Here is a 72089-nt window from a genome sequence, read left to right as displayed (position 1 = left end):
ACTTAATGCTAGGCCGTCATCCCAAAACTGGGTTCTTTCCTCTCTCTTCGTTTCATTACGCAATCATCCACAATCAAACGAGTACAGCATTACTATGTCAAAGCTCTTAGCACACTCACCTAGGGGGTACAAATTCGAACGTGACACTTCATAACATGCCGGGGAAAAGCAACAGCAAAAGGCATCTTCACTGCGATTTTCCCTGGGAGAAACTGAACCTAAGCACTGTTCTCAACGGTCATTGTCGGAGTATATGACTGACTCTGACTTTTAATCACAGAGTAGAAGGCAAAAAAATGGTTCAAATGGCTCTGAGCACTATGGGACTTAACATCTATGGTCATCAGTCCCCTAGAACTTAGAACTACTTAAATCTAACTAACCTAAGGACATCACACAACACCCAGCCATCACGAGGCAGAGAATATCCCTGACCCCGCTGGGAATCGAACCCGGGAACCCGGGCGTGGGAAGCGAGAACGCTACCGCACGACCACGAGATGCGCGCGAGTAGAAGGCAACATCAACCTGTCTACACTGTGTCGTCCTCGGGGCCATCAGTTTTCTGGAAATCAGGGAATGACCTAAGGCGTCTTTTTGTGGTTCAAATGGCTCTGAGCACTATGGGACTCAACTTCTGAGGTCATTAGTCCCCTAGAACTTAGAACTAGTTAAACCTAACTAACCTAAGGACATTACAAACATCCACGCCCGAGGCAGGATTCGAACCTGCGACCGTAGTGTCTTTTTGTGACGTTTCCTCTCCTATTGCTTGAGAACTCTCCAGAAACAATGAAGAATAATTAATTCTCTAATGTAAATCGTTTTGAATAGTGGATCAATATATTCTGTACTTCCTCAGGTAGCCGATAGAACTGGTTTTTTCCCTTACCGCTGAAAGGTCGAGTCACAACGCGAGATACAGTCTGGAACCGCGCGAACGCTACGGTCGCAGGTTCGAATCCTGCCTCAGGCATGGATGTGTGTGATGTCCTTAGATTAGTTAGGTTTAAGTAGTTCTAAGTTCTAGGGAACTGATGACCTCAGAAGTTAAGTCCCATAGTGCTCAGAGCCATTTGAACATTACGGAAATGCGCTTTTGCTGCAATAGCGTTGTCGCTGTTAGCTTACTTAGCACTAAGGTCGAGTCCGCAGCTCGTGGTCGTGCGGTAGCGTTCTCGCTTCCCACGCCCGGGTTCCCGGGTTCGATTCCCGGCGGGGTCAGGGATTTTCTCTGCCTTGTGATGACTGGGTGTTGTGTGCTGTCCTTAGGTTAGTTATGTTTAAGTAGTTCTAAGTTCTAGGGGACTGATGACCATAGACGTTAAGTCCCATAGTGCTCAGAGCCATTTGAACCAACTAAGGTCGTAAGTTTCCTAGATGCAGTGCTTCTTCTTTTGGGTTAAAGTTATTTCTGAGTTTCTGAATTTATATAGCCTCACTATATAACACTTTAGCATTGGACAATCGAATTTGGTGGTGCTCTGGTCCCATTGCATCATCTGCAAATGGTGATTTATCCACGTAACCCGGATTACGATTACTAAATACAGCAAAAAGTAACAGTTCTTCTGCCGTACAAGGTCCATAACAGGGGTCGGCACATCTTGGCAAGAGCCGGATGGCGGCACGACTCGATCGTTCCGCCGCAACGGTAGTTTCAGCTAGTGGAGAAAGTGTAGTTTTCATCGATTCGCGTTTTAAAGCAGTTGACGTTGAAGAATCTATTAGCTACATCTCCATTTGCTCTGAACATATATTCCACAGATGGAGACGAAAGGTCAGGCACACACACAATAAATAAATAAATAAATAAAATAAAATAAAATAAAAATCCTCAGACCGCAGCCTAATTACCGGAAAACCGATGTGAGGAACAACATAAGCAGCACCTGTGAGAGCCTGCACTGTATGCCTGCTCTATACCCACTAATAACTCTAACTCTAGGTATAAAATTAAAATAGTCACGAATAAACTAATGAATAACGATAGGCACAATACTTTGATAACAAGTGACTACGGCAGTGCTAACGACTAGGTTGTCCCAGTGGCATGTAAGAAAAGCAGCCACGTTAGTTCGAGACGTGATGTTGACGACGCTTCGCAGCGACAAAGATTTGTTTGCGCTGCTTGCGAAACGCGAGCCACAGAGATGAGCTGGAGACCGGTGTATCTGGAGATAAGGCGGGAGGGCGCGGAATGGCGGTTATCAGGGTGTAGCGCGATATCAAACGGACTGCTGTAACAGAGCTCGCGCGATCAATATAGCGCGCCTGGGCGGCCCGCGCCGCTGTTATTTCACAGAATTTTCCATCGCGTATTAGCCGACCCACTCGCGCTGCCAATAAACATTCCGCGACTGCGTTCACTGCGTTCGTCTGCCCTGTGTTTTGCTCCTCTGCCGCGGCCAGGTAATGCTTTGTGCTCCAAATTCGATACCAGTATCTAGTTCCCTTTTCCAGTTGGAAAAGCTTCGATAACTTTAAATGAGCCGTGGTTGAATGCTTATACAGTTTTAAAACCTGTTGTTTTGCTGATCGTATTTTCTAAGACACAGCCAAGATTTTGGACGTGGTTTCAAGTTGGTGAAATTTTTATGAGCCGTTTTTCCATTGGAATCGCTCATAAGGTTAAATGTGGACAAATGTAATATCTATTACAAAAAGAAATAACCCGGTGTTGTCTGATTACGACATTAGTGGTGAAAATCTTAAGTACGTCACATAGTGCAACTATTTAGGGGTGAAAAAAAGAAATGATCGTGTGGCATTGTTGGCCGGGAGACCCCATGCGGGGAGGTTCGGGCGCCGAATTGCATGTTCTTTTTAGTTGACGCCACTTCGGCGACATGCGTGCGTCAATGATGATGAAGAACACACAACACCCAGTCATCACGAGGCAGAGAAAATCCCTGCCCCCTAACGGGAATCGAACCTGGAACCCATGCGCGCGAAGCCAGAATGCTACCGCCAGACCACGAACTGCAGACTATTTAGGGGCGATACTAACAATCGCACCTCCCTCAGATTTAGTTATAATTTGGCACAGTGGATAGGCTTTGAAAAACTAAACACAGATCAATCGAGAAAACAGGAAGAAGTTGGGTGGAACTATGAAAAAATAAGCAAAATATACAAACTGAGTGGTCCATGTGCAAGATAAGCAACATCAAGGAGAGTCTGACGTCAGGAGCGCCGTGGTCCCGTGGTTAGCGTGAGCAGCTGCAGAACGAGAGGTCCTTGTTTCAAGCCTTCCCTCGGGTGAAAAGTTTACTTTCTTTATTTTTGCAAAGTTATGATCTGTCCGTTCGTTCATTGACGTCTCTGTTCACTGTAATAAGTTTAGTGTCTGTGTTTTGCAACCGCACCGCAAAACTGTGCGATTAGTAGACGAAAGGACGTGCCTCTCCAATGGGAACCGAAAACATTTGATCGCAAGGTCATAGGTCAACCGATTCCTCCACAGGAAAGCACGTCTGATATATTCTATACAACACTGGTGACGGCATGTGCGGCACATGACAGGAATATGTTGTCAACCCACCTAAATTGTACACTTGGCGAATGGGTAAAAAGATTCTTGTACCTTGCCCGATTTAGGTTTTCTTGTGGATGTGATAATCACTCCCAAAAAAGTGATGAAAACATAAGCGTTTGTCACATAAACTGAAATAAAAGTTAAACTTTTCACCTCTCGTTCCGCAGCTGCTCACGCTAACCACAGGACCACGGCACTCCTGAGCTTCCGATTTCCTTGTTGTTGCCTATCTTGCGCATGGACTACTCAGTTTGTATATTTTGCTTATTTTTTCATAGTTCCACACAACTTCTTCCTGTTTTCTCGATTGATCTGTGTTCAGTTTTACAAGGCCTATCCACTGTGAAAACTTATAACTAAATCTGAGGGGGGTGCGATGGGGAGGTTCCCTTGTAAGACAAGACATGAAATAGGACGATCAGGTAAAATCAGTGTTACCGAAGGCAAATGGAATACTTAAGTTTGTTGGAAAAACGCAATGTGTCTGTCAAGGAAATCTGTACGAGATTGAGTGTGACCAATTCCAGGACATTGTTCTAGTGCTTGAAATCTTTACGAAACAAGCATAGTAACAGACATATAGCGAACAGAGAGACGCACTGCTAGGATCGTAAAAGGGCGCTACAGACCATAAAAAACTGTAACTGAAATACTCGGCGAACTTAAATGGGAATCTGCTTGGAAGAAAGACTACGTAATTCTCGCAAAACTCTGATGGGTGAATTTAGAACAGCTGTATTCGAAGAAAACTGTCAGCCCATTATGTTGGCAGCATCGAATATCTCGAGCACGAATCATGAGAATAAGATTTGAATGCGTGCAAATGCATACAGACAGTGATTTTTTTCTTCGCTCAGCACACGAAAGGAACAGGAAAGAAAATCGATAATGTTGTTGTGATGTACCTCCGGAATGCACTGTACAGGGGCTTTTGGACTATATGTGTATGTAGAGGGCACACCTGCGTCTGTCACGGTGAATTACCCAATTGCTTAAAAATGTCGTTTAGTGGTTTTCTGTCTATCTGATGTCTTTCGCAACCATTACGAAATATTGAGCACTTGTGTCTGAAGTGTGATACACTCAGATATTTTGCATCTCCCCCACGCATCCTCCTCCACAATATCATCTCTCTCTCTCTCTCTCTTTCTCTCTCTGTCTCTCAAACACACACACACACACACACACACACACACACACACACACACACACACGCACACGCACACGCACACTGACAGCATACGTCAATACAGCGGTTTCTGAGGCAGGAAGCAATCCCGTGGTTACCAGCAAGCTTGATATTGCGTCTACCGTCATTAACCTCCTGGGGAGTCAATCCTGCTAGCAACGTGTCCTCTTGCCTGCGTCAAAAAGTACTTACGGCTGTCAACTAAGTTTTACAGTCAGCAGCACAATTTTCCTAAAGTAATGACGGATCAAAGTTGTATGGTAGACGGAAATCCAATCTACGGTCTCTTTTCCGCGGGCAGCACTAAACCAAATCTTTGAGCTGCTACCGCCTCTCAGTAATGGGGTACGGCCGTTTATGGGACAAACAATACAGATCTATACATCAGCGTCGTCCCGATATTTGCTTTTTACTGAGTGCCAATAACTAGTTTTTAGTTAAGTTTTGGTCAATGTTTGTGGATAGACGCTTTCTATGTGGATCAAAGTGCCGAAACCTCCAGTGGTGTAGGAATGAAGCAAATCATATGACTGGATAAAAAATAATCCTCAAGATAAATTCTATGCGATGTACAGGGTATGAAAAGGTGACTCATATTACGAAACTACACTCTAAGACCGAAAAACGACCCACCACTAAGGAGTTATTCTAATGGGACGGAAATAGGTAGATGTGATGCACATGTACAGACAAAAAGGGATTACAAGTACAGAAAAACTGGATGATTTATCCGAAACAAAGAACTTCATAAATTGAGCAAGTTAATAATGTATTGGTCCTCCTCTGGCTATTATGCAAGCAGTTATTCGGCTTTGCATTCTTTGATAAATTTGTTGAACGTTTTCCTGAGGGATATTGTGCCAACTTCTGTCCCAAGATAGCTTGCTATGAAGGGCAACAAATCAGGGCATAGAATATCGTCGACGTACCACTGTACTGTAAAGGTGCCGCTGTTGACAAACAAAGCGGTCATGGTATGAAAAGACTCCCGGCGACAGTCACGTTGCTATCCCACCACTGTCTAGGGCGTGTCCAGACAAGTCTTCAGTGGTAAGGGCTCAATTCGAAGTTGAACTCATCACTGGAGGCAATCTACTCCAGTCAATCAGATTCCAGGCCTAAGACGCGTGGACATTAGTGGGATACCAACCGGACTGTTTTCCATCATACCGTCCGACAACCAGGAGCGATGATTTGGGGTTCCATTTCTTCCCATAGCAGGACCTCCTTCGTTGTCATTCGCGGCACATTTAAAGCACTGCGGTACGTCGACGATATTCTATGCCCATTTTGTTGCCCATCATGGCAAGCCATCCTGGGTTCTCATCTGAGCAAGATAACATCTGCTTGCACACTGTGAGAGTTTCTACTGCTTGTTTTCGTGCTTGCCAAACCCTACTCTGGCCAGCTGAGAACGTTTAGGGCATTATGGGGAGGGCCCTACAACCAGCTCTGGATTTTGACGATGTAACTCACCAACTGGGCACAATTTGGCACAGTATCCCTCAGGAAGACATCCAACAACGCTGATAATCAATACCAAGCCAAAGAACTGCTTGCTTAAGGGCTAGAGGTGGACCAAGAACTTACTGACTTGCTTCATTTGTGGAGTACTTTCTTTCGAATAAACTACTAATTTTTCTGAAATTGCGATTAGTTGTTTGTCTGTACATGTACATCACATCTGCCGATTTCCCTCCCATTCAGATAATTCCCGTGGGGTTACCCTCACACTCAGCCACAGAAACGACAAAATATTCAAAGTCTCCATACACTACAAATGGTACTTACATCTTGTGGGAAAAATTCATAAATGTAAAGAAAGTTTTCGCCTCAGTAGGCTGCTCGACACATACCAAATCCTGGCTCGAGCAGTCTCTCTTGTGCTCCGTCCGTTGAGTGTTCATATAAAAGGCAATTAGCCACTTACAACAAATATAGTGCGGGTGCATTCGTGCAGTAAGTTTGGAGAAAATAAGGTGAGACCTGTTTCTGATCCAGTAGTCATGTTGCTCAGCGTCATCAGAGATGAGCAGCAAATCGCCATTTTTTCACACTGCGCTGCAAATGTGGAATAGTGGCACGGTTTTCAACCAAATGTTCAACCAGCTTCTCCTTCTGCGCATCATGCTTAACAGGCTTGGCTTTCTTCATATTCATACCGTATATGTGAAATGATATGCCAGTAATCTGCCACTCCAATTGTTCAACGTCCTGAGGTTTGACAGGGTATTCCGTGATCTTCATCATACCCATTAATATGGGGCTGAGCTGTAGTACACACTCGGTGTGTAATGGGTAGCATCGCTGGCTGGTTTGCTGTGGGTTGCTAGTTCAAACCTGACCACCTGCAGCTATTTGTTATCTAATATCTTTCAGTTCTGGATGATTCTTAAAATATTTTGTTTTTTAATTGTTGTATACTCAAGAATATTCAATGCATGTACAAATCCTGCATTCTGTGATATTTAAATTTCGTATAAGTAGCTACACTCTTCTTCCAGGACGTCTGATCGGTTCTAGGTGTACGCTGGTGTTCTCAGTATACGTGGTTTCAGTGATATGTTGCATTTCACTGGCAACCCTGGTTTCGGATTTGGAAGTGATTCTGGTTATGATGCCACACGATTTGTTACAGACGTTTCGTACTTCAGAACATCTACACTCCTGGAAATTGAAATAAGAACACCGTGAATTCATTGTCCCAGGAAAGGGAAACTTTATTGACACATTCCTGGGGTCAGATACATCACATGATCACACTGACAGAACCACAGGCACATAGACACAGGCAACAGAGCATGCACAATGTCGGCACTAGTACAGTGTATATCCACCTTTCGCAGCAATGCAGGCTGCTATTCTCCCATGGAGACGATCGTAGAGATGCTGGATGTAGTCCTGTGGAACGGCTTGGCATGCCATTTCCACCTGGCGCCTCAGTTGGACCAGCGTTCGTGTTGGACGTGCAGACCGCGTGAGACGACGCTTCATCCAGTCCCAAACATGCTCAATGGGGGACAGATCCGGAGATCTTGCTGGCCAGGGTAGTTGACTTACACCTTCTAGAGCACGTTGGGTGGCACGGGATACATGCGGACGTGCATTGTCCTGTTGGAACAGCAAGTTCCCTTGCCGGTCTAGGAATGGTAGAACGATGGGTTCGATGACGGTTTGGATGTACCGTGCACTATTCAGTGTCCCCTCGACGATCACCAGTGGTGTACGGCCAGTGTAGGAGATCGCTCCCCACACCATGATGCCGGGTGTTGGCCCTGTGTGCCTCGGTCGTATGCAGTCCTGATTGTGGCGCTCACCTGCACGGCGCCAAACACGCATACGACCATCATTGGCACCAAGGCAGAAGCGACTCTCATCGCTGAAGACGACACGTCTCCATTCGTCCCTCCATTCACGCCTGTCGCGACACCACTGGAGGCGGGCTGCACGATGTTGGGGCGTGAGCGGAAGACGGCCTAACGGTGTGCGGGACCGTAGCCCAGCTTCATGGAGACGGTTGCGAATGGTCTTCGCCGATACCCCAGGAGCAACAGTGTCCCTAATTTGCTGGGAAGTGGCGGTGCGGTCCCCTACGGCACTGCGTAGGATCCTACGGTCTTGGCGTGCATCCGTGCGTCGCTGCGGTCCGGTCCCAGGTCGACGGGCACGTGCACCTTCCGCCGACCACTGGCGACAACATCGATGTACTGTGGAGACCTCACGCCCCACGTGTTGAGCAATTCGGCGGTACGTCCACCCGGCCTCCCGCATGCCCACTATACGCCCTCGCTCAAAGTCCGTCAACTGCACATACGGTTCACGTCCACGCTGTCGCGGCATGCTACCAGTGTTAAAGACTGCGATGGAGCTCCGTATGCCACGGCAAACTGGCTGACACTGACGGCGGCGGTGCACAAATGCTGCGCAGCTAGCGCCATTCGACGGCCAACACCGGGGTTCCTGGTGTGTCCGCTGTGCCGTGCGTGTGATCATTGCTTGTACAGCCCTCTCGCAGTGTCCGGAGCAAGTATGGTGGGTCTGACACACCGGTGTCAATGTGTTCTTTTTTCCATTTCCAGGAGTGTATATCGCCGCTGCTCCAATTAGGCAATGTAAAAGCCGTCACTTACACAGAAAGGAATTGGAATACAAGCAGTACGTCCTTCCAAAGGTCTGTATATTTAGGAGAGCGATGGATTCCAGTCCAGCAGTATGTCAGCTGCACATGAAGCATTCATCACTGTTTTCCGGATACCCTGGTCAGGACTCAGCAAAATGGTTCAAAATATTCGATCGAGTCGACTAATACAACAGCTGGGACTACATGATGTGTTTGGCAAATGTATACTTTTAATTGGACGGCACAGCCCTGCAATGGTTCGATAACAGCGAAGAGAAGCTGAATAGATGGGAAAAATTCCAGGCCGAACTGAAGAAAATATTTGGTGACAATCAGAAACGAGCCCACTTAGCGGATGAACAACTGAAGAAAAGGGCTTATCGTCTTTGCGGAATGACAGTCTCACATAAAGAATGCTTGGCCCCTTCGCAACAATGTGAACCTGCGACATAGCAACTGATAAGGAATATGAGTGGATTTTCTACTCCGGTTCCATGACAAAAAACCATATTTACAACATACCAAAATTAAGGGAATGGCAGTCAGTTGGTATTTCAGCTATGCACAGATCTGTTCAAAAAATATGCCTCGACGTTTTCGTAGGGTCGAGCCGTCCACGTCTGCTTTCACGCCCATTAGCTAAGACAGCTGATGTAACAATTACCGATTATAATCCTCCGGTCAAAAAGCTAAAGCAATGTTAAGTGAAATTTTAAATAAACATAAATTTTAATTAAACGAATAATAACAAATGACAAATAAAGGTTATTACCGTGGTTACCGCACTAACTCCTCTCTGCCGTCTCGACACCAATTTTTCCCTCCATCTCTTCTCGACACGAAATGTTTCACTGTATAATATCTCCACATAAAGCGTTTGAACTCTCTAGCTCTCCCAGAAATCCTACCTTGCTTCCAAGATTCACTGCTCGAATCCGAATGTACCGGAACCTCATCTCTCGTGCCAGTGAAAAACACTAGTTCTCCCACCAAATAGCACGATTTACTAAAATCTATAAAATGGACCACCATTTGCATCATAATAATGTTACAAATTACATATATTACTCAAATTAAAGAACATTTTCTCCCGCTTTTGTAGGACCCAAACACGGTATTGCACGCACAAAAACATAGACATAACGAATTAAACATATGCACTCACAACAAATTATGAAGAATACATGTTAAAACACATGAAATATAAGTTTGGTCTACTCAACTAATGCGTCTTTTCATGCTATATCTATTTATGGTATTAAATCTTACGGATGATTTACTGTTTTTAAGTTACAAGCGTTTTAATCCTGGTCAACATAACTTTTAGTTAGCATTCAGGTACAGTTAATAATTGAGATAAATGGAACATGGTCACTTACGGCTAGACCTGAGAATATTCATACTGCTTTCGTTTGGTGTGTATCTGGACCACCTCTCAGGATACATTTTAAAACCTCCCTCTGGCTGGTTTTTTAAGCATATGTTTTATGTTGCAAACCTGACTATGACAGAAGTCGACCATATCTCACATTTGATGAAAGGAATTGCAGAAGTCACGTACCGAACTCTTCTGGCAAACGGTGTCACGACAACAGAAAAGGTATCAGTTATCCCTCTGTGAACATAAGATTACAAGTCGTGCATAACAAACAGATTAAAAGGGCAATAATCAAATTATCTCAACTGCCTCACTGAGCGTTTGGTTGCCCGAACGAGCGCACGCCCTTACAGCAAACATCTAGTGGTACAAGATGTCGCATCCAACAAACATGTGATTTTAGTGAAACTGTCAGTGTTGAAATGTGTGAAGTATCTTATTTATTTATCACATGACTATCGAATTATATACACCGTCAATCAGCGGACATGAGTTTCCATGGACCATTCTGATGGAATGGACATAATTAGAATACTTGATGGTATGGACCACTCTGAGTGTATTAACACAATTAAAATACTTGCTCTTTTTTCGCCTGCTTTCATTACAGGCCTAGAGAAGTTTGGAAGTATGAGAAGTGGCGATGGTGTATATGACAGTAAATTATCAGAGCGTTGATTACGTTATTTCATTGTAAACTTCCTTGGAAATTCATATTCAATGATGCAATCATCAGCTCATTTTGTAGCTCGTACGAACAGATTTTGTGTTGCTAATTGGAGTTGGAATCTACCTTCTTCCTTAGCGCGCGCAAAAGTACGTTAAATGTAATTTATACATGTTGGTAGTACAGTTCGGCCTGTAACCAACCTCGAAAACAATAACGTAACAATGAAAGATTTTTCTGTCTTAGTGGCCCTGTAGCGACACTGTCGCAGTTATATTTATTACACCAAGGTATCAACAAGGTACCGGTTCTAGGCGCTTCAGTCCGGAACCACGCCGCTGCTACGGTCGCAGGTTAGAATCCTGCCTCGGGCATGGATGTGTGTGATGTCCTTAGATTAGTTAGGTTTAAGTAGTTCTAAGTTCTAGGGTACTGATGACCTCAGCTGTTAAGTCCCATAGTGCTCAGAGTCATTTGAACCATTTGATCTGTGCTCTACGAAGCGAGCTATCCAAGCACAGCTAATGGACTGGCCCACTATACACCTATCCACTTCTTAGAGGCATTATTTAACCGTGCAGAACAAGCTCCAATTGAGAGAGCTGCCCGACTAGAACCTAAGTTTGATTACAAAGTGAAGTTACGTACTACATGTCGGAGTATCCGATGTTAGCAGTAATTGTATTTGGCCCACCAACGTTGTGGCCTACATCTTAAGCAGAAAAGCATCTTGGCCTACATCTTAAGCAGAAAAGCATCTGTGGAACTTGAAACACCAGTGGAAAGCGTAGCAAGATATCGTTCCTAGAGCAGACAATATGGTTCCAACTACAGCAGTGTCATAAGGGTCTGACGCCTCTTTTACGGCTTCAAGGTCACAAGGTCATACTCTGCCCTTTCCTCCCCAGCCCCCCTTCCCCTCGCCTCCCTTTCACCTTCCCCCGGGCAGTGTAAATCCAAGATGGTAGATCTAGCACGCTTGCGATACTTAAAAAGAACCCAAGATGGAGGAAATAAGTCAATTAAAATGGTGTTTATATAGTTACTCGTATATTGGAGATTGCACACTTCTGCTACTAAAAATGCTGTATTAAGAAATTGAAATTGACAGACATAGACGGCAGAATCGGAATTTTATTATTTATTTATAAAAAATTACGCTGGAGCACGCAGCATTGTTTGTGCCAAAGCAGGCAACATGTTAGCGATGATGCAGGCAGTATCTGTGCCTATGAGGTGCAAGTATTGGGAGTCTCTTGTGTCGTCTGTAGTGGAAACCGAGCACGATCCTTCGTCGATGACACTAATCTGACCTGCCTCGACTGGTTCTTCTGTCCCTGTGGACAAAACTTTAGGGACAAGTTGTGGTTGCTCGTGACTTCGGATCCAAAGTATTCATTGCACACTTTCAGCTCTTGTGATCATTGCTGACATGTAACTTTCTTTTGTGAGCCTGAGTCTTTTTTTGCAATCTGAAAAAGCTTTAAAGTTTAACTAACGACTGAAACTCATCTCGTTGATGACACTGGGATAACAAGGTCTTTAACAGCAAACAACCACCCAGAGTGACTGTGTTATGTGTACTTCGTGAACAGCTTCATCAATACGGAGCTTTGGTCTTCCGCAGTCTGTGACATTCCAACCAAGAATAACATCATGAGTACATTCTGTTAAAACAACAAATTCGGTGGCCTGTATTCTGTCAGTGACAGTTATTCTTATAATACATGTTTCTATCTGCTGGACGTAATTCCCATTTGCCACTTTTGGCGCAACCATTTCCTTATCACGGAAGTATTGGGACAACAGGGGTATGAGTCCAAAGTACTGTTATCCTAGATGGCGGCGATTACGTCATCCAAGATGGCGGCCGTGACGTCATCCAAGATGCCTGATTTTTGTGGGAAGTTTGAATTTTGGTGGGAAAGTGCCACACCCCCCTCTCCAGAACAATGGAGGGAAGTTCAAATTCCAACATGATAATGCGTCACACTTAGGAAAATTTCGGGAAAATGGACTGGTCTTTATTATTTAACCAATTTCTAACAGATGTGCTTGCCGCTGGGTCTGGACTCCAGCTGGCTTAGTTCATATCGGTGCCACCAGAGGGTGACACCGTGATGTCAGATCATGACGCAAGTACCGTCATTCAAGATGGCTGCACCCGGTGTGTTAACTGCAAGCTCCAGAGCCCAACTGGCTTAGTTCATATCAGTGCCACCAGAGGGCGCTCTCCTGACGTCATATGACAAAGCCAGTTCGTCTGCTCTCTCTTGTGCCGCGTTACCTCCCGTGGATATCTGACCACTTACGTCAAACCCCCTTGGCTGCCACCTCCATACACGTGCCATACATAGTCTTCTAGAAATATTCTAACTAAACTGTGACTCGAGTACCGTTATTCAATCTGCATGGTCCAGGACACAGCTAGAGCACGCTCCCATTATGTAATCCAAGATCGTTGCGCACCCCGCCTGTAGTCAAGTGCTGAGAGAGAGAGAGAGAGAGAGAGAGAGAGAGAGAGAGAGAGAGAGAGGGATATGAGATATGCTGCAATGTCTTCTCTCTCATATAGGTAAGAAAAGTCGTTCACTATACTTTCAACTACCTAGTTTCAACTACTTTTCAAGGTCAAGACCACCACCTCTTCCTAGGAACCGGCGCCGAGTTTGAATTTTGGCAGTAAAGAAAGGTCACTTGCGCTTTCACTACCAACCTAAGAAAATTGTTGCAAATAAAGCTCACGGCCACTAACCTAAGCCTCCAGGGCACAACGTGTTCCTAGGGGTTGCTGGTAAAAGGACTCAGCCTGCACTAGGCTGATGGAGAGAGGAACGAGTGTACTTTATTTATTTGGGAGCAATTTATTTAGGGATTGAGTATATGTCTCACAGAACACACGCTCTGACATGCCCCACAGCATACAGACCTGCACACTAATCCGACATAACTCATGTATAAGGCTCGACACACAGTCTTGCTAGTTGAAAACTGTCAAAAATAACACACTGCACAACCTACAGACATGCAAACCACTCATAAATAATGCAATACATTTATGTCCAGATAGCCAAACAACTCCTAAATTGTCAAAATAATAATCCATCTAAAAGACTCTGCTTGCTAATCCTCAACTGTCGAAATCATACACCATTCTTTATTTAAACAATCAGAGGCAGCACCACCACCAAGTGTATTCGCCACTGAGTCCATAGCCCTACTGACTTAGTTCATATCCATGCCACTAGAGTACGCTGTAGTAATGTCAGGTGATGACGCAAGTACCGTAATCTAAGATGGGGCCACCTAGTGGGTTCACCAGGAGCTCCAGACACCAACTGGCTTAGTACATTTCGTCGCCGCCAGAGGACGCCACTATGACACCAGCTGATGACGCAAGTACAGTTATCCATGATGGCGGCAAACAGTGTGTTCTCCACGAGGTCTAGTACTCAATACCACCAGCAGAGGACGCTGTCGTCCGTTTCCTGACGTAAACCAAGATGGTTAGGGAAAATGGTAGCAAAACGACTCTGCCTGCTCTGGGCTGCTGGGGAGAGTAAGGATTGACTGCACTCTATTTATTTTGAAACAACTTGTTTAGCGATAGAGTATATCCATCACACCTATACAAAAGAACCACCCTGATGTGCCTGGGGCCATGATGCACAGCCCATAGGCACGCAACCAACTCGTAATTTCATTACACAATAGCAAACTGCTCCTAAATAATTCTTCACACTGATGTGTAGACACACTCAGTACCCGTAAACTGTCCAAATAACGCATAGCAGGGCCTACAGAGCAGCTCACGAAATAATGCAATCAACATGCGCAAGCGCAGTACACTGCCCCCTCTCCAGTAGAGTACACAAGAGGTAGTGATAAGTGATGCATCAGTCAGATGTTAAATCGCGCACAGGCCTCTGCTCGACTTCCGCAAGCATGAGGTGGCTGCACCCCCATTTGTACGTAACACCTGAGAAATTCCTATCCGCTAGACACCGATGATGACGCGATTGCACGTACGGTCGATGCGGCCGTCAGCTGTCAAAGCACTCACAGACCTCCATTTAGGACGGCGCGCCACAACACCCGCGAAGTTAGGCAGCCGCAGCTTGGGTCCTGCTTGCTCCGTCATAGTCCCCGAGCCGGCGTCGTCGAACACAGGTGAAAGTTGCATGCCTCTGTACAGTCACGGTTATACTGTCATAGCATTCCAAAGCGCGTTCACGCCAGTCTCATAATCGAGGCATCTGCAGGCGCCACTTGTCTTTACCATTGAAGGCAGAATAGCACAGAGAGTGTTGACACATGCGTTCAACTGCACGTACTCGCCCGAGCTTGACTGACACATCGCCATCTAAAACATTCTCAATGTTATTCTTACGTCACATGGCTTTGTGAAAAAAAAATATCAGTCAAGTCCAGCTCTCCGCAATTGTATAGTGCCCCAGAAATAGTTAACGCTCGCTTTCTTGTTGTCTCAGCTTGTATGCGCCAAAATTCCTGCCCTAACAGAACCTGTTTACCAAAATATCGCCGAATCCACTCTTCCTCCTGGACATAACCTTCCTGCTCTCGACATACGCAAATGTTCTCACCGCTCCTATATCCCACCACAATCAATCGAGGATTTTCTTTCTGGGGCTTTGTGTCGTCAGTTTGCAAAGATTGCTAAATTGCACCGACAGTTCCCTCAATCTATACACCCCCAACCTGTTCTTTCTTTCTACAGACGCTACACTCAGTGGTAATAAACTATTTTACACTGATCACCATTTTGCTCTGACAACTAAACATCGCAAAGTTGTCTACAGGTCATCAAATACATACGATACTCACGAGGATATTGGAGCGTCAAATCGATCTCCAACCGGGGAATATATCACCGAGTACCGTCTTGACCTAGTAAACATGCAATTCATATCCCCCACCATACCACATCACTCCCTTTACATCAGCGAACCGAAGTCAATCTCAGAACTGATTTGCAAAGGCAGGCTTGTTTCACCCACGCACAAAAGTGTTACTGTTTCCGCTTTTTTGCTCTCATTTCTACAGACATCTCCAGACTCGTCGATTAAAAGAACAACCATATTTTCGTCATAATATTATACAATTTTCGCCGTATTTCTCGATATCAAGCACATAGCAGTAGCGTCCCGATCGCTAACAAGACATAATGCACTAGATACAGACTGTAAATTATTTCTCCACAAACACCAAACTTTATCGAGGTGCAGCATGCTGCAAACCATTGACTAACTAGAAATAAATAGAGTAAACTTATATTTGCACTCTCGAATACCGAGGTCGGTGATGTAACAGATTCCAGATGATCAATATTGTTTACAAACCAACTAGGGTCTTTCCCACGTCTAGAGAACAGGCAAACGTGCGTCCAACACACCACAATCGATATTCCCTCAACTAAATAAAGGCAACAAATGTACAGAAGCAGTCGACCGAACAATTTACATGGGAGGGAATAAACGCTCCACCACAAACGCACCATCTGCTCAGAGTTACACCTGATCACGAAAGTCGCCCAGCACATAGTAAGTATTAGTTCGCTATTCGGTCGTCTAGAAGATGGTGAAGTTAACTATGATACATTCTTACACTCCAACAGGCTTCTGCATTCGGGAGACTGCTACCATTAACATAGGAACACGAATCAATACCACCACAGACTTTGCATACACAAAAACATTCCAGAAAACCCCTCACATATATCTTCTATCATTATACTTACAATTAAATATTACGATCACAAGTGAACGGTATTCGGCAATGAGCGAAGTATCGGAAATACACTCTGTTGGACCCTGTGGCTCTGGAAATACCTGTACCTTCCCTATCAGCAAACATAAGTATAATATTACCTCCTCAATAACTGGATGCATATGGCACCAAATAATACTGACCGAAAATCAAAGATGGGTGTGCATGTCTCTTACGTTCTTCCTGAGAGTCATACCAACGTGTCATAGACGTAATGGAGCACATGTTAAAGAAAAAATCCCGATCCCAACAACTTCAAATGGCTCTGAGCACTATGGTACTCAACTGCTGTGGTCATCAGTCCCTTAGAACTACTTAAACCTAACTAACCTAAGGACATCATACACATCCATGCCCGAGGCAGGATTCGAACCTGCGACCGTAGCAGTCGCACGGTTCCGGACTGCGCGCCAAGAACCGCGAGACCACCTCGGCCGGCCGATCCCAACAACTACTGCATGTTTCTCTCACAAGCGCTCTTCGTTCTAGAGGTACACCCAAGTATCCATGTTAAAAGCTATAACCTCTTTACGAATCTAGGTACGACATTACTTCTGAATGAGGTTGTGTTTTCCGGACAAATACCGTGACTGTGATCATAGAAACGTGTGTATTAACAGCCAACGATGCAATCTCACTATAAACTCAATGAACTTTGAAAGTCATTCAGCTAAGGAACGTGGTATGCAAGCGCTGTTTGTGACTCCATCACACCGCACGCTACTACATAATTCATTAGTTTTTGCAACGCAGTCTGTCTCGAAACCATATCATATTAAACATACAAAAATTGCAGAGAGCACTTTAAACTTTCATCACCTATACTCTAAGCGAATTGTCGTATGAGATGCTCCCTCTGGTCCTGATTCAAACACTATTTTCTAACACGCTTTTGTACATTGCCAAACATTTCGTTTTCTGCCAAGACTTCGAGGTCTGTGTCAGATTCTAAACTGACATTAAGACGCTCTGATCAACGACCTCTCACAGAAAACTAGACATCACACAATGTAAATCATATTCTTATGGCTGATAGCATAACACTGGATAATTTTTAAATAAAACACACTTACAACATAAGGAAACTAGAAGAGTTTGGCAGCGTTGTGGAGAGTTTCCAAAGTACCTTCCGAAAGTGACTGAAGACAGCTACATTCAAACTCATGTCACAGTGACGGAATAGATGATGGCTTCGCGTTCCATTTCGGGTGATTCCTCATTTTGCACTCATGTGCGCCATCGCTGTTTAGCTGCTAGCAACCCCCAGAAGTTGTCACCCATCCATAAAACTTCTTCCCCAACTCAAACAAGCGATGTCACTCAGTCCTTATGTGGTAACCAATGCACGGATGTGATGGAAAAGACACCGCCGATGTACTGTAATATTAAGCAACAGACTTGATAGCGCGAAGAATTTACACTAAGTTCAGCACCGGCCAATGATGTGACAGCATGTTTCCCCAATTTCAGTATCATAGCTAAACCATGCCCTCTCCACGTTGCGAGTATCATTGCGAACATCGATAGATGACTGAGCTGTAATTCCATTAACTCTAAATTCTCGAACACATAAATCATCAAAGTATACAAGACAGCGCTCTACATTTTTCTATCACCTCGAGCATAGTGTTTAACTTACGATCCATCTCTCAGCGTATGGGAGTCTCAGAGCAGCCTCGCCGTCTTAGGGTGAAAGACCATCCTCACATTGACCAACCCGCCCTGCAGCACAGTTAGCGAATTAATCTGCAACTGACCAAAAGAAGACCTCTACACTCCACGTCTCGTGAATGAGTTGAGCTTTTCGAGTCCTAACCCATCAAAGTGCACGAGATTTCTCAAGATGCAACCATGTCGAGGAGCTTAGCACCCCTCATCGATGTACAGTATCAGATCTCAAAGTTCCGTCATGTAATAGCATGCAGTTAATAAGAACAAGAACCGATTGATTTTTATATGCGATGGAGCGCCACACGGATGGAGCTCGACGCGTTTTTACGTAAATCAACCAAGCTATCAACTCTAAAGTATTGTCCTAGAGTCCAGGATCCGAACCTGGAAGGTATTTCTAAGAGAGAGAACATAAACACACGCACTCCTAAGAATACAACGTTCTGCACTTAAAAACTGGCTATAATGTTAGATCGCATACTTTTCCTACCTGTCAGACACACATCCTTCTTCCCGGTTTCTCTACGCTGAACTATCTTATCGAATCGTAAAACATTTGCGTTGCGTGATATGTGCACAATATAGCTTTGTGCAGATGTATAGTTTCCACTGTTCACATCCAATCACGCTTCAGAAATTATACGAGGCCTGCATCATGCTTATATATAAAATGATAGTTAGTAGCGGGGCATAAATCCTACAAGGAAACAGATAAACGCATAGCAGCATTGTCCGACATGTGAAAATTACAAGTCATTCTATCACTAACTCTGTAAACAGCACATCAGTCGGGCAGATGTGTACACAGGGGTTGCAGCGCATCACAAGCTCTTACCACTAAGTTAGTTATGAACCTGAAGTCTCGATTTTAGACCCAAGATGCGAAAGAGGGGTCGCATAAAATCAAAGTTCGTTTAGAGGAATGTGTCAGCTTTCATCACACATGAGACGGAAGTCCTCTGATGACTGAGACGTTTACCGTTAACGATCGCAAGTAGACACTGCTTTAAGCAACATATGGAACACGTAGCTGTATACGAGTAGAACGCACGTGACTCATGCATGCGGATAGAACACTGGAAAAAATATTGACCTGCACCAACTTCTCCTTCTCTACGATGAATTAGTCAACCTTTAAATCCTACCTCGTTACAGCTCCTTCTCAACCGATCAACCCCTACACTCTTTGTTATCCTATAACACAGATGCAAGTAAGTTTAGAGGTGTATCGATCTCAGTACTCCTCAAAAGCACCGAATACAGTAGTCAACTCCAGTGTATCACTGATACCTCAATAGACATACAGTCTAATAGTGACTCAACGGGAAAAATTGAATACCTCCCTGATTCCCCTTCGTTTCGATGTCAACGTTTTCTCGCATTCCTCTTGTTGGCGCATACTTGATCCCATGTACAAACTGTTCCGCACGAACCAGAACATACACAAGTACTTCCACAATTTCCCCTCATTTCGGCGTATATTCGATCAATTTATACCTATTCCCTAGACATTTTTCACAATTTCATCGATTTTATGTCAGATCGGTCCATGAGATCACGACGTAACCGTTCGTTCTGGGTTCTAAAATTGCCTGTAAATGTAACACAGCTGCCAACACCTAGCCCAAATGCACTAATCGGGGGCGTAATATACTGTACTCGACTGTATCCATTCACCTCCACATTCGGGGAGCGTTTGCTCTGTTTTCTGTATGTCTGTGGCTAAGCCATGTCTCCGCAATATCCTTTCTTCCAGGAGTGCTGGTTCTGCAAGATCTGCAGGAGAGCTTCTGTGAAGTTTGGAAGGTAGGAGACGAGGTACTGGCGGAATTAAAGCTGTGAGGGCGGGTCGTGAGTCGTGCTTGAGTAGCTCAGATGGTAGAGCACTTTCCCGCGAAAGGCAAAGGTCTCGAGTTCGTGTCTCGGTCCGGCACACAGTTTTAATCCGGCAGGAAGTTTCATATCAGCGCACACTCCGCTGCAGAGTGAAAACCTCAAACTGATAGCTCTGTGCCGACCGAGGTGGCCGAGCGGTTCCAGGCACTACAGTCTGGAACCGCGCTACCGCTACGGTCGCAGGTTCGAATCCTGCCTTGGCATGGATGTGTGTGATGTCCTTAGGTTAGTTAGGTTTAGGTAGTTCTAAGTTCTAGGGGACTGATGACCTCAGATGTTAAGTCCCATAGTGCTCAGAGCACTACAGCGATAGGGGAGGACGACAGCATGTTTGGGAGCGGCCTCTGCAAGGGTACATCAATAAACTTCGTCGACTATTATTGTCTGCTGTTGACTGGCGAAAATACGACTGTTGTGATGGTCAACGTCTTTCAGCATGAAGTTGTCGAACACTCGTCTTCTTTCTCTGCAGTAGCGGACGTGTTCAGGACGTCCACAGTGAAACTGGTGCCGTGTGTGGTATTCCAATTGTCAGTTCTTCTGTGGGGCGTCACACGTGGCAGAGGAGTTCGTTATACCTGCATTGGTCGGGTGCTGAATTGTCGTTTGGCAATGGTGGCATACGTACGATTTGGCCGAGTTCATCTGGCGTATGAGGCAAGCGAGGTCACGATGTGTCCATGTGCACCAAATTCGGAAGTAGAGCATACCTCTTTCATGCGACCTTTTCTCTCTGTTGTATTTCCTCAGTACGGTAACTTCTCGATTCCCCGACAGTAGAAATAACGTGTTTTTGAGGCGAAGAACTCGTCAAGCCACGTTCGAGCGCACTTTCATGAGAAAAGGAAATTCCTTGAATGTTGTTCGATAGAGAGCAGAAAAGTTGATAATCAGAGGACGCAAGATCAAGTGAATAAGGTGGGTGGGGAATGACTTCCCAACCTATCTTCCGTACAGTGTATTTTGTCAGTCTAGCAGAATGCGGGCAGGCGTTATCGTGGGGTAGCATCACTTCACGCAGCCTTCCTGCTCGTTGTTCTTGGAATGCGTCTGGAAGACGTCTCAGCTGTTGACAATAAATGTCAGCAGTGATGGTTACCTCTGAGAAGCAATTCGTAGTACACCACACCGTCGCTGTTTCACCAGATGCATAACAGTATCTTTTGTGGATGCGCGCAGGTACAGGGAGTTGCTGCTTTGTTTGGGTTCAAAAAAATGTTCAAATGTGTGTGAAATCTTATGGGACTTAACTGCTAAGGTCATCAGTCCCTAAGCTTACACACTACTTAACCCAAATTGTCCTAAGGACAAAGACACACATCCGTGCCCGAGGGAGGACTCGAATCTCCGCCGGGACCAGCCGCACAGTCCATGACTGGAGCGCTCCAGACCGCTCGGCTAATCCCGCGCGGCGTTTGGGCTCAATCATTCCTTTCTTTTTCTTATGCTAGCATAAAGACACCATTTATCGTCACCAGTAACGATACAGGATAGGAATGGTGGGTGTTGCTCATACTGCACCCATACACCCGATTTTTTAACCTTCCCCACTGCACACAAATGTCGCACAGTGATGGAATGATCACAGTTTATAATATTTCCCAGTTCTCGAGTACACTGACGTGAATCATTGTCAATTAATATCTTTAAAAGATCTTCATCAAACCCCGAAGTTTTTCCTGAACGTGTAGAGTCACTAATGTGACGATGATGATAATGTTTGGTTTGTGGAGTGCTCAACTGCGCGGTCATTAGCGCCCGTATAAAGTCCCAATTCTTATACAGTCCACTTTTTTCACAATCCAATCTAGACGCTGTCACAAAATATGAAGAGAATGATGATGAAATGATAAGGATAACATAAACACCCAGTCCCCAGGCAGAGAAAATCCCCAACCCAGCCGGGAATCGAACCCGGCACCCCATGATCCAGAGGCAGCAGAGTCACTAATGTCAAAACGTTCCGTCTTAAAACAAAATTTTCTTACCGTGTTCCCGTGTTCTGTCCTGTGGCGTTATCCCCACACATGGTAAATGTTTCTGGCTGCCTCCGCTGCTGCCAGCCCTCCACTGGACTCAAACAGAAGAATATATCGGAATAAACCCATAGCAACCAGAATACCAACCTGCAAAACACAAGCTCTACAGATTTGTGCATCACCTTCAAAAAATGGTTCAAATGACTCTGAGCACTATGGGACTTAACATCTGAGGTCATCTGTCTCCTAGAACTTAGAACTACGAGGTGCATTCAAGTTCTAAGGCCTCCAATTTTTTTTCTAATTAAGTACTCACCCGAAATCGATGAAACTGGCGTTACTTCTCGACGTAATCGCCCTGCAGACGTACACATTTTTCACAACGCTGACGCCATGATTCCATGCCAGCGGCGAAGGCTTCTTTAGGAGTCTGTTTTGACCACTGGATAATCGCTGAGGCAATAGCAGCACGGCTGGTGAATGTGCGGCCACGGAGAGTGTCTTTCATTGTTGGAAAAAGCCAAAAGTCACTAGGAGCCAGGTGAGGTGAGTAGGGAGCATGAGGAATCACTTCAAAGTTGTTATCACGAAGAAACTGTTGCATAATGTTAGCTCGATGTGCGGGTTAGTTGTCTTGGTGAAACAGCACACGCGCAGCCCTTCCCGGACGTTTTTGTTGCAGTGCAGGAAGGAATTTGTTCTTCAAAACATTTTCGTACGATGCACCTGTTACTGTAGTGCCCTTTGGAACGCAATGGGTAAGGATTACGCCCTCGCTGTCCCAGAACATGGACACCATCATTTTTTCAGCACTGGCGGTTACCCGAAATTTTTTTGGTGGCGGTGAATCTGTGTGCTTCCATTGAGCTGACTGGCGCTTTGTTTCTGGATTGAAAAATGGCATCCACGTCTCATCCATTGTCACAACCGACGAAAAGAAAGTCCCATTCATGCTGTCGTTGCGCGTCAACATTGCTTGGCAACATGCCACACGGGCAGCCATGTGGTCGTCCGTCAGCATTCGTGGCACCCACCTGGATGACACTTTTCGCATTTTCAGGTCGTCATGCAGGATTGTGTGCACAGAACCCACAGAAGTGCCAACTCTGGAGGTGATCTGTTCAACAGTCATTCGGAGATCCCCCAAAATAATTCTCTCCACTTTCTCGATCATGTCGTCAGACCGGCTTGTGCGAGCCCGAGGTTGTTTCGGTTTGTTGTCACACGATGTTCTGCCTTCATTAAACTGTAGCACCCATGAAAGCACTTTCGACACATCCATAACTCCATCAGCACGTGTCTCCTTCAACTGTCGATGAATATCAATTGGTTTCACACCACGCAAATTCAGAAAACGAATGATTGCACACTGTTCAAGTACGGAAAACGTCGCCATTTTAAGTATTTAAAACAGTTCTCATTCTCGCCGCTGGTGGTAAAATTCCATCTGCCGTACGGTGCTGCCATCTCTGGGACGTATTGACAATGAACGCGGTCTCATTTTAAAACAATGCGCATGTTTCTATCTCTTTCCAGTCCGGAGAAAAAAAAAACGGAGGCCTTAGAACTCGAATGCACCTCGTACTTAAACCTAACTAACCTAAGGACATCACACACATCCATGCTCGAGGCAGGATTCGAACCTGCGACCGTAGCGGTCGCTCGGTTCCAGACTGAAGCGCCTAGAACCGCAGTTCATGGTAAAGGGTACAATGTGTCGTTATTGTTCACAGTTTTTGTTCTTCAATTCACTTGTAGAACACTATGTCTTTAAACTTACCCAAACCTGCAAATTTATCCTTACGGCGATATAATCGTTGGAGATAGCAGAAGTGTTTTACCGCTCATCTCAAATACTTGTTCTTTAAAAATTAGTCAACAGTGCTCGCAAAAACAAAGATGAATTTCTCCTTCGATAATCGCTGTAATATTTTCGAATGGCATAAACCTGCTGGAGACAAGAGTAGAAATACATATTTAAACTGCTTAGAGTTATTCCGTCATTTCTTGAGAACTAGACTGTCAAAAACTGGAAGATACTGAGCCGGCCGCTGTGGCCGAGCGGTTCTAGGTGCTTCAGTCCGGAACTGCGCTGCTGCTACGGTCGCAGGTTCGAATCCTGCCTGGGGCATGGATGTGTGTGATGTCCTTAGGCTGGTTAGGTTTAAGTAGTTCTAAGTCTAGGGGACTGATGACCTCAGATGTTAAGTCCTATAGTCCTTAGAACCATTTGAACCATTTTTTGGAAGATACTGATACGAGAGTCTGGAACGCCGTCTCCTTTGGAGAAGAGCTGCAGTTAACTCATATCCTGTCGACAAATCTACGTCTCCCTAGAGTTAGCACTGAATATGAAGGTGATAAGACAGACTCCAGATACTTATTACTAAGTGTTGGACTGGTTTCTTGCGTTAATGCACATCACTTTGTATTAATGCACATTTGGCGAGTTGCCACTTACTAGATCTGGTGTAAATATTTTTTAAGCTGTTTTGTTTCTGGAGGGGTTCCACCTTGACAAAAACACAATTTTATCTTATCTTATCTTATCTCAGACATGTTTCGCTGAAGTTTCCGCATGATCAGTGGCCTTTCATTTTCTTTGTTGTTACCACATGCTGTGATTTTTCCTAGGTTTTTATGTTTTCTTTTTTTTCACTCATTTTCTTTCACAGTTTTTCATTACGGCGGATAATTTTAGAAGAATTAATATATTTCTTGATCCGTTTTGGAAAGCGACTTCTTGGAGTTTGGTAAGTACTCTCTTCGTGCTGTGGAGAAACTTTTCTGCAGGGTCTTCCTTTGGAGTTTGCTGGGAAGTTCCGTGATGTCTAAAAAAACAATCCTTTTTACAATCTTCCCTATATATTGCATTAAAATAACTTGGTTCAATATGAAGAGGCAAACTGGAGAACTGGTAGCACGAAAATTTTGTGAGCGAGCCCCTTCGTGGAAGAATTATTCTTCCCGTAACCCGGTCTGTTATTTCTTTTTAGCAGGACTAGATATTTGTGGTCTTACCATAATAAATGTTCTGGATAGGTACTCGTAGATGTTTAAAGTTATTAATGTTTCCATTGACTGTTCGTCAATTATATAACCAAACGCTGTTGGCTCTTTTCGTCTATTTAATTCTAATAGCTACACCGAAGTTTGAAACGCGTTACATCCTAGTGTACACTATATAGTGCTGGTGTTTTTCGGATTACCAACCTCTCTTAAAAGGCATGTGCGGTGTTTGAAGATCAAATTTAACGAATATGGTAGTACAATAACTGATTCAAACCCAATCCAACCATCCTGATTTAGGTTTTCTTTGTTTTCCGATATCAACTGAGATGAATGCCGGGACGGTTGCTTCCTTCAGGCCACGGCTGCTTCCCGTGCTGAACCTGGGCCAACTGAGCTGTTGTTGTTGCCGGCCGAGGTGGCCGAGCGGTTCTAGGCGCTACAGTCTGGAGCCGCGCGACCGCTACGGTCGCAGGTTCAAATCCTGCCCCGGGCAAGGGTCTGTGTGATGTCCTTAGGTTAGTTAGGTTTAAGTAGTTCTAAGTTCTAGGGGACTGATGACCTTAGAAGTTAAGTCCCATAGTGCTCAGAGCCATTTGAACTGAGCTGTTGACACATTCCCAATGCTTGCTAGGCGCTGAACTCCGACATACGTTCACATTAAAGTGCAACACTCTGCCGAACGGAGTGGAGGAGAGGGGCTCAAATTCCAGTCCCGATCCCTCGAATTTCAAGTTAACACAGTTGAGGTAAATGCCGGGTTGAATCTTCAAAAACAAGCGTGGCCTACTGTCATGCCCATCCCCATCCAAGTTGAGCTTGTTTTTCATCTTCAATAACGGAGCTATGGACGAATCATAACACAATATAAACATGCCTTCATCTGTCGTTCTTCAAATTCTATCTAGTCAGTGTTGTTCAGCCAGCTGTGCTTAGACGCCCATTGCTGACTAGCCGAGCGTTATTGCGATGCTTTAAAGGCCTGGACTCACATTCGGGAGAATTGGGGTTAAAATCTTTCCTTCGGGAATCCAGTAGCCGATTTCCCACCACATCCTTGTCTAATTTGAGCTTGTGGCCCGTATTTAACGATCTCGTTGTCAGCAGGACGTTAAAGCACGATAATCCTTCCATGTATGTCGAGTTAAACATGTTTGTGTGTCATATAGCACTATCCTATGTCGGATGTAATGCTAGACTAGTGACAGACCTGCTGGGATGGTGAGCCAGTAGGAACCATAAACAATCTCGATTGCTACAAATGGTAGGCAGTATAGCTAATGAAGTTGTTTCTTTACGCACAACACCCCTGACGTAATATTTCAAAAGCACAATACCAACAAAGCAGCACGGCACGTTGCTCGAACTTTATTATCTACAGTTAAAACAGAGAATTATAGATTAAAGAAAACGTGCAGAATACGTCATGAGACTTCAGTAATTATGTAATTGTAGCTTTCATTTCAACTGGCCTCATACACTTAGACAGCATCCTTCTTCTTGGTACATTAAAATATTCTGTTATATACCACTGTAGGTACTCTCTATTCTCGTTCACATGACAAAATAAGGAGTTGTTTGTTTTGCAGTAATACCGCTCTCAGCTAAGAAAATGTAAGGAATTAATTGCATCCTAATACTCTGAATGTTATTATCGAATGGCAACACGGAACGAAAAGGTATATGGATTCAAAATGTGTGTGAAATCTTATGGGACTTAACTGCTAAGGTCATCAGTCCCTAAGCTTACACACTAGTTAACCTAAATTATCCTAAGGAGAAACACACACATCCATGCCCGAGGGAGGACTCGAACCTCTGCCGGGACCAGCCGCACAGTCCATGACTGCAGCGCCTAAGACCGCTCGGCTAATCCCGCGCGGCGGCCGTTGGATTCATATTCGGGAGGTGTTCAAAATTCATTCGGGAATGGCAGCACGTTTTGTATTATCGCGAAATATGGGAGAGAGTGTCACTGTAATGATTCAAAATTTGGGCTGGACATCATTAAAAGAAATCCATTTTTCGTTGCGACGGAATCTTCTCACGAAATTCCAATCACCAACTTTCTCCTCCGAATGCGAATATATTTTGTTGACCTACCTAGGGAGAAACGATCACCACGATAAAATAAGGGAAACCAGAATTCGTACGGAAAGATATAGGTGTTCGTTCTTTCCGCGTGCTATACGAGATTGGAATAATACAGAATTGTGAAGATGGTTCGATGAACCCTCTGCCAGGCACTTAAATGTGATTTGCAGAGTATCTATGTAGATATAGATGTAGAAGTGCTTAAAGTTTTCTGTCATTGCCTTAATTCACTTAAACGAATTCTGTGTAGGTTTCAGGAAGGTGGCTGTTGATTCCTTCTAGATCCTTGACTAACATAATGAGTATTACGCTTTTGGCGACTTCGATATAGAAGGGATTTTGAACTTTTCCCGGTGAGAAGTGCAATCTCTTGACACGGTCGGTTTGCGAACCATAGCTGCTAACCGTCTGACACCTGCAGTCCACGCATTTCCAGTGGTGACCAGCGGCTCACGCATCCACGGAACACGTCACACACCTGGACGGTCTGTCTACCGCTGCCGCACTAAGCTACAGGTCCAACAGTTCAAAAATGGTTCAAATGGCTCTGAGCACTATGGGACTTAACATCTGTGGTCATCAATCCCCTAGAACTTAGAACTACTTAAACCTATCTAACCTAAGGACATCACACACATCCATGCCCGAGGCAGGATTCGAACCTGCGACCGTAGCGGTCGCGCGGTTCCAGACTGAAGCGCCTAGAACCGCTCGGCTACGCTAGCCGACATGTTGTTATCCACCACACATTAAATTCTCCGATAATTTCATTATTTCTTCCTTCGTGTGCCTTACAGCATTATACATAGCTGACGAAGTGTAGCTCATAACGTCGTTTGTCAATCTTTCCACTTCGGCCAGCGCATATTTTTTGTTGTTCCTTGCTGTGTAACCCTTAACATGAGCCCACATGAGTTCAGTGGAATTGAGACGGCGTTGATGTGATGACTAGTTCCTCTACAACATACAGATGTAAGGTACTTCATTCTGAGCCACGATATCCAGTAATTCGCCCTTTCTACAGTCGTCTGGTATGTGAAAGTTTTGCTTTTGTAGCCAGTCGATAAAGTCTTGTTTTCTGGAAGTTACTAAAAGCGCCTTATCAAAGATAATGCGACAGACATGCACCCGTTTAAATGCTACCCTACCTATCAATTCATCCCAGTTCTGGTCAGTCTTCTGTCGCCTTACTGGAACTAAACCCTCCCCCTACTATCGTCTTCTCCATGATGATCACCCCTTCCCTGACACCCTTAGTAAGGCCAATCACTTTGCCTCCTACCTATCAGCTGTATTTTCCATCCCTGATGATCCCCAATTCGATTACTCCCTCTTCCCGGATGTCTGCGATCGAACTGACACCTCTGTCCCTCCCCTCGCACCTGTTTTCCAGTACTTGGACAACATTGCACACACGGAACTCAATGCCCCTATCACTACACAGGATCTCATTGCTACACTCTGCACAAAACGCAACACCGCTCCTGGTCACGACCGTGTCACCTACCGTCACCTTCGTGAAGCTCCTGTCTCTTTCCTCTGCACCCTGGCCAGGCTCTACAATGTAGTCCTGTCCACCGGTTACTACCCCGACCTGTGGAAAACCTCCCATATCCTGATGTTCCTTAAACCTGGCAAACCGCCGTCCACCGTCTCCTCCTACCATCCCATGAGCCTTGCCTCAGTCTTCAGCAAGGTCCTGGAATCTATCCTCACCCGACGCATCCACCAGCATCTCCGCCAGCACCGCCTCCTTCCCGTTACCCAGTGTGGCTTTCGGCCGTCCTTCTCTTCCGACGACCTTCTCCTTCACCTCACTCATCGCCTTTCCGACCAGCTTAAACCCCGTCGCTCTGCAATCTTCCTCTCCCTGGACCTCGAACGAGTTTATGACCGCGTATGGCTTTCCGGTCTCCTCTTCAAGCTCCAAACCTTCGCCCTTCCCATTAACTACGTCCGTCTGATCGGCTCCTTCCTCTCCCGCCGTCCTTCCTATGTCACCATCCATAACACAGATTCCTACACCTTTTTCCCCTTCGCCGGTGTGCCCCAAGGCTCCGTCCTCTCCCCCCTTCTGTACCTTTTGTACGCGGTGGACGTGCCGCCGCCGTCACCCCCCGTCCACCTTCTCCAGTTTGCCAATGACACCGCCTTCCTTGCCCTTGCCCCCACCCTGCAGCGCTCCCAACACCTTCTCCAATCCCATCTTGACCAGTTCACCGCTTGGTGCTACCAGTGGTTGCTCAAGGTCAATCCCTCCAAAACCCAGGCGATGATTGTAGGCAAAACCACCCCTTCCTTCTGCCTCCTTGATTTCTATCTCACCATCTATGGCCGTCCTATCGCCCTCACTCCCACCCTTAAGTACCTTGGCGTCACCCTCGACCGTCGCCTCTCCTGGACTCCCCATCTCCGGACAATCCAAGCCAAGGCACGCTCCCGACTCCATCTCCTCAAGCTCCTTTCCAGCTGTACGTGGGGTCTGGACCCCTCCACTATCCTCCACACCTATAAATCCCTCATCCGCCCTATCCTTTGTTACGCCCATCTGGCCTGGATCTGCGCCCCCACCCTAGCTTTTATGAATCCCCCCAAATCCTTGAACGCCATGCTCTCCGCCTCACCTATCGCATCCGTCTCCCCTCTCCCATGCGGATCCTGTATGATCTCATCCCCTTCCCACACCTCCTCCTTTTCCTTGAAAGGATACAGATCCTGTACACCTCTCACAAACTCGATCCTCCTCACCCACTTGTCTCACCCATCCTCTCCCACCCCCGCCCGCTGCCGCCCCTGTATTCCCACGTCCCACCTGCTCTCCATCTCTCCACCCTCCTTACCCTCTTCCAAGGTGGCTTCCGCCAGCTCCCCCTCCCTGATGATGTCCTCCTCCCCTACATCTACCCCTCCAATCAACTTTGATCCTCCCCCCCCCCCCACTTCCTGTGTCCTTTCCTTTAGGCATCCTCCCTCCCTTCCTTTTCCTTTTCCCCCATCCCCTCCCACTTCCTCCCTTCCCCCTGTCTCCCCTCTTCTCTCTTGGCAGGTCCCCGGACTCGTACACGGTTAGTGAACATTCGCGCGCCAGAGATCAACGCCTCGTGTTCTGTGTGTGCCGTCGTTTTGTGCTTAAGTGGTTCAGAGTTATTCGTTTTGTGCACCTACGTTCACGTGTGACAATTTTCGTTTCTGTCTGTGTCCAAGTGTCTGAACACTTTTATCTTGGACTCTACGCCCGTGAACGGCACCTTGTATTTTAAAAAGTGTTTGTCTCCGTTTCTATGTCCACCATCTTTTTTCTCTAATTGTCTTCATTGTATCTTTGTGTTTCTCTGCGGCCAAACAGCGGCGTAGTATGCTGCTGCAGGTCTGCCTGTATACAGGTTTCAAAATGACAATGAAGAAAAAAAAAAAAAGCACCAGCCGCGCTGCAGGCAGCTGGCATATCATATGTCGCTACTCGCCGGGAGCCTTTGTGCATTTACGCTGTATTCTTGCTGTGCCGCCGGGCCCGGACGGCGAAAAGCGGAAAATCCACTTTCCGATTTTCATTTTGTTTAAAGTCTTGACGGTATATCAGTCTGCGCCATGTCGTTTTATGAAGTTACTTTCTCCATAAAAGCTTTACTCTCCTTGCAAAATAAGATCAAGGCACTTTTCGTTTCACGTGAATTTTTTTAGTTCCCTAACATTTCTCACTCGATTTTAACAAAAGTATGCGGTTAAAAAATGTGATTTTTGTACACATGGTAGTGTAGCATCTTAGCTTCTTAATAACCCCTTTACCTCTTCGTAATTCGTGACAGTCGTTATGAAATGACGCTATTTGTCAACCACGTGCACTTGTTTTACAAATCTTAGGGCTAAAAAGGTTTATAGAGGATACCTCACCATCAGATACGTATTAAACCATATTTTGCATTTAGAACTAGAAGAATAAATAAATCTGAGACCTTGTTGAGGACTTGCATTTTACTTAATTCCTTTCTAGATGGAGATTAAAAACGGCAGATGCTACAAAATATAATTTCGTTTAAGGTTTGACTTGTAAGTTTTCGTAATTATATGAAAGTGTAGTACCACAAGGTGGAAATAACTACATGTTTTAGATCGACACTATCTCCTTTTTCAAAGGATTGTGCATGGTTCTTTGCCTCTCTAGCCAGCACCCGCACCCTAAATTGCACACGCGCGAAGCTTCTCGGTAGCTGGACGAGAACCTCACCCGTATTTTTGGCGCGCCGATGTTCAACTTGGTCGTGTGATTAGAGACGTCAAATTACAATGCGCCATGAACTGACATTTAATTCCAAGAACTCCTACCAAGGGTGACGTTTCTATGATAAATCTCCAATCCGCAGAGAAGAACTATGAGATGCACGTGCTGGCTAACGATAAGCTTTGCGCATGCGCAAGGTGAGGCGTGGATTCTGGCCACAGTCTCGTGCCCGTGCGGTTCTAGGCGCTACAGTCTGGAGCCGAGCGCCCGCTACGATCGCAGGTTCGAATCCTGCCTCGGGCATGGATGTGTGTGACGTCCTTAGATTAGTTAGGTTAGTTAGGTTTAATTAGTTCTAAGTTCTAGGCGACTGATGACCTCAGAAGTTAAGCCACATAGCGCTCAGAGCCATTTGAACCATTTGAACAGTCTCGTGCCAGCAAGGCTAGGAGCAAATTGAGGCTCCTATAGCACGTGTGACGAGCCACAACATTACAGCGCTGGTCCTGCGCATATTGAGACGTGTACACATTCTTTGTACGCGCCAATTGGCGACGCACTGTGCTGACACAATCGAAGCGCGCGAACCTTGTAATCTTTCCCTAACGATTTTAATAGAAAGTATTCGCCGCGCTGTGTCTAAGACGTCTTGTCATCATGGTCTGCGTGCTGCTCCCCCCCCCCCCCCCACCCCCCTTCGGAGGTTTGAGTCCTCCCTCGGGCATGGGCGTGTGTGTTGTGCATAGCGTAAGTTAGTTTAAGTAGTGCTAGGGACCGATAACCTCTGCAGCAGTTTGGTCCCATAAGACCTTACCACAAATTTCCAAAGAAACTATTCAATAAAAATTTTTGATTTTTGCGTTACTTGCAGTGTTGTGTCAGCTTCGTGGCGAAGTGCCCATCATCTCGCTAATGGTCATACATATTGTGATGTACCCATTAAGAAACTGAGCAAAATTCGAAAAGTTTGCAACGAAAAACGGGGTCGATATGATTTTGCGTTTGGTGCGTATTACACCATATGTTGCTGCATATAAAATTTAGCTAACATATTGAATTTTTCTTTAGAGTTGGGAGGAGATCTCTATCTGTTTCCGATCTCTAGAAAATGGATCGTATGTAGCGCGTTCAATACCGATCACATGAGCGCGAGAATGAAATATTCATAACGTTTCTCACATCTCCTAAACCAGTCGAGATATCGAAACGAGATTTTGGGAGATGATAGCACACAAGCAGAAGAGTATTTTGCCAAATCGTTAACACGTGGAACTTTATCTATAGCGATATAGCAGAATGTACAGTTTTTTTTATTTTTTTCAGCTCAGTACTGTGATATTTTAAGAGTCATCGACAGCTAGTGGAAAGATAATTTCCCAGTATGAAATTTATTGTGTAACTGCAAATCGGCTAAGTGAGATTTTTCCATAAGCTGTTGGCCTCTCTGGCCTCCAATTGCTCGTATAATGAGACGCTCTGTTTTAGAAATTTGTCGCAACAGCTGCTGCAAGGCGAGTTTGCACAAATTGTGCTATGTTTTGTCAAAAGAAGCAAAATTAAACCCAGAATGAGATTTTCACTCTGCAGCGGAGTGTGCGCTGATATGAAACTTCCTGGCAGATTAAAACTGTGTGCCGGACCGAGACTCGAACTCGGGACCTTTGCCTTTCGCGGCCATGTGCTCTACCAACTGAGCTACCCAAGCACGACTCACGCTCCCTCCTCACAGCTTTGCTTCCACCAGTACCTCGTCTCTTACTTTCCAAACTTCCAGGAGTTCTAGTTCTGCAAGATTCGCAGGAGAGCGTCTGTGAAGTTTGGAAAGTAGGAGACGAGGTACTGGAGAAAGTAAAGCTGTGAGGACGTGGCGTGAGTCGTGCTTGGGTAGCTCAGTTGGTACAGCACTTGCCGCGAAAGGCAAAGGTACCGAGTTCTGTATGCCGGACCGAGACGGTCAGGCACACAGTTTTAATCTGCCAGGAAGTTTCAAAATTAAACCCGTCAACAAAAAAATTGTAGCAGTTACTCATAAATGATGATCCTTCTTCGACTGAGAAAAGATTAACAGTTCACACAAAAACAAATCGTCAGTTCTGTTGCAGTTTTGGCGGAATACCCGTATCCCAGCGTATTTTTAATACTGAACAACTGGAATGGAAACATACCAAAGGATTTTCATTCCGTTCTTCAATATGAAAACAACTATAATTTTAGTGTTTCCTTCAGGCGAGTGACGCGCACATGCCAAACGGTGGTTGCTCACCCACGTCTTGCTAAACTGACAATGTATGATTCGCGAAGAAATGTTTATTACAGACAAGTAAATAATTGATCCAGCGCTCAACACGATTGTCAATATACTGTCAGCAGTTGGGAATAGCGCGCGCGACCGGAATGCGGAAGCTAACCAGGTGTGCCCTGTGATGGGAAGAGATCACGTCGGTTGAAAAAACATCGTCATGAATGTAGATCTGTCATTGTCAGCAGTACATTTCAGCAAATAAAATATGTCACATTACCAGACTCTTTAAGGATCCTCATACTTACAGAATAATATCGACCACATTCTTCATTTGTGTAGCCTGTTCTGTAGTTAGTTTATCGATGCTGCGTGTGCAACCACTGAAACGCTTTTTCTCGTCACTACGCGCCACTTAAAAGATTTTCATTCATGGGGGTTTCTCGACTATTCCTAGTTTGCAATGAAAATGTGATGTCTGCGTTCATGTAGTGTAATGTCTATTATTACATAATAGTCAAGAAATCACAGTGAAACTTATATACTTCAGATATTTGACGACTCTTAGAACGAGCATAAATCTGTGGTGTCACCGCCAGACACCACACTTGCTAGGTGGTAGCCTTTAAATCGGCCGCTGTCTATTAGTATACGTCGCCACTATCAGTGATTGCAGACCGAGCGTCGTCTCACGGCAGGTCTAGTCTAGAGAGACTCCCTAGCACTCGCCCCAGTTGTACAGCCGACTTTGCTATCGAGGGTTCACTGTCTACATACGCTCTCATTTGCCGAGACGACAGCTAGGCATAACCTTCAGCTACGTCATTTGCTACGACCTAGCAAGGCGCCATATTCAGTTCCTACAATTCCGAACAGATAATATTGTGAATCATATACCGTCAAGAGCGACGTTCATCATTAACGGATTAAAGTTAACTATCCCACTAATTACATCCGCCTTCTGAATTCTCATTCCTTGTCATGTTCCAGACCACACGTCAGTATAGTTCTTCCCTCCTCACGCCAGCCTGCGTGAGCTAAAACGCGTGCATTTCGACCTCCTCTTGGAACACGGTGTTGGCTCTTCTGCCAACACAACAAAATCTACGGAAATGCTTACTTTTCGAATTTTTGTAACACATTGTACAGATACGTCACCATAATAGGCAGCACGTTGAAAACCTTGTTTCACAGCATGATATTTAAAATGCCCTCCCTTGCCTCTTAATCATATAATCTTACTTTCTTTATTACTTCCTGTTTCACTACTCTCACGATGAATCGTCTATCCGTTGTTGCGATCCGAAGACGTTGTGGACGTCGAAGATCAATGGCTAATAGCTCGCCAGTAACTGAATCGTGCGCTGCTCTTGACAAAAGAAAACAATAACGAAACGAATCAGAAAAACTACAGATACCTGAATAGTATAGTGTATAAATGAAAAAAGATCACAAATGGCAAAAAACGAAACACTAGTCAATGATAATAATGTTCAGTATACAGTAAGGCTATATTTTTTGATTGCCCAGTACTATCCTGCCCATATGTGCCATGCCGAAATGAGCATATGACTGGACTGCTTTCCCGCTCCCCGCCTCCAGTAGTGGGTCGAGAAACTGCCACAACCGCAAGACTCAGTAGCTTTGGTTTGATTTATCATCGCCGTGCCATGCCGACCAACAGCGAGCAGCAGTGTGACAGCATAAACGCACCCTTAACGCCCCTAATTCTTTCCGATCAGTTACGTTAACATTACCGACTATAACGCGTCATATTAGTTCATTTGCTCTATTTGGCCACGACAAGAGTGATCAACAGCAGAACGTCGGTGCAGGACAATCCAAGAAGGCGATGGAAGAATCCTATGTTCCTCTTTCCTTTGGGTTTGTATTGTAAGGCCGTCTTTAGAATCACTGTTTCTTTTATTTGTTACAGATCTTCCACCCAGTTTTGTTTGGGTTCCTCCATTTTGTCAAAAATGACTCTGAGCACTATGGGACTTAACTACTGTGGTCATCAGTCCCCTAGAACTTAGAACTACTTAAACCTAACTAACCTAAGGACATCACACACATCCATGCCCGAGGCAGGATTCGAACCTGCGACCGTAGCAGTCGCGCGGTTCCGGACTGCGCGCCTAGAACCGCTAGACCACCGCGGCCGGCTTTTTCATTTACTGCTAAAATATTCAATTCTTGTCTAATGTTTCCATTATGAATCCTGTTCAACTTTGTGAACTTTGACTGCTCGTACAAATTTCATTCGATCAACCTGAATGTGGCTAGAAAATTTTGAACGTGGCTAGAAACCTTTCTCTTCATAACCCGTTTCACTGCCATACAGTAGAACCAATACGGTCACCAGCTTATAGAACTACATTTTTGAGATTCTTGATGTATTTCTTAACGTTCGGCTTACAGTGCCACATCCACTCTGATATCATTGCAATTTAAGATCTACATACATCTACATGCTTATCTGCGTTAAAAATGAAATAGCTCCCTAGGTAAATGAAATGTTGAACTTGTTCTAGAGAACATCATCTTCAATTACAATTCTGTTTCGTACTGTGTATCTCCCACGGAATGCTATTGACTTAGTTTTTTATAATCCTTTCCAATGAAGTTTAGAAAAGAGACTCATTTTTGTACTTAGACTTCAGAATTTGCCATTAATACAGTGCCATAAGTATATAATAATATATTAATTTAGTTTTGTTTATACGGATCCCTTCTGACACTCTTTATTTCTGTTTTCGGATGGCGTCGTCTATATAAATTATAAAAAGAGCAGACAATGAAGTACACCCTTGTCTCTCAGCTAGGTTTTTAAAATCTTTTCCCCTGTATAATCAATTACACAATTATATCTTAGATAACTGCCAGTTTACGAACTCAACTGAAGTCAGAAAGTAATCCATCATTATGTTCTTGACATTAATTGTTATAATTAACTGGGACTGTGCTGCGAGATAGGGCGCGTCGGGTCTAGGAATCCTGCATACTCGGTTCGCTAGGCAAACAATCAAACAACTCGTATTAATGAGTTTTATTACAACAGGACAGTTACAATATTTAACTTTGATAGATGTGTCGGAAGCAAAGGGCAACATACAAAATAATCAGCCTCCTTCAGAACAGACAAACACAAGTCTTCTTCAGAATCGACAAACACAAGTCTGTGCTGCGCAGAGACTACTAATGATAAAGGCTACGACGCGTCATTAACGAAATGGCTTACGTTGAAGCTGCTATGGAAGTGGGCTGTCATCAGTCGGGCGCGGAGCTTATGTCGTTTTCACCTATGGGCCGCTGTTGTCGCGTTGTCGTCCTGGAGAGGTCCGTCAGCGTGCGACTGGCTGACCTCTTTTCACAGCCGTCTGTTCTCTGTCGTTCCCGACTGGAGTGCCGGCGCTGACTTTACGCCGTAACAGGGAGGACTGAAACACAGAACTACCGTGCCACTCTCAACAATAGCTGCATAAAAAAATGTGTAACAGCCAAGGCGGGCTGTCGTGTACACGTGCCGTTAGACAACTGCCGAACAAGCGTCGCACGTGGCTTGCACGCAGCTTGTAACTTGTTGGAACACACAAAGCCTAATGGAGCAGCGCCTACGGGACTGAAGTGACGTAAGTGCGTCGTCTGCCATTCCACAACGCTGACAGACGAATGTGGCGTGCTGCACTTTGGCACGCTACACGTCTGCGCTGTCACCTCGTCCTACATGGGCGGCCTGAAACGGACGCGGCGCGAGTAGGAAATCCAGCGCGAAGCGGTGCGATGCGTTTGCTCAGTCCTACGTGCGCAGTCCATCCGCGCTGCGGCCAACGCCAATACGTGAACAAAATGAGCTTTCCTATTTTCTTGCTGTAAAAAGTACTGTATATTAATGAAACAAAGCTTCATCAACTCCACGAGCTAGTTTTCCGGTAGAGATTCTTCTTTTCCTTTAAAAAATTTAAAACCACATATTTCAGTTTTGCGCATATTTTTCACTACGTAATACTTCTCAGTAGAGACTGAGGAAATTATTTCGTACACAGAACCGATTTTTGTTTCGAATCCGATAGTGCTTATCACGGTTTGATGACGGAGTGTCTATTTCCCCGAGACTGGTCACAGTTATTGTGATACTTGATTTATAAGTAGGCTAGTGCATAACATTTCAAGATTTTACAGCAAAAAATGTAGTCGCTGGCTACTTTATGCTCGGTTCATTTTAGATGATTCACTGTTATGTTTTAAATGTGGCTAACACATGAAAATTGTTTTTGAAGTTGGCACGGAAGCCATATCTCAGTACAGTATGGAGAAAACAGAAGTGGAAATTTTTTATTTGAGCGCGCTGGCGCTGGGAGCGCTGCCTTATTGTTCGTGGAAGTAGTCTCGTTATTCCGCCTAGGCAGCACAGTACGTTAATTATGGATAGATGAAAGACATTTGTAATGGAAAACTCGTAACTTAAGTAGCAAATACTGAAGAAACATTGTCTACGACAAAGGAGTGAAACTACTATTGTATATTTTGAAAAGCATATTCTTGGAGAGTTGTCAAACATTGTTATTCAAGAAGAAGGCTCGAACGTTGCCTACAAAGTTTGATTATAGCATGGACGTTATAAATCCTGTTCTGCAATTGAATTTATTCAATACAGTTTCGCCAACTAGCTTTTTCTTTGAGAATTTCAAAAACGACCATTTCGATAATCGATGTAGGAGTTAGTAAAGCTACATGGGCAACGTTGTTAATGAAGTACAAGCCTGATCCGCAGCACAATGTTTTTGGGACAGGTGGCAACTCCGTAACTGTCTTGCAAGTATTCAGGGACACGCATTATTGTTACCAATCCTTCTTTTCGATTGAATTACTAGCTGTGACTCATGCAAATTATAGGTTTGTTGTGGTGAATGTAGGCTCCTACGGCACAGAGAACCACGCAGTTGTTTTTGATGACTTCCGCTTCCGAAGTGCAATAGAAATAGGAAGACTAAAAAGACCTAAAGATGAATTTTTGCCCCGATACACTATCAAGTGTCCATATGTTTTCATACGGGATGCAGCATTTCTTCTAAATGAATAATTAATGAGGCCTTTTCCAGATTGGACAATGACTGGGCGACGCTAAAGGTAGTTACAGCAGCCTATCATCTTGGGCAAGAATGGTTATAGAATGTTCTTTTGGGTCTACAGGGTGATTTCTTGAGGATGTTACAAACTTTCAAGGATGGTGGGGAAGGGTAACTATATTAATATGAGGAAAGGGATTATGGTTCGTAAACGAGAAAGTCGAAAGCTATAATCGGAAAATCTGATACCTCTGAGAGTGGAGCCCTTCTACTGCAAGCTGTTTGCTTTCCATGTTTTGGGACGAGGTAGTATGGACCAAAACAAGAAAACATTGCCCACTAAACATTGGCTCTAAACTGCATGCCGGCACGTTAAGATATATGAGCACTTGTTTACTAGTTGCAAAGACGAGCATGTGCAATAGCTCTTACACTAACCATTTTATAACACACGTTTAGTGGACTTTTTTCTTGTTATGATCCGTACTATGTCCTCCCAAAATATGGAAAGTAAAGTGCTTGCAGTAGAAGAGGTCTGCTGTCAGAAGTATCAGAAAGATTTTCGCTTACAACTTTCGACTCGGTCATTTCTCGCCAAGGTCCCTTACCTCAAACTCATACATTTACCCTTCTCTGTCATCCCCGAAATCTTGTAATATTATCACGGAATCATCCCGTATAACATCTAAAGTCAGAAATTTGCATAAAACTATCTAAACCACTGTAGAAAATGCAGTACATACTGTAAAAGCTTTAACTTTATTACACGTCATGTATGATCTTCAATCAACAAATAAGGTTGAGGTTGCATTTTTTCAGGATGTATATCGAAATATACCAAAAATTGCATGACAACTTACGAAAGAGATATAATGCTTCTTCACAAGCAGACACGTAAGTGAGGGAAAATTGTAAGTTGTATTTTGAAGAGAATTTTACACAAAGAATGTAAAATACAATGCTTAATAAATGTGTTATATGTACTTACTCGTAGTATGAATTACTTTGGCAACTTCCTCGAATTCACAGTACGTTATTAAACGATTATTATTATTTGTATTTCTCTTGTCTTCGCTTGATAGATATATACATCCACCTACGAGTTAGGTGACCATGAAGAATTGGCACTTAATGCAAATTAACTTATTGTCCTGTTCCGATACACCATAATCAGAGCATAGCTGAGTTAAAAAGAAAAGTAAGAGTCACAATATGAAATGCCACAGAACAATTACATTTACAATGGTCAAACGTTGCATCAGAACTTACAAAGAAACATAACAACGAGCCACACAGCAGTGGGCACATAACGAATCGAAAACAGCGCATACATTTACAAAACCTGGTGCTAAACTGTACATAGAGAGCAGTAGTGCCGAGGAAAATAACTGCCATCACAAGACGGCGTTGGCAACCAATAAAGCACATAAATGACTATTGAAAAATGTAACCAGGAGGAGATCATACATCAAACATCGATAATGCACTACACAGTTTGAAAACCATGGAGGAGACCTTTAGACTTAGTATTTTAAAAATTTATGTACAGCACAGAATAAACAACCATAATAAAAACAACAAAATATAAGAATTTCATGTGGAGCTACAATTATTAAACATGGAGTAGGTATCAATAAGACATAAATTATAACAGTGTGCAAGATATATAACATACAGAAATAATATTACTTACGTTCGTAAATGATTACTGTGTGAGTGTAGAATCTGACGTAGCTTCATACAAATTATCATACTGATATGTACTTTGTGTTTAATAATTGTAGCAGCTAACATTCGACATTAAATCTAAATATTTTGTCACATTTATTTATTGTTATTCTGTCCTGTACATATATTTTTTCAAACAATATGCTTGCATGGTTCCTCTGGTCTTCAAACTGTATAGTACATAATCGATGTTCAGTGTACGATTTCCTGTTTGTTACATTTGTCGACAGTCATTTATGAGCTGTATTAGTTGCCAACGTCATCTGGGGATGGCAATTGTTTTCGTCACCACTACGACATTCAGTTTGGCACTAGGCTTCGTACATGCATTAGCTGTTTTCAGTAACTTACGTGCCTACTGCTGTGTGGCTGTGTTGCTCGTTATTGTATTTCTTTGCAAGTATTAACGTAATAACTATGCGTATAATTGTTTCGGTGGTGTTTCATGTCGCAATTCTCTCTTTACTTCTTAATACAGCTATGTTATGATGATGATGTCCCAAAACGTGTCAATAAATAAAATTGCTACTAAAGCTTCCCTCAGTTCATTAAGTGCCAATTTTATTTCTCTTGTCCCACAATATAAACGTTCTTTAACAACTGTGATCAAAATTTCAGGCTAGTTCGCAACAATTCGCTCCCTTATAATACCGCCTAAATAATGACAATTTACGAGACTGTCTCGCTTTGGGATTGTCTCTGTACCCATGAAAGTAAGAAATTATTCTGAATTCAGCATGCATTCTGTTGGTCTTGTGGAGTATGTATTTACGTCGGTAGTGCTGAATAGAGTCACTGGAAAGCAGAACATATACAGGGTGATTTTTTGCGCCGTGTACAAACTCTAGAGTTTGATCGATGAGAGGATACGGAACAAGAAAATCTAACGAACTTATGAGCGGAAATGCACGGTTTCCATGCTAGAGGCCATTTATTCATTCATATATTGTTACAGAGGCTGCAGTCTAATATGCTCCGTACCATGCAGCCATGATTCACTTCTCTCGCTGACTCACCTTGTAGTGGACGTGATGCAGCGTTGTACACAATGGTTCCGTATTCGAACCGAGAGCCTGACGACATCGTGTTTAGTTACGGAAAGGCAAATGACAACGGGCGGCGGACAGCAAGGTTGTATCGGGAGACCTGACCCCGACGAAAACAACCACAGCATTCAATGTTTGCAAGTGTTTCGTCGTTTTTCTGAGACAGGGTCGTTTCTGAAAGCACGAAATCGTGAAGTACATACCCGAAATGTTCGGGTATGATTAGCACTGGAAGGCGACCGCCGTTTCAGTAGGCCCGCCAATACAGTGTAAGCCGGACGACCGTGTGGAGCATTCTCCATGATAGTTATTACTAGCCTTATCACTTACAGCGTGTGCAGGGTTTGCTAGCGACAGACCTTCCACATCGAGAGCAGTTTAGTCATTTGTTTCTTCACCAGGCAACCACTATCCTGGGATTTGTGTCGTCCATCCTATTCACAGATGAGGCTACCTTCACGAGGAGTGGTATCTTCAGCTTTCATAACAGTCATCTGTGGGGCAGTGTGCAGAACCCTCATGAAATGGTGACAGCGAATCATCAGCATCGGTGCAGCCGGAATGTGTAGACCGGGATAATTGGCGACCGTATTTTGGGAGCTGTCTTCCTTCCACGTCGCCTAACAGGCCGGAACTACCAGTGTTTCTTTTGGTGACTGCCTCACCTGCTGGAATAAATGCCATTTATGATTCGATGGGCTATGTCACAACTACATGATGGTTCTCAAACCCACTTAGCGTTAACGTCCAGACGCATCTCAATCTTGTCTTCCCTGGTCGACGGATCGGACGAGGGGTCCAGTTGTATGACCTGCTCGTTTACCGGGTCTCAACCTGAGCGATTTCTGGTTATGGGGCCATCTCAAAGGTATCGTGTATGCAGAGCCCATTCCAGATGTGGAGACACTAGAGCAGCGAGTTCATGCTGCCTTTCACTCTGTTCGGATGCAGCCTGGCCGATGTGAACATGTGAGACAGAACATACTACGACGCACACACATATGCGTTGAGGCACATGGAAACAATTTCGAACACGTACTGTAACTGTGGCAGCGTGGTACAGCGCGTATTAGACCGCAGTCTGTAACACTGTATGATTGAATAAATGGTCCCTAGCATGGAAACCATGCATTTCCGGAAATAAGTTCGTTAGACCTTTTTGTTCCGTATCCTCTCATCATTCAGTCTCTAGTGTTCGTACACGGTGGAAAAAAATCACCCTGTAGAGTAAGAAATGATTGCAAGTGAAATATCAGAGACAGGTGCAGTAATCGAAACTAACTTAAGGAATTTATTGTAAAGAATGAAGATATAGAACTAAACAGAAATATGCAGTGCTATTTCCTATGAACCAACACTTGGAACTTCGACGCTAACATACCGAAAGTACATTCTATATACCTCTTTCACCTAGCTAATCTATAATTACATATGCACCTTTCATCAGTTATTGGTCTATGACTCTCTACCTCACATGTTTTGTGAGAGCAAAAGCTTTTTACGCAGCAAGATAACAAGGATGTTTGTAGTCTTTTTTGAGGCAACGGCATAGGATCTGGAAGGCGGTTGTCACCTGTAAACAACACTTTACCGAAAGAACTTTATCAGTATGGAGAACGTGGCTCACCAGTTGTCCAGTTGTGCACTGTATTTAATTTAAAAATACAACATGTTTTGGATATACATGGTTCCATTATGATTGCAGCTGGCATAGCATTTTTAATAGCTTGATGATGGGGTCATGTCTTTACAAAACATGTTTTGATATTAAATTAAATGAAGCACGCACTGGACAACTGGTGTGTTATATTTTCCGAACTGCTACCGTAATACAGATGTACTATGGTTTCACAACAGATTTCTTTTAATATTCTTCCATCACTCTTGCGGCCATACTCCCTGAGTCAATAAAGGATGTACCTAACAACATATTTTAGACACCTGATTATTAATGTTGATTAAGCTGACTAAAGCTGGGAAAGCTTAATCATCCGAAGAATATGTGGTGCCATGTTACTAATTATTCTCACTCCTGCCAGTGTCGAGTCACAGTACCTGACGCGGACGTGTGTAAGCCGCGTGGCAGGGCCACGTATCGCTTGCCTCGCACATGATGACTGACCGTCTTTGGCGCGTGAGGCGATTGTCAACTATGTGCTTCCCCGAGCTCGTGCATAGCGAGTTATAGATACCAAGTGCTGCTCACGCGGTTTCGCTGCGTGGATGCAGGGCTATAGCATAGACCATCCGCTAGATGCTTCAGCTGCTGGTCTGAGCACATCCCAGCAGCGGCGAAGCACATCTTGACAACGCGCGTACTGAGGGAAGGTAAATTTTCATCTCACTTCTGCAGTTATCCCATTCCTCTTACTAATACAGTAAAGTTCTTAGAGCTACTTTAGTTAGCATAACTGACTTGGAATGCACATCATCCAGCAAAAAGCCTGAATCCATTAAAACGACTAAGATTACTAACAGGCTGCACCTGGGCCTACACCCTTCTGCCATTGTCCTCACCGGTAATTCCCTCGTCTGTTCTGCCGTAATCTATGCCTTTGTTGCCTGGATCTCCACCACTCCAAAGTTTTACAAATACCTCGAAACTCTCGAGAGACATGGATTACGCTTCGCCTTCCTCATCTGCCTGGTTTTCATCCTACAGCAGCACACTCAGTTTTCGTATCTTCTGCTCTGCATAGAGCACCTTCGAACCGTGTGCATAAATTGAAACATTCAATTCCAGCATCCTACATCGTACCCTCTTACCTCCAGTACTGGTACCCAACAAAACATTACGCGCATATTCCAATTTCCATGCACATTTATGTCTAATTCATCTTCTCTCGCAGAAACTTCAATCATCTCCCTCTCCCCGGCATGAAATCCGTCCTGGCGCACACCCTTTCCATTAACCATGGCCTACAACTCACAGTCCACGTCTTACACTGACAAATCGTATCGTATCTTGCTCGTTACACCTTACCCACTACGCAATAACATGTATCTCCTGCAGTTTTTCATTGCCTCACTGCTGTAAGCTTCTGTCCACATCTATCTTGAACATAACTGTTTTCATACGTCACCAGCAGCATCATTATGTAAGGTGTTCAAAGAAAGGTACTCTGTATCCCTACAGAAGAAAATACTGGAAAAAACTAGAAAAAATAGTAATGTAAATACATTTACGGAAGCAAATCGTGTTGAGATACGGGCCATTGTACTTATATTCAGACCGGACTCGCTCAATGGTGTGGGCTATCATCCCTTCTGCCGTTAATTGCTCATTTCTTATTGGCTTTGTTGGTTCGTGTTGTTAGTTCTCTAATTGTGATGCTGTTGTCAGACATACTACTTGTAACTGCCTCCTATACAAGCCGTTCTGTACGTATCATTCTTAGTGTGCTGGGATCACATCAAGATCAGTGGTTTCATGGAGTGTGGATTCATATTATTTCACACGTGGAATGACAGACACGACATTCTACTACGGTTTAGCGAATGTTATCAGTCGACAGGCAGGTTGTAACATTACCGGTAGTATTCTACCCCAGTTTATTTGATGCTATACCTAAAGTTCCTTGTGCCTAGCAAGACTACACGTTGCTTCTGTTACTCCTCAATAGACTGACCATCGATGACACTGATTTAGTTATTCTCCACCGACCGACGAATGGAACAACAGGACATTTTGTATTTATCACGCATCCCAACCTATGTTAACTGTAGACCAGATGCTGTTTAAATTCAAACAAATAGTATCGACAGCAGTTGAGAGATACAGTATATACCATATAAATTTATAAGAGATGGCGGTAATCCCCATGGGACACAAAACAAGTGAGAACATGCTTTAAATAGTTTCTACAACGAAACAACGTCTGGAAATCTGGCAGGAAACCCAAAGTAAGTAAAGTACACCAGTGACAAGACGCAATCAATAACTTCATTACGCGATAGCAGTGGTAATGTTACTGATGACAGTGCCACTAGAGCAAAGTTACTAAACATTAGCCGCGCAGGGTAGCCGCGCGGTCTCAGGCGCATTGCCAGGGTGGGCGCGGCTGCCTCCGTCGGAGGTTCGAGTCCTCGCTCGTGAATGGGTCTGTGTGTTGTCTTTAGCGTCAGTTAGATTAAGTAGTGCGTAAGCCTAGGGACCGATGACCTCAACAGTTTGGTCCCATAGGAACTTACCATCACCACCACCAAAACATTAGATTTCCAAAAGGCTTTTGATACCGTTCCTTCTAAACAAATTGCGTTCCTACGGAGTATCGCCTCAGTTGTGAGAATGGATTCGCGGTTTCCTGTCAGAAAGGCTTCAGTTGTTGTAACTGACGGAGAGTCATCGAGTAAAACAGAAGCAATATCTGGCGTTTCCCAAGGAAGTGTTATAGGCTCCGTGCTGTTCCTGATCTACATAAACGATTTACGCAGATGATGCTGTCATTTATCGCTTTGTAAAGTCATCAGGTCATCAAAACCAATTGCAAAATCTGTATGGTACAAAAAGTGGTAATTGACTCTAAATAATGCGAAGTGTCAAATGATCCACACGAGTACTGAAAGGAATCTGCTAAACTTCGGTTACACGATAAATGACACGAATGTAAAGGATGTGAATTCAACTTAATACTTACTGATTACAGTTACGAATACCTTAAACTGGAACTATCACGTAGATAGTAAGACTGCGATTTATTGGCAGAACACTTAGAAAGTGCGACAAGTCTATCTAAAGAGACTGCCAACATTACGCTTTTTCGCCATTTTCTGGAGTACTGCTGCGTGAGATGGGATCTGCATTAGATAGGATTGACGGAGGACACCGAAAAAGTTCAAACAGTGGCTCGTTTTGTGTCGGGAAGTTGAGATGAGAGCGTCACAGTTGCGGCAGAATCTTCTCTTGAAATTTCTACCACCACCTTTCTCCTCCGAATTCGATTTTTTTTTTTTTTTTTTTGCTGCCAACGTACATAGGAAGAAATGATATCATAATAAAATAAGAAAAATCGAAACTCACACGGAAAGACTTAAGTGTTTGTCTTTCCTGAGAGCTGTGCGACAGTAGAACGGTAGGTAAATAGCCTGAAGGTGGCTCTATGAACCCTCTGTCTGCCAGGCACTTCATCGTGAATTGCAAATTATTCGTGCAGATGAAGGGTAGATGTACCTGACACCTCTCGCTGAACTTGCGGCGTAACACTCTTTCTTGTCACTACCGTGGGACGTGTGTTTCGTGGTTGTGTGCGTCGTGAACTTCAAAATATATTGGAGTACGACATCGGTTGAATAGACAATTATTTTACCATATGTAGTGTTGGCAGAAGAGCCAACACTGTGTTTCTAGAGGAGGCCGAAACGCACGCGTTTAATTACACGCTGACTGGCGTGAGGTCTGGAACAGGACAATATCTTGAGAATTGCAAATAAAGTACGTAGATGATGTAATACTTAACTTTAATCCACAATTGTAGAACATCTCTCGTTACGGTACATGCTTCATAATATTAATTATCAACTGCTATGGCGCCTTGCTAGGTCGTAGCAAATGACGTAGCTGAAGGCTATGCTAAATATCGTCTCGGCAAATGAGAGCGTATCGGTCAGTGTAGCTTCGCTAGCAAAGTCGGCTGTACAACTGGGGCGAGTGCTAGTAAGTCTCTCTAGACCTGCCGTGTGGTGGCGCTCGGTCTGTTATCACTGACAGTGGCGACACGCGGGTCCTACGTATACTAATGGACCGCGGCCGATTTAAAGGCTACCACCTAGCAAGTGTGGTGTCTGGCGGTGACACCACACCATACTTATTACAGAACACTTTTTTATATATAACACTTTCATTTAGTATTGCGTCTAGCCAATTCATTATCGAAGAACAATCAAAAGATACACAGAATCAGTATCATCATATCACTATTGTAACATATAATATTCTTCGTCTGATATTTCTTGCACCGAACTCTCTAAAGTTGGACATTTCAGTTAATACTTTCGCTACTTGTGGCGGCCCCATCTCGGCTACATAGTATCCTACGTCTGATACCTTTGGCGGCCACCGCTTTACTTCACTGAGATGTAGTATAACTTTGAATTGAAACCATGCGTCTTTGTAAACTCTCGTCGTTGATCGGTTCCACAATTAATCCTCACTTGTTATTCCAATGTGGTAATTATTATCATTTTCTGTATATATGTGACTTTTTTTATGATTACTGAGGCTTCCCCTGAGTTTTGGGTTTCTAAATTGTCAACGTTTCTTATGTGATTATATTCCTGTCGTTAGCTGTTTCCCTCCGTCGGAGGTTCGAGTCCTCTCTCGGGCATGGGTGTGTGTTGTCCTTAGTGTAAATTAGTTTAAGTTAGATTAAGTAGTGTGTAAGCTTAGGGACCGATGACTTTAGCAGTTTGGTCCCACAAGATCTTACCACAAATTTCCAAAATTTCGTTACCTGTTCCGAGGCTGCTGTTACACTCTGCCAGTCTGCCCTCTCCTGGGGAAATTAGATAGCAATGAAGGCAATGAGAGAAACCCGAAACGGCTAAAGATCTTCGTTTGACGGTTTTTTTTCCGGAGTGATTCCTGCGTTATTGAAAGTGTTTCGAACTGCACCTCACATGGAAGTAGGACATTCGGTCTCAGAGGAGCGTCTTGGTTTCGGGAAAGCATACGTCACTGAGTCAACTCCTAAGACATTATGAAGAGACGCTGGCTATAACTGAATTCGGGGGTATTTTGTGCAGTATTACTCGGCATGCAAGGTACGTTTGCCTCGGAGTGACACGAAGGACTTCTGCGCAGATTTCCTGAGCAATGGGTACAGCGAGACCATAGTGCGAAGGCAACAAAGGCTGTTGTTCCAAGCGGACATGCGGTAAAGTTAAGCGATTAGTCCACTGATACACATTTTGTAATTGCGTACGTGGCAAACCTACCAACGAGTACACGTGTCTAGCTAGAGATCTACGGGAACAGCACGGCGCTCTTCATGTGCAACATCAAGTATAGCGAGCCTGTGACTACGGTCATTTGGACTACAAAATGAACGCTCCCCTTCGATGTAACGAAGAGCCAAGAGAGGTTGTTGTCGCAAGACACTGGGTCCCGTCAGAGCCGCGTACTATCCACATCTGAGGAGACGCCGTGCAATAGAACAGCACGGAGGAATTTCTGGATGAGTTCGCGGTCGCTGCCAGAAGGCAACAGCACCGGATAAAGCGCACGCACTCTGCCCGCTACTGAGCACATTTTTTTTTTTTTTTCATTTTGTTCGTCTTTGATCGTTGTATTTGGTCGTTGCGGACGTCACACGACATCCACTCAAGTTCGTTTGTTGATCCTTCCACTCAGTTTTTTTTTATTACAGATACCAACCAGGCCTCTGACCGAACACGTTGAGCTACCGTGCCGGCGCAACTTGGGTATCCCTTTCAAACAACTAGGTGGATGCCGCAACACCTCGGGCACCGCCAACGGCACTAACAGCGCAGCACTCAAGACGCCACTCTCATCGCATTTCGTGAGCAACACTTTTGATTGTCGTCCGCGCTCTGCAGCCTACATCAAATGGTTCAAATGGGTCTGAGCACTATGGGACTTAACATCTGAGGTCATCAGTCCCCTAGAACTTAAGAACTACTTAAACCTAAGGACATCACACACATCCATGCCCGAGGCAGGATTCGAACCTGCGACCGTAGCAGTCGCGCGGTTCCGGACTGACGCACCTAGAACCGCTCAGGCACCGCGGCCGGCCAGCCTACATCCACTGATGTAGATGTAACATACATTCCCGCTACACCAGTTAGCAGATCACACACTTGTTTTCTCTTGGACCGATCTTCTCCTGTACACGTTTTACTCTGATATTAGAACTTGTGCTATGGACCGATTTACCTTGGAATAGTCTTACACTGTTCCTTATTACATGACCATTGTGTTGCACTAGGCTCATCAGTGTTTATATCTACATCTTATCCTCTGGAAGTTCTACTGTGAAATTATAATGAACTGTATATACAAACAATACACTGCCGTCAACACGTTCATAGGGTCTCGGAGCTCTCCTACATAAGACATTGCTGCACACAATTATTGATTCTGAAGCAAATCAGTAACAAATAAAAACAAATCGAATACAACGGATGAGATGCTCACTTTTCATAAGTGCTCTGAATAGCTGATATACCGTGCCAGAAAAAATTATTACGCGCTTTTAGATGGTTCAAATGGCTCTGAGCACTATGGGACTCAACTTCTGAGGTCATTAGTCCCCTAGAACTTGGAACTAGTTAAACCTAACTAACCTAAGGACATCACAAACATCCATGCCCGAGGCAGGATTCGAACCTGCGACCGTAGCGGTCTTGCGGTTCCAGACTGCAGCGCCTTTAACCGCACGGCCACTTCGGCCGGCTCGCGCTTTTAGAGTTTTTCAGTTTATTCGAGATTGATTGTTGCAACAGTGCATATGGAGTATATGCAATGACTACATTTACAGATGAATAGCGCAAGTGGTTCTGAGGTACCGTGTATCGATCCGTGCTGAAACGCACATATTAATAGGAGATGTAGCCTCCATAGGCGGCAGTGCAGGCGCTGACTCTGGCATCCAGTCGATCGTACAGATGGCAAATACTGACCTGGGATACGTTACTCCATGCCTACTCGACCTGTTCACGTAGTTCTGCAAGAGTTGTTGGTTGACGAGTCGTACGAGTCACTTCTCGTCCCATAAATTCCACACGTGCTCGATTGAAAACAAGTCTGGAGATTGTGCTGTCCAGGGAAGTTATTGTATATCTTGCAGAGCACGTCGAGTGTCACGGGCATGATCCTGGTGGAACAATACGTTACCTTCCTGTTGCAAGAACGGTAAAAGAACGGGTCTGACAACAGTCTGGTTAGCGTCCCCTCCAGAAACACCAGTGGTGAACAAGAGTTGTAGCTTACCGCATTCACTTGTGTCTTGGTCGAATGCACTCTATGAGACAGTACTCACTAGGTCTACGTCGTATGAGCAAACGACCGTCACTCGCATGCAGGCAGAAACTGCTTTCATCGCTGAAGACATTCCCTCTTCGAAGTGATCCTCTGACGGCGCCAGTCAAGCCGCGCATGTCCTTGCTGTGGCGCGAGTGGAAGACGGGCTAGAGGTGTGCGTGCCCGTAGTCCCACTGCTGGTAACCGACTCGCAACAGTTCGTGCTGACACGTCTCGGCTCATAAGGCCTCTTATCTGTTCTGTGGTAGCTATACGGCCTGCCACTGCTGCCCTTACAAGACGACGATCCTGTCGGGTGTCTACGCTGCATGGACATCCAGAACCTCGTCTACAGGTGTGAGAATGTTCACGTCGCCACTGATACCACCATGATTGCAGAACTAACGCAGCACGTCCAACTTGTGTGGCAGTCCTCTGCAAGGACCATCCTTCCACTCGAGGAAGGCCACAGTCTGACCGCTTTCAAACTTTCTCAGTTGGCTGCTTCGCACGTTTGCACCACACTGAGCGTTCTGGCTGTGCGCATTCCCTATTAAAGGGTCGATACATGGCGCTCTGGTACCTATGCCAGTACCCATCTCTTGGCGCACGACTTTCAAACCGTTATAAGTACATCTACTATCCTCCAGGTGGCACAAGCCGTCAACGGATCGAAATCGAGGCCGTCTTTCCAGGTACGGAAATTTTTCTGGCAGTGTATATCTATAAGAACGTCTGTACTTCGCAAACCACGATATAGCGTGTATTTGTAGTAACCAGGGTCATATTACTACCTTTCTCTTTGTTTCTCAGTTGATGCATGGAAAGGAAAATTCTCAGTATACCTCTGTATACGCCTAAATTCATCTAATTTTACCCTGTTTGTCATTACTCTAGATATAAATGGGAAGAACTGTTTCTTTACTTGTAATGGTGCATGGGCTCTTATGATTTAGAGAATAAGGCATTCCATTAGGACAAGTGCCAGGCTTTTTGTGTGTCCAGTTGGACTTTGTACAGTATTTCAGTGAAGATCTCCCACTGACAAAGCCAGCCATTGATGAAGCACACAGCTCTTCACTGAGTCTTCTGCTTCCGTTAATTCAACTCAGTAAGAGGCCCAGAGAGACGTACGATACTCAAGAACTGCCCAAACGGAGGTTTAGGAATAGGGCTACTTCGTTGTTTTCCGATAAATTTTGATTGACATCTGCAGTCCCGTGCCTATATTTGTGTCAGCGTACCACCTTAAACCCATATAGATACATTTAGATACTTTGACCTTTTGGAAAATGGTGAAAGCAGTGGATGAGAATAGGTACGCGCCATATACTGCAGGCGTCTGGAAGATCCTGCTCGATAACGTTCAGAGAGTGAATTTGACTACGGGCTGTGAATGAGTCATCGTTGTGTCACACATTTAGACAACAGTAATGATTCAACAGTCACTGTCACAAGAGATTAAATTTGTGCCACACGTCTCGACAACTCTCCTTAAACACTCACCATCAAAAGATACAGCTGGAAAGATCACATGCCAGGAAGTCAACAAATTAACGTCGTAGGACAGTGAGCGATGGCTTCCCCTTCTGTTTCGGTGAGGATGCTGAGTGAACCTATGTCTGGAGGCATCGTGGGAAACACAAAATAAGAAGCTTTATTGTTGAGTGGCATACTGCTAGAAAAATAAGTGTTGTGGCTGTAACAATACGTTACGACATTGTGAGTTCCTACAGCTAACTGCCGTATTGTCTCTGGCCACAAACACTGCTCTCTAATGACATACACCGTAGCCCCAAGCACAAACTTATCGCTTCATTCTACGTATTCCAAGCATGGCGACGTAAACCCAATGCCGCCGCGCGGGATTAGCCGAACGGTCTATGGCGCAGCAGTCATGGACTGTGCGGCTGGTCCCGACAGAGGTTCGTGTCCTCCCTCGGGCGTGGGTGTGTGTGTTTGTCCTTAGGATAATTTAGGTTAAGTAGTATGTAAGCTTAGGGACTGATGACCTTAGCAGTTAAGATTTCACACACATTTGAACATTAAACCCAATGCCATAAAGACAGAGACAGCCTGCTTTCACCTAAACAACAAGCAGGTACACTATGCACCCAGAATTGCTTTCAGAAATCAATTGTTGAGATACAACCATCAATCAAAATACCTGGGAGTAACGCTTGACCGCACCCTCACCTTCAGAGCCACCTGGAGAAGATAGCCTGCAAAATAAAAACTAGAAATAACATAATCCAAAAACTGACAGGTAATGGCTGTCAGGACATCGGCCCTTGCTCTTATCTATTCTGCAGCAGAATAACTGCAGCTATACGTGGTTAAATAGCGCTCATACAAGAGCAGTAGATACTCAACTCAAAAATAATATGAAGCTGATATCTTGAACCATCAATTCAACACCAACGCAGTGGCTCCCTGTTCTGTCCAACACCCATCCTCAACACTTACGAAGACATCTAGCACTGAAAAAAGAGTGGCAAAAATGCCTAGACAACCATCAACTTCCTTTCCATCAAGACGTCATCTTCCAATCTCAACTAATGTCTCGTAAACCATCATGGAAGTTGGGAAAGAGTTTAGTAAGAGACAATTTGAACATTGATGATGCTTGGAACCGAGAATAACCTTTCTCCAACCCAGACTCAAATAATCTAATCAAAGATGCGAGCCAACGCCCTGTCGGATTTGAGCTACCAACGAGTTGCTGGACATCACTCAACTGGTTCCGAACAGGGCATGGGAATTGTCACTATTGGAGCATAAATGGGTTGTGGTTGATAGACCTGACTGCGAATGTGGACACAACAAACAGACACTACAGCACATCGCCACTGAATGCCCTTTAAAGAAATTCCAAGGCACCTTCAAGAACCTTCATTTGCTTAAGGGAGAAGCTACCACATGGCTGAAACGAATGGACATCCATCCTTGAGCAGTACAGCAATGCCAAATACATCGTCACCTTATAGAATTTTACATCACTTATTATTTTATTCTATGTTACTTGATATTATATACATTTGTCGTTATCAGTACTTTATCTTATAATCAGTATGTACTGTACATATATCTTTTATCTCATAATGTACCGGATGTAGTCTGATGCTGTATTACTGATGTCATCTGATGCTGTATTTTAAGCCATACGAGCCCGCATCTCGTGGTCGTGCGGTAGCGTTCTCACTTCCCACGCACGGGTTCCCGGGTTCGATTCCCGGCGGGGTCAGGGATTTTCCCTGCCTCGTGATGGCTGGGTGTTGTGTGCTGTCCTTAGGTTAGTTAGGTTTAAGTAGTTCTAAGTTCTAGGGGACTGATGACCATAGATGTTAAGTCCCATAGTGCTCAGAGCCATTTGAACCAAGCCATACGAAATAAAAATAAAAATAATTCTACTTCTTTGAATGTCGTGTCCTTACAGAATACTGGTGACTATAATCCAGTTTTTTTTCTATTCTTAGCTATTCTAACCCAGGTGGCAGTATCCGAGACGTTGACCCCCTCTCTTGATTTCTACGACCACGAAACTCTTCTTTGTCCATGCCCGAATTTCCCTTCTGTCTTCCGTTCAGTGGTAAGTTGCATAAAGCTGTGCTTTTCACTTCGAAAAGTATGTCCAAAATACGCTACTAGTTCGTTTTTTGTGGTAGTTAGGACTTAGTGGGATTTTCTACACTATGTGATCAAAGGTATCACGACACCCCCAAAAAATACGTTTTTCATATTAAGTGTATTACGCTGCCACCTACTGCCAGGTACTCCATATCAGCGACCTCAGTAGTCATTTGGCATCATGAGAGAGCAGAATGGGGCGCTCCGCGGAACTCACGGACTTGGGATGTCGTCAGGTGATTGGGTGTCACATGTATCATATGTCTGTACGCGAGATTTCTATACTCCTAAACATCCCTAGGTCCCCTGTTTCCGATGTGATAGTGAAGTGGAAACGTGAAGAGACACGTACAGCACAAAATCATACTGACCGATCCCGACTGTCGACTGTCGACTGACAGAGACCGCCTACAGTTGCAGAGGCTCGTAATGTGTAATAGGCAGACGTCTATCCAGACCATCACACAGGAATTCCAACCTGCATCAGTATCCACTGCAAGTACTATTACAGTTAAGTGGGAGGTGAGAAAACTTGGATTTCATGGTTGAGCAGCTACTCACAAACCACACATCACGCCGGTAAATGCCAAACAACGCCTCGCTTGGTGTAAGGAGCGTAAAAACTGGACTATTGAACAGTGGAAAAACGTTGTGTTGCACAACGAATCACGGTACACAATGTGGCGAAGCGATGGCAGGGTGTGGGTATGACGAATGCCCGGTGAACGTCATCTGCCAGCTTGTGTAGAGCTAACAGTAAAATTCGGAGGCCGTTGTGTTATGGTGTGGTCGTGTTTGTCATTAAGGGGGCTTGCACCCCTTGTTGTTTTGCGTGACACTATCAGAGCACAGGCCTACACTGATGTTTTAAGCACCTTCTTGCTTCCCACTGTTGAAGAGCAATTCGGCGATAGCGATTGCATCTTTCAACGCGATCGACCAACTGTTCATAATGTACTGCTTGTGGCGGAGTGGTTCCACGACAATAACATCCCTGTAATGGACTGGCCTGCACAGAGTCCTGACCTGAATCCTATAGAACACCTCTGGGATGTTTCGAAACGCCGAATTCGTGCCAGGCCTCACCGACCGACATGGATACCTCTCCTCAGTGCAGCACTCCGTTAAGAATGGGCTGCACATCGCCATGAAACCTTACAGCAACTTGTTGAACGTATGCCTGCGAGAGTGGAAGCTGTCATCAAGACTAAGGGTGGGCCAACACTATATTGAATTCCAGCATTACCGATGGCGGGCGCCAGGAACTTGTAAGTCATTTTCAGCCAGGTGTCCGGGTACTTTAGATCACATAGTGTAGCTCTGTGATATATTTCGCTGTTGGTCACATGATCTGTACATAAGATATGGAGGTACATCCACATTTCACTTGCCTTTATCCTGATCAATGATGGGTATTTGATATTCCCGCAGAAATGATTGTTGTATCGGACGAAATAGCACTCGTCGGTACAGTGGTGTGTTTTTAGCTTTACTTCAGGAGGACCCGAGATGATACTACAACACACCAAGTATTACATTGCTTTATTACATCTTGAACAAGATGAGATACTTAACTTTGTGACAATCTGTGTCCACTGGAATGTCATGAGTATTTACCACTGTCACTGAACATTAACGTATCACTTGATACAGAACACGATACTAGTCACTTCTCTGTGTCGTGGCGCAAGTCGTCGAAGTGGCGTCAAATCGAAAGACGGTCTATCCGACGAGAGGCCCTAGTCACATGGCATTTACATTTTTACTTCTCTGTAGAGAGACGATGCTGTTGTCTTTGGCGATGATTGCTGACTGGGCAGAGCGGCACGGCGCTCAGACTTAAGTGTGCTGATGTGGTGGCGTATGGAAAGCCTTCTGGTTGTATCTATGCCACCGACGCTCATTCGTCGTTGCCTCTGGCAGCGATTATGTTTACATGTGTTTCCGTCGCGAGCTTCAAAAATGGCTCTGAGCACTATGGGACTTAACATCTATAGTCAACAGTCCCCTAGAACTTAGAACTACTTAAACCTAACTAACCTAAGGACAGCACACAACACCCAGCCATCACGAGGCAGAGAAAATCCCTGACCCCGCCGGGAATCGAACCCGGGAACCCGGGCGTGGGAAGCGAGAACGCTACCGCACGACCACGAGATGCGGGCGTCGCGAGGTAACAACCTTGCCACGGTACCTTATTCTTCGTACGACACCACAATACCAAGACTTATTAATTCAATATTCACCTTGGGGAATCTAAACTGAAGATCACTAGTGCATACCAGATGTTTAACTGTTGTATCGCTTCATCTAAAAGACATTTTTTTTCTGTCTGCCAACATCCTAGGTATTATACTTTGATTACTCTATGAAGTACGTTCCTATCGAAGTTGATGATCCCATTGTGGCGTTTGTGCCACCTAACTGCCCACGTTTATTACATTTTTGTTGCTATATTTTAATGCACAATACAGGAAGATTTTGCTATGGGAGGCTAGCTAGTGGGTAGGATTACAAAGCAGGCTCATCGAACGACGTGCCAGATGGTCACATAGCATGAAAACGTCAGGGCGAGCAAGAGTCGCATCGTATTGGAGCAGAGAGAGACAGTGGGAATTTACCTAATATGCTGCCAAGAAGCGAATATTTGATTATTTATATTTACAGCTTAAATATTAATATATAGCACCAACCACATTACTTGCACTGAGAACTTGTTAATAATAATCTCAGTATCACTCAATTCATCGGGAAGTGCTAATTACAAATTTTAGTTCATGTCAATGCTTATTGATGGTAAGTACGGAACAATCACAAGGGCGCCCTGAGAAGGCAGGAGTGAAACTGCTAAAATAGCTCATTTCTAGTTTACGATGGGTTTCCCAGGAGGTAATACACGAATCCTTGTATAAAATCTGATCTCATGCAAAGACGGAACCATTAGTTGAAAAACTGCCTCGGATGACGTTCTTTTGAGAGTTCGTGTCAGTCTCTTGTGGAGATTTTTACTGTGCCTTGCAGTGCTCTAGAAATGATTACCGTGCCATGAATACTGGTAGACTGGCTCTCAAAATCTTCTTCATGATTTTTGCTTTTAGAAGTAGAAATAAAAATCCAGTGGCATCCCAATACTGCGTAATTTAAATTTAATAGCACTGAATTCGTTCCCATTTGCCACTTCGTTATGAACAGTTTATTGTATGCATATCAGAGCCTGCGGCCAGCGGAGAAGCAGCTAATTGGGACGACAGCTGCATCTTTACAAGATGAGAGGTAAGCAAGTAGCCTCCAGTTATGCTAGGGATAGTGAGCGCGGTCATTATTTACTGAAATCCACCGTTTTTGTTGATCTTGGCACATCCTTTTCGTGGGAACTGTTATATTCAGGAACTCACTGTGTTGCGAACGTTTTTGGAAGGTGATTATTAACAGCCATCAAATAATGTATGAAATACATGTTTGTTCAGCAGCTGCTTTTTTATTTAAAACCCAAATATCGACCGGTGTCAGTCACAGATCATCTTCACAGATTAGAGTTAAAACAGTTTAAGCACATCTACCATTACATATGTAATAGCCACGTCTCGTATGTGGAGCATGCCATGAATCCAGTATAAAACACAGGACTTTGAAAGGCAACCATAGTAATGACATGCTCTGCATATGAGATGTGACAATTGTGTATGTAACGGCAAATGTGATGTTGTAGCTTAAACTGTTTTAACTCTAATCCGTGAAGATGGTCTGTGACTGAAACCTGTCTATATTTTGGTTTTAAATGGAAAACCAGCTGATGGTCAATCATGCATTTTATCACTGTGTTGTATTTGAGGGTAACAATTTGCATCTTTTGGGAATTAGACTTGAAGTACCCTCACGGTTGCTTTACATCATTGTTCACTCTCTTCTCGCTGATGATTACGGTTTTTGGGAATTGAGCCTTCTGGACATAATATCCGGAAATTGGTCAGGATGATTCAAGCCACCTCAGGCGGATCGTCGCAGGTTAGGGGAATAAATACTTGTGCCAAACTGAGATTTGAAGTCGGCTCTCCTGGCTATTAAGATCAGTTGCCTCAACTAATTAGGTCATCCGAGGATGTCTGTAGGACCTACGAAAACATTCACTATTTCACTGTTCACTGCCGCCTTTTTTCTCTTATTTTTTCCAAAGGACAACTGAAGGTTATTCTGTCCTCACAGTTTTCACTCGGAAATTAATATGCAAACACACCAAGCATATCAGAAAACGTCTTCAGTCACAAATAATCGTCATTTGTGTCGATATATAATGCATGTCCTTGTGGTGCCTATCAGCTGTTATAATCTGCTACTTTCATGGTTCCTCTCACCCTTGACGGAGATCAAGAAGAAAAGTGGAGGCAGAACATTCCTGGATGTTAAAAATTTTCATTTGATGTTATGGCTGAGAACTGTACTTAGAGTACTGTATCATTTAGCCACAGGCTCTCATTTTAGCTTATAGAACTTCTGTAAGACTGAAGAGCCAGAGGACTAGACTAGTGGAAGAAGCAAATTACATCTGACAATCAACCCAAAAGGACGGAAACGTATGGTGTAACACAGTCAGTGACGAATATTTGAGTCCACAGATGCTGCCTATTATACGTTCCGTGTAGTCAGTACAGCCACGTCTGAAATCATATATTCTGGATAAAATTAACTTTATGTTGAGGTGGAGAAAACTGGAACTTAACATGGAAAGGTTCGGAACCGCAGTGAGTGCACAATAGAAGATATTTGGAAACTGGTAACTCTTCAAACAATTGGCTACACGACTAACAAGGAGAACATGTCAAGTGCCAGAACCTGGTTTCAATGGGAGAAGAGTCAAAACAACCGAACGCGTGTCTCAACTTATCAGTAGATACTCTACTGTTTCTGAGAAAACGACACAAAGTTTGTGACGTAATTTAGATGCCTCTCAGCGCGCGGTACTCCCACCCGAAATGGAGATGTTGGTTATGTTATTGTCAGTAAATAACAACAGTCCGCTCCATATACGATTTATTTTTGAATAGAGTTGATCAACGCATTTTCCACTCTTAGTACCGGTTATTCTCTGATCCCTGAAATGTTCTTCTCCGAAGAACTATGCATCGAGAGTCCCACCGAATGTGGCGAATTGTCACTTCCTCCTCCTCGGTTTACTGCTACGCTCGATGGTGTAAAAAAAAAAGTGCTTTATACCTCTATTATACCTCTACTCCATGTTCTCTAAGCTTTCCTTTGTTCCTGGGAGAGGGAAGGCAACATAAGGGCCAGGCCTGAGGTTGCGGCCTCTGCCCAATTTGCCCCCACATCACCCACTGCACGCCAGGAAAGTTCCATGGAGAAAAAGGAGGAAGTGGCGCTTCCCTACCCTTTGTATAAAAAGAAAAATAATTAAATAAATGGTGGCACAGTGGCTAGCGTCGTCGCGGTCCCACTTTTGCGCCCCGTGTTCTAAACCCGATTATTGTTTCTATTTATTTTATTTTATCCATTTATCTGCCCACGTCCATAAAAGGTTACTACACGAATGTTTGTTATGAAGTTAGGGGATCCAAGGGCGTTATATTATTTGTAAGATTACCACTGGATTTCACACTGTCATACATTTACTATGTAAGGTATGGTGTATGGTATTTTCAGGGGTTGCAATTTTTTTAAATCCTCGTATTACTATATTTCATTCTTATACAAACTCATTCCAAAGTATCCAGTGAAGGCAGATTTACCATAATGACATTTTTTCGTATGAAGCTCACGCTGGAAAGAAAAGTCGTTAACACTGCTGGGTATAGCACGCACTGGCAATAATTCCGCGGCAAATCACCCATAACGGATCACATTACCGAAAACCAGCGCTTGCAGCTGATTAAAAATCAGTATACTCTACAGGAATTTCACCGAAAACAGTTTCGAATAGGTTTCTCGTTTATCTATTCTTTTTATTTTTTAAATTCGTTTACGAGACGTAGAGTTAGTAGACGAATATGGACAACATTATTTCAATATACATTGGAAAACATTCGTGTGGTAATCTTCTACGAACATGTCTGCTTCTTAAGAAAATTATGTTCTAGAACTCATTCACTATGAGGAAACATCGACTCAGTTTTTCTGAGAGGCGACTCGGAAGGCTCAGAAGACGTGCAACTACCAGTACTTTCTTAACGCGATGATCTGATTGTTTTTCATCGTTCCCGTTCTGTATCTTACCTTTCAATATTATATTTTTTGTTTTACGCTTACATGCTCTACTATGAGATTTTAATATAACGTAACTTATTTAAATAGCAAGTTATCTAAAAAGAAGAAAGTTAGACTGTGTATGCGTTTTTGCGGACGAGGGATTACGTCTGCGGACGCTGTTATCTTTTTTTTTCTCGGGAAGTACGTGCTGTGTGGCAATGCATGTTGGATTTTGCGATACGTGACTGAAACGTTCTTTCTGAGTAGGCACGGAGCAAGTGAAACCAGAAAGAGGGGTGGATAAAAATGGTTCAAATGGCTCTGAGCACTATGGAACTCAACTGCTGAGGTCATTAGTCCCCTAGAACTTAGAACTAGTTAAACCTAACTAACCTAAGGACATCACAAACATCCATGCCCGAGGCAGGATTCGAACCTGCGACCGTAGCGGTCTTGCGGTTCCAGACTGCAGCGCCTTTAACCGCACGGCCACTTCGGCCGGCGAGGGGTGGATAAGATGAACCGAGAGATAAGTGGTAGATTAAAAACAGGCGACAAATATAAAATGAGAAGGAGACATGAAGGGTAGCCATTGACGAAAACTCGACAGATGCGAGTAAAATTTGAAAGATTAATGCTGCACCAGAATCAAAATGCTGGCCTACGCAGGCTTATTTAGAAATACTAGTGCAGACAGCACAACCTAAGACAAATGAGGACAAAAAGAAATAGTAATCCGGAGAACTAGCGAGAAGTACATTGAGTATACTAATGTTTTTGACATAACACTGCGTCTATCTGCATGTAACAGTAACGGACAAAGGCACGTAATTTGCTCTCACTAACGGCACTATTAACTGTCTCATAAAGATAACTGGAATAACAAGTTTCTTTCCAAGAAGTTTTCGTTATGTCACAGGCTGCAGCTTTTTTCACGGACGGCGCAGTTCCATAGGTATGCAAACGAAATGCAAACGGCAAATCATAAACATCCCGGGCGCACGTGTCTAAGAGTTCTGTGTTCCTCTTTTTGTTGCGTTTACTCGGTTTAAGGGAGAGCTCTTGCGCGATACCATCTATCCCAGAGCTGACTGGAATGCATCTGCGGAATCTGGAACGCATGGAAATATGAGACGAGAGCTCAAAGCTGTGGTTATGGTACACAATTTGAAAATGTTGTTCATGTCCGTTGCAACGTACACTATGTGATCAAAAGTATCCGGACACCCCCAAAAACCTGCGTTCTTCATATTAGGTGCATTGTGCTGCCACCTACTGCCAGATACTCCATATCAGCGACCTCAGTAGCCATCAGACATTGCGAGAGAGCAGAAGGGGGGCTAGGCGGAGCTCACGGACTTCGAACATGGTCAGGTAATGGGTGTCACTTGTGTCATACGTTTGTACGCGAGATTTCCACACTCCTAAACATCCGTAGGTCCACTGTTTCCGATGTGATAGTGAAGTGGAAACGTGAAGGGACACGTAGAGCACAAAAGCGTACAGGCCGACCTCGTCTGTTGACTGACAGACACCGCCTATAGTTGCAGAGGGTCGTAATGTGCGCGTGTGAAATCTTATGGGACTTAACTGCTAAGTTCATCAGTCCCTAAGATTACACACTACTTAACCTAAATTATCCTAAGGACAAACAGACACACCCATGCCCGAGGGAGGACTCGAACCTCCGCCGGGGGTCGTAATGTGTAGTAGGCAGACATCTATCCAGACCATCACACAGGAATTCCAAACTGCAATCAGTATCCACTGCAAGGACTATGCCAGTTAGGTTTGAGGTGAGAAAAGTTGGATTTCATGGTCGAGCGGCTGCTCATAAGCCACACATCACGCCGGTAAATGCCAAACGACACCTCGCTTGGTGTAAGGAGCGTAAACATTGGATGATTGAACAGTGGAAAAACGTTGTGTTGCACAACGAATCACGGTACACAATGTGACGAGGCGATGGCAGGGTGTGGGTATGACGAATGCCCAGTGAACGTCGTCTGCCAGCGTGTGTAGTGCCAACAGTAAAATTCAGTGGCGGTGGTGTTATGGTGTGATTGTTTTTTTCATGGAGGGGGCTTGCACCCCTTGTTGTTTTGCGTCGCACTATCACAGCACAGGCCTACACTGATGTTTTAAGCACCTTCTTGCTTCCCACTGTTGAAGAGCAATTCGGCGATAGCGACTGCATCTTTCAACACGATCGAGCAACTGTTCATAATGCACTGCCTGTGGCGGAGTGGTTACACGACAATAACATCCCTGTAATGGACTGGCCTGCACAGAGTTCTGATCTGAATCCTACAGAACACCTTTGGGACGTTTTGGAACGCCGACTTCGTTACAGGCCTCACCGATCGACATGGATACCTCTGCTCAGTGCAGCACTCCGTGAAGAATGGGCTGCCATTCCCCAAGAAACCTTGCAGCATCTGATTGAACGTATGCCTGCGAGAGTGGAAGCTGTCATCAAGGCTAAGGGTGGGCCAACACCATATTGAATTCCAGCATTACCGATGGAGGGCGCCACGAACTTATAAGTCATTTTCAGCCAGGTGTTCGAATACTTTTGATCAGATAGCGTAGACTTCCCTGGAGATAAAATTTTTGAATCTAAGGTACCAAATAGTGTATCTCTCGTTTAAGAAGGGGTCACTGTCGACTTAATTATTGTTGGGTAACTGCCTAGGTTCATTGCCACCTAGGAGTGCACGAGTGTTGGTTGCACTATGGAATCGATATATGCTGTGTTATTTCGCACTGTCAGTGATGCAGAGAAATATGAAGTAGTAACTCCTTCCAATTTTTTGTTTCCCCTTTAACGGAGAAACTATGTGAAATCGTTGTGATTCGCTGAATTGGGACATGCTGATGCGTCTGTTGACGGGGTGCCCTTTTTTTGTTCAGCGGTGACCTGACGTGTCAGTGTTTAAAATTTAGGAGCAGGTTGCTGAATAAGGTATTCTCTTTTTCTGGAGGCTTTCGATTGTCTAATAGGCTGCTCATTTTAATACAATGGAACACCGTCTCCCACATTTACGAGGCAGCTGTAGCTTATAGGCTACAGAAGAGAATGTCTGTAGCACCGCGAGCAATAGTTTTTGTGGGCTGCAATAGATCTGCTTTCCTGCAACCTCGGGTGACCGTCTCGTTTACAGTGAGCAGTTGTGTAGCCCACGAATACGGCAAAGAATGATGTGTCCTGTCGGAAAGATGAAGACTGGTACAGCATGATTACTGAAAGGTCTTCGGCGCCGAAAAAGGAATTACAGTAGTGGAAATCAGTATAAAGACAGGGTTCCACGAAGGTAGTAATACAATTGCTGAAGCATATATGTATCGAATTTACTATGACAGTAATAGACACACATAAGTCATAAAGAATCATGACGGGGTTACGAAGTTTCTTTCACAACACTTGTAACAAAATAATGCGTCTACATTTCCTGGATGGAAATTGGTATAGAGGCACCCACTGTCCCGTTGTGTTGTTGCATTGTTAGTACTTTGTCCAACCTCCGTTCTCCCTGATTATCTCAAAAATTCTTTTCAGCACTGATTCTGTTAGGGTTTGTACTTATGGCAGTGTAACATTTTCCCATTCTTCCTGTATCGCTGTTTTCAGCTAACATGCGGTCCCAAATTCCCTTCCATTGCGATAAAAATGCTTTGCAAGTATTCCATAAAGGTTTGTCACTGGATTCTCATACGGTCTACATACAGGACAGAATAAGACATCCACATCTTTATCTTCAAACCACTATTTCTTCTAGCAGAACCATACAAGATGCATTATCTTGTTGAAACATTAGACTTTCGTCCCTAGATCCTCATACATTCTAATCGGTTTTGTTTCTAGCACTCATTGTACATGTTAGAGTTTGTTTTAGTGTTCAGCCAAGCAATGTGTGATGTATCTTTAGCGTAGACTGGTTTGTTGGTTGATTTGGGGGAAGGGCCAAACAACCAGGTCATCGGTCCAATCGGATTCCTTTCAAAGGAACCATTCCGGCATTTGCTTGAAGTGATTTAGGCAAATCACGGATAACCTAAATTATCATGACCGAAAGAGGGTATGAACTGTCGTCCTCCAGAATACAAGTCCAGTGTGCTAACCACTGCACCACTTCGCTCGGTTCTGGGGTAGAAGGCTGCCCAACTCATAATACTACGACAAAAATTTTTGCTCATTCTTACCAGCTACTTTGTTCTCAGATTATGCCACTAACACTGAAGTCCATCCTACCCACCAAAAGTAAACGTCTTCTCATAACTGAAGATCATTTTATCCCATTATGAAGTCCATTATATATGTTTTACAGCAAACTCCGATCTAGCCTGTTTATGTTTGGGTGTTAATGCGGGTTCTGTAACCGTTCCTTGAATGCAACATGTTTTTCGTGTGACAAAATTTGTCGTACACGTCTGGCAGTAACTGGCAACCGTAAATCAGCAACAAGTTGAGAAGAATAGCGGTTTGTGGCCCTTGCTTTGCCCAAAAATAACCCTTTCTATGCCTCCGATAATTTTTTACTTTGCACATATTTTCAGTTGTGTCCACAATATGCGCCCAATCTAACGAAGTTATCAGTCATTTGTCTTGAACAGTTCATGTTATTGGCAATTTGACGATTAGGGAGCCCCATTTGTTTGTACGTACCGACTTCTGCTTTTTCATCACATGGTAACTGTTTTCAGCGAGACATTGTCACAGTCGTGGTTTATATATACAATATCCACTGTCACTAGGTGTCTGCGTAGTAAGGGAACGTAAGCACACACTAACACCGCACGGAGCCGGTTGCCTTTATACCGCGTTCCGCCCTTTTCCACCTAAACCATTGATGTCTTGTTGTATACTGTACTACTGACATCAAATGCGATACTATTTGACTGCATTTGTTGGTATATTGGATTTCATGCTATTGCATATACATTGTGTACACTACTTCAGCCGATAATGTTAATTTTCCAGCAAATATCCATGCCTTTACACTGATTTCCACTACTGTATACGAATTCTGAAACTGCAGCATATCTCGTATCTCTCAGGACTCATAAGGAAAACTTACATCCAACGCGTCACTGATTCTGATTCTGTTTTGCACGATTATAGTACGTAAAAATGCTGCTCCAGTACGATGCGTTTGTTAAGAGTTTTCGAGGTATTGAGATTCAATGTTTTACGAACCTGTAGAGTACCATATGACAGTGCAAGCAGTGGCCTTAGCGCGACCACTCAAAAATTTCCAGAAAGGTCTGCAGAGTGCTTGTACACTCGACAGCAAAGAATGTGGGTCACCCCTGAATTCCAACGTGTAGGCTGCACCTGAATGTATGCAACTAACATAGCATATCTGTGTTGCACATAGTCGCAACTCTCCACAGTACAGTCGTTGTAAGATACACAATGGGTACCGCTAGAGACTACTAGAGAACACCAGTCTTTATGACAGTCCGTCCAGATGTAAAGTAACAAAAATGGTTCAAATGGCTCTGAGCACTATGGGACTCAACTGCTGAGGTCATTAGTCCCCTAGAACTTAGAACTAGTTAAGGGGATACGGAATCGGATTTTGGGTTAAAAAATCGAATTTTTTTTTATTGGCGTATTATATTCTGCCATGTTTCCTCTTTAAAATGACTTATCATACATAGCTCTACTACAATTATAACTATTTTATTTTTATATATTTGTGAGATCGGGTATTGCGCTTTAGTTATACACGTCTCTCGTGGCTGACCATGAACTTTTTGGCAGTACCTTTAAAGTGACATGAATTCAAATATCCCGGTTTCCAGCGACTATTTATACACTAGTTGCCCGAAAATGTTTCTCTCTGGTTTCCTCAAGTTACTCTTTGACTTTGTGGCGGGACTGTTTTGTAAACAGTGTGATATAAGAAAGTAGTTGTTGTTGAGTTATTTCGTATTTAGTGCTTCATTTTTCGCAGTGAAAATGCCTAGAGCTAAAGCAAAAGTATTTAAAAAGCGTGTGAACTGGCAAAAGAAAAGAAATAATGATTCATTAGCAAAGCAAAGCAGTTCATCACCATCACTGTTGGAAAATGTGAATCCACTTATTACTGATTTGCCGAACGAACTTACACCAAATGAAAACAGTGCTTCTCATAAAAAACTAAGAGATTTGGAAGAGAAATATAATTTACTTGATAGAGGGAATGACGTTTTTGAACTCATTGATACGAATATATTGTGTGAAGCTCTTGAAAACAGTTTGTGCTGCAAAAAATGTCATGGAAACGTTTCTCTGAAAGTAGAATCCCATGTTGGCCTGGCTGCCCAGTTTAATTTAATATGCAGTGTTTGTAAATACAGCTGTAAGTTTCCAAGTTCGGTTTCAGTAACTGTAAATAATGGATACAAGAAAACTGAACTTTATAGTGTAAATATTAGGTTAGTTTATGGATTGCGAGCAATTGGTAAGGGCAAAGCAGCTGGTGATATGCTATGTGGTGTTCTAAATCTTCCAAGTGCACCTTCAAAGTTTGAAGCTTACAATTATGTACTAGGATCTGCAGTTGAAGATGTAGCACAGAAGTCAATGCAGGTTGCTGTGGAAGAAGCAGTGGAAGAAAATGACGGCAGTCGTGACCTCACAGTGGCGTTTGATGGCACGTGGCAGAAAAGGGGCCACACCTCCAACAATGGTGTTGTAACAGCAACTAGTGTTGATACTGGCAAGGTTATTGATGTTGCAATAATGTCTAAATACTGTAGGTGCACAGGCAGGCTGAAAAATGAACACAGTGATGACTGTATTGCTAATTATTATGGTAGTAGTGGTGGCATGGAGGTTGCTGGGGTGAAGAAAATTTTTCATCGCTCTTCACAGTGGTATAATGTTCGCTATGTCAAATATCTGGGAGATGGTGACTCTAAAGCATTCAAAGACGTTTTGGAAAGCAAACCATATGGGAACAGTGTAAATATAAGCAAACTTGAATGTATAGGACATGTGCAGAAGAGAATGGGTGCCAGGCTGAGAAGGTTAAAATCAGTTATGAAAGGGAAAAAACTAGATGATGGGAAAACCTTGGATGGCAGAGGAAGATTGACTGATTCCATAATAGACCACATTCAGAACTGCTATGGCCTTGCAATCAGGCAAAATACAGGCAATCTTGAAGAAATGAGGAGAGCTATATGGGCTTTATATTTCCACACCGCATCCACGGATGAGCATCCACAACATGGTTTGTGCCCCAAAGGTGAAAACAGCTGGTGTAAATACAATAGGGGACTAACAACAGGAGAGAAATACATTCACCACCACAGTCTACCATCAGCCATCATGGCAGAAATAAAGCCCATTTTCAGAGATCTGGCTGACAGAAGTCTTCTGATGAAATGTCTTCACGGAAAAACGCAGAACCCCAACGAGTGCTTGAATAGTGTGATATGGCATCGTCTCCCAAAAACAGTGTTTGTCGGAATTAATACACTACATTTTGGTGTGTATGATGCTGTGGCAACCTTCAATCTTGGAAATATAACTAAATGCCAGGTCCTTCAAAAGTTGGGTATGTGTGTTGGTTCCCGTACGGTACGTGCTATGTTCTTTTTAGATCAGCACAGACTAAGGCATGCTGATAATATAACCAAGACATTAGTGAAAAAAGCAAGACAGGTGCAGAGGGGTGCCAAAAGAAGACTTGAAGATGATTATGAAGACTGTGAAGGGGGTATTAGCTACGGATCAGGAATGTTTTAATCTTCTTTCTCCGTTTCCCGTAAGTTTACTTTTTACTTCATCTAGGAACATTATCTCAGGTACTGGTCAACCTAGAAGTCTGAAATTTTTATGACGTAGTGACATAGGTCCCTATTACATACTGAAACAACGATTTTTTAATTACTTGATTTACAAAAGACTTAGGGGTGATAGTCTAGTAAAAAGCGATGGAAAAAATTTACTTAAAAATAAATGTACAATATCTCTGTAAGAAAATACTTTGACAATAAACTGTTGTTTCAGTATTGTTGTAACATATGAATGCACATACAGTAAAATTTTTACCTCTCTGTCTCCAGTAGTTTGTGAGAAAATGTTCCCTATAGTAGGCATATATTAACATTGCGGGGATAGGTGATTCCGTATCCCCTTAAACCTAACTAACCTAAGGACATCACAAACATCCATGCCCCAGGCAGGATTCGAACCTGCGACCGTAGCGGTCTTGCGGTTCCAGACTGCAGCGCCTTTAACCACACGGCCACTTCGGCCGGGTGTAAAGTAACACCACGATAGTACAGAAGAGATCAGACAGTCCTTAACGTTTGTAAACTAAACTTAATTACAATAAGTGACATTTCAAATGTTATGGGACAACTAGTTTTGTCACATAAATCGTTCAGTAATCCTTAGGCACAATTAAATATTTGTGACAGTATATGGATTTATAAAGTTGTATGGCAATTGGAAACAAGTTCTTTGCTGTCTAAAAGGTTTACCCAACACATGCTGAACGTCGTTCAACGTTCAACGGGGAGCTGTTTCACATCAACTTTATGTAATACTAAGCAGTTAAAAGAAAAAGTTAACGGCGGCAACCACTCTACGGAAATCCCAACATTAACAGCGAATCACAAGTAATATAATTGTTCACATTACTCATCAACAGCTACTTGTACACGAAATTTTACTTTAAATGACATGACCAACGTCTTCGTTCTGGATCCGGATGGAAACACAGAACGTAAAAAATGGTTCAAATGGCTCTGAGCACTATGTGGCTTAACTTCTGAGGTCATCAGTCGCCTAGAACTTAGAACTAATTAAACCTAACTAACCTAACTAATCTAAGGACGTCACACACATCCATGCCAGAGGCAGGATTCGAACCTGCGAGCGTAGCGGTCGCTCGGGTCCAGACTGTAGCGCCTAGAACCGCACGGCCACTCCGGCCGGCACACAGAACGTAAAGCCATTGTTAACCAAGCAAAGCTTTGTGCCTTATCGAGACTCGATCACTAGGCAGAAAGAGACGTCAAATATTGACGTTTGCACCAGTATCAGTTATCAATTCTCAACTTGAACGTAAATGACGATAATGTTTGTACGAAAGCAGGAACCCTAACATGACAATTACCTTCTTGGTAATTAACCTCGAAAGACGTTGTATAGTGTTGCATTGTCAAGGAATAAAGGATGCACATGTTTAAAATTGAAATGCCATCATGTAATGCTGGGGACAAGGATGCGAACCCAGCACTTAATCGGATTGTTGAATAAGTACGTAAAATCGGAATGTAGATATCACAGTTTGTCACCAGTAGTGGGGTTGGAACCTTAAATGACGACTGAAGTTGTATTGCCTGACCGGGATTCGAACCCGGGGCCTACCGCCATCGTTGTCTAACCAGGAACAGACGAGAAATGTCCCATGTTGGTCCACCATCAGCGAGATGTGCACACGTTTAACTAGAAATAAGGTGACGAAAACGTCTATGGTGACTGAGAGTCGAACGCCGCACACATGGTTATGAAGACACGTTAATAATCAACTTCATATTCTGACTACGAAATCTTTCGCGACGGAGTCCTTGCATAAAAAATTCTCGGTTTACTTGCCGCGTCAAATTTGGATAAAATCCCAAGCTTTCGATGACTACCTCCGTCATCTTCGTCGGGGGTAAAACTGACTGTCGTGGACCGTTTTGTTTTTTGTTTTTTTTTTCTTTATTGTGAATTCATGCCCCTGCCCCATATGGGCAGGGGAGGGCTGTCAGCAGCACAATTCGCCGCTCTTCAGCCGAGTGACATGACAACTAAAACAAGAATAAAATAATACATACATAAGGAGGTAAAAAAGGGGAACATAAAACAGAGTAAGGGGAGAAAATGGAGGTAAAAATACACTGACATGTAGACGTTCATTGGGGACAGTTAAAAAAGTCACCAGAAAGTTAATAAAACACAGTTGGCGATTCTTAAAACACAGAGAAGACACTGGATGCGCATGCACAGGTTAAAAGTTGGCCACAGTATTAAAAACACTCCGAAACAACACACTTAAAACCCACTGGGAGCACACACGACGAAGAATAAAACTACCAGGCGGGACCTGCCGAGGGAAAGGTCAGAGAGGATGGAAAAGGAGGGGAGAGCATGGGGCAGCTGGGGAAGCGGCGGGATGAAGAGAGGAGGGGCAACCGTGCGTTCACGAAGAGGCAGGAGACACATGGGGCGGGAGAGGAAAAGGGAAGACAGGGCAGGAGGGAGCGCAGAGACACTGAAAGAAGGCACAAGAGATGGACAGGGAGTAGGAGGGGAAATCCGCTGAGAAGGAGGGAGGGGGAGGAGAGGGAGCCCTGAGGAGGAGGCGGGAAGAGGGGGTTAGAGTTGGTAGGAAGGGTAGATGTCAGGGCGAAGCTCATCATCCGGGAGTGGTAGACGGTGGAAGTTGTGTTGGGAAAGGAGATGGAGGGTGTGGAGATGGAGAGAGGGAGGGACACAACGGTAAAGGCGCGGCAACTGGTTGGGAGTGGAGAGGAAGGGAGACACCAGGGGGTGAGGGGGATCAAGGCGGCGGACAATATATAGTGTGCGGATGTGTTCAAGGAAAAGGAGAAGGTGGGGGAAGGGGATGAGGTCATAGAGGATGCGCGTGGGGGAGGAAAGGGATGCGGATGGCGGAAGGCGGATGCGGAAGGCGAGGCGGAGTGCATGGCGTTCGAGGATTTGGAGGGCTTTATAGAACCGGGGAGGGGCGGAAATCCAAGTGATGCTGGCATAACAAAGGATGGGGCGGATCATGGATTTGTAGGTGTGAAGGATGGTGGAAGGATGCAGACCCCACGTCCAGCCGGACAGGAGTTTCAGGAGGCGGAGGCGGTTGTGAGCTTTGTTTTGGATGGTAAGGAGATGGGGAGTCCAGGTGAGGTGGCGGTCGAGTGTGAGGCCAAGGTATTTGAGGGTAGGAGTGAGGTGGATAGGACGGCCGTAAATGGTGAGGTAGAAATCATGGAGGCGGAAGGAGCGGGTGGTGCGGCCTATGATGATCGCCTGGGTCTTGGAGGGATTAACACGGAGGAACCACTGGTTGCACCAAGCGGTGAATTGGTCAAGGTGGGTTTGGAGGGTACGTTGGGACCGTTGAAGGGTAGGATAAAGGGCTAGGAAGCCGGTGTCATCAGCGAACTGGAGAAGATGAACAGGAGGGGGAGGTTTGGGCATATCAGCAGTGTACAGGAGATAGAGGAGAGGAGAAAGGACAGAACCTTGGGGCACGCCGGCAGAGGGGTAGAAAGTACGGGAGTTGGAATTGTGGATAGCCACATAGGAGGGACGATGGGAGAGGAAGGAAGCAACGAGACGGACGAAGTTGATGGGGAGAGCATAGGTCTGTAGTTTGAAAAGGAGTCCGGGATGCCAGACACGGTCATAGGCGTTCTGGAGATCAAGGGAAACAAAGATAGCAGAGCGACGGGAGTTAAGTTGTGGGGAAAGAAGATGGGTAAGGTTAAGGAGCTGGTCGTCAGCAGAGAAGGAAGGCCGGAAGCCACATTGGGTAAGAGGAAGGAGGCGGTGCTGGTTAAGGTGGCGGTGGATACGGCGAGAGAGGATGGCCTCAAAGACCTTACTGAACACGGAGGTGAGGCAGATGGGACGATAGGAAGAGGTAG

The sequence above is a fragment of the Schistocerca serialis genome, chromosome 3, assembly GCF_023864345.2.
Source record: "Schistocerca serialis cubense isolate TAMUIC-IGC-003099 chromosome 3, iqSchSeri2.2, whole genome shotgun sequence".
Taxonomy (NCBI): domain Eukaryota; kingdom Metazoa; phylum Arthropoda; class Insecta; order Orthoptera; family Acrididae; genus Schistocerca; species Schistocerca serialis.
The sequence above is the reverse complement of the archived record's forward strand: the minus strand, read 5'-3'. Positions refer to the sequence as shown.